This window comes from Lactuca serriola, chromosome 3 (genome assembly GCF_051521515.1).
Source record: "Lactuca serriola cultivar US96UC23 chromosome 3, Lser_US96UC23_V15, whole genome shotgun sequence".
NCBI lineage: Eukaryota > Viridiplantae > Streptophyta > Magnoliopsida > Asterales > Asteraceae > Lactuca > Lactuca serriola.
The window spans coordinates 166,420,681-166,492,769 of record NC_136410.1 but is presented as its reverse complement, the minus strand read 5'-3'; positions in this window follow the sequence as shown (position 1 = coordinate 166,492,769).

The window sequence follows — 72,089 nt, the reverse complement described above, 5'->3', positions numbered from 1 at the left end:
GAAAGGGCACCAAAGTGTGCCTAGGGTCCCCCATAGCCTTAAACAAATGCCTAGAAAGTATTCTACTTGTTTTAGGGACATGAAATCAACCTAGAATCACCCAAGTTTGGGAGTTCACGGCCCAAGAATATCTTAGGCCGTAAACTCCCTTGAACATGCCAAAATGCTTTGAAACACCTCCTAAAGCTTAGACTTCAATTAGGACAAGTACCCTAAAGTGTTTAAAGCCAAGAAAACATAAGGAATCACAAGGAAAAAGGAGTTTACGGCCAAGATAAACTCTTGGGCCGTAAACACCTATAAAGGGGTCAAATGACACCCTAACTCCTTCCTTATGCCTAGAACCCAACATAGATCATTACCTAGAAATGTTTGAGACTTGAAAACACCATAAAAACCCTCCCAAGGGAGTTTACAGCCGTAAACTCCAAGGGAATATGGTCTCTGGGCCGTAAACTCCCCAAAGGAGTTAATATGGTACCCAAACACTTGTTATAGCCTTGAAACAATTCACCACATGAGTTGTAATAATTCTAAGCTCCATTTAGGGCCTTGGTTGAGAGTTTACGGCCAGGAGTTTACTCCCCTGGGCTGTAAACTTCAATGAATATGGTCATTAGACCTTAAACTCCCATTAGGGGCATTGCACTCCTTTGTTGCAACCCATTAGCCTCTTAGCACTTGACCAAAAGTGTTTTCCTCGCGTTTAAATGTTTATACTTGTATAATTAGTGTTTTAATCACTAATTATTTATATAAATATGCTTTCATATGAAATTAGGATCATTGTGTGTGTCTAAGTCTTCACTTGACACCAAGCACTTGTCCGATCCTTCCGTACGATAACAGTCCGTTCAACTCCAGTCACTTACTGCAAGTGAGTTCATACCCCTTAACTAAAGTTTTAAACTATTTTTAAATGTTTTATGGGGGGGATACAAGTAGAATCATGCTACTTATCATATCAATTACATGTGATTAATAAGTAGAATTATGCTAGTTATTACATCAATCACATGTGATTAATATACAACATTCAAATGATTTGGCTACTCATTAGCCGTTTTACCAAACAGTTTCCTTCAAATGATTTTTATAAACATTTTATATGTTTTAAACTCCTTATTGCACTGTACATCTTACTTTGTATATTACATTTCAAACTTATTTACAATTGTGTTCCAAACAAATGTTCCTTTATACTAAACTGTTTTATCAAACCCATGCCTTCAAATTGTTTATAGATTGACATCAAGTCGATCTTTTCTTAAGAAAATATTTATGTTCAAATGTTTTACAAAACTTATTTATGCTTTTATATTATAAATTGCATGCCTTTATATGTATAGTTATATAAGAAATGTTTAAAAGACTTAGGAAGGCTATCCACCCTATTTCCTTTTCGCGCTTGAGATGTGGTCTGGTGGGATATCGGGTACTCGTCCGAAGGTCGTTTAAATATTAGTTATATATCATGTGTACATATATAGTCATAAAAGGTCCTTCCAGTTCATCCCATGCCCTTGGGTAGCAAGGGTATACATCCATGTTCATACGTACCAGTTAGATTACTAGTAAACTACCATATGGGTAGTTTAGGAAGATACTAGAACAATTACTAGAACGCGATATCATCCAATGAGTCAGTTCATTCATGAGTCATTACAGCTAGAACAGTTCATTACATTACATATACAACTATACTAGGAAGAGAACATATACAACTATACTAGAATGATTACATTACTATACTTGCTAGGTAGAGAGCACGTACATTACAGCTAGAACAGTTCATTACATTACATAAACAAGAATACGTTGATTATTGTGATTTAAATCGGAGCATGACTTAAATGTCATGACTCGAGTTGTAGCCAGAGTCTCTTGGAGGGAGAGCGTGAGTTTGCGTATAGATCTATACTGGATTGACAATCCTACACCTTGCTGCTAGCTACAGCCGGACCTGCAGGTCTGCGGGTGCCAAACGTCATTCTGTTATTACGACCATTCGTATGTTGTTGTTACTAGTCGATAGTATGGTGCAATTTATCACATAATGCCTTAATATAAATCCGGTTTAAGGTAATTAGTACAGCAGTAGTTCTTATAGCGCTAGGATTTAGTACTACATTAATTTTCCCTGTACAAATATTTAGTGATATTTTCACTTAAACTATAAATGTAAAAACTATATTTTGATAATGATAGTTACACTTGGGAAAATTACACACTTTTACAAGAGTCGAACTTATAGAACAGTTAAGTCTTGGTAGAAGACTACATAGAGATCAGTCAAGTCTTGGTAGAAGACTCCCTGTTATAATAGTAGGAATCATAGGGATTTCTAGGGTTTTTCAAACGTTTACAGTTGTTTTACAAACATTTTCATACTTACAGTTCATATACATTTTCAATACTTACAATTCAATTATTTACAAATTCTTACATACAAATTAAGACACTAAAATACTTATGATCTCACCAGCTTCAAAGCTGATACTCGCTTTCAAAATTACTTGTATCCTCAGGTCATCATACACAGGTACCGATGCAAGGAGAAAGGAAGATGGAGCTTGTTCAAGACTTATCTTTCATTTTGATTTATGCTTTAGTGTTTATCAAAATTTGACAGAACACATTTGTATAATAATTATATTATTAATGCAATGGATGATGTTGTTGCTTGTTTACTACTTTACATTGTTGTGATATTATACATGACGTCCTCCGCCCCAGAACGTTTCCACCGTTCTTGGTTTTGGGGTGTGACAGATAAGAAGATAAGAAACTTTGTTGTCCTTTGAATCCTCGCGGGGAGGCTTGAGTGTTGATGTAGAATGTAAAGTAGAACTTCACCTTAGATGAAAATACCAACCATAACTTAACTTGATGAAGATGCTAGTCAAAACTCTTACGCTTTAAGTGCATATCCAAATATGACTTAAAGATAAAAAATGAAATAAAGTATCACACTTGATCTAACAAGAACTTAACCTTTAAGAAACTAGAGAGAAGAAGGAAGAAAAGAGCATAATTTTCGGATTTTATCAAGTAAAAGGTAAACTAGTTTTCCAAGTACTTAACACCTTTTGACTAGTCTTTAACCCATGTGTCTTAACACTTTAAGGCCCATGCTTCATGACATAAACTAGCCATTCTTTTAATGCATGACATAAGCATTAAACATATCAAAATTAACCATTTCTTGTCTCCTTCACATGCCTATTTTTTTAAGAGAAAAGAAGTAAGAATTTTATAAAAAAAATCTTTTATTCTTTTATAAAGTATAAACCCTTATCTATTTAGCTAAAAGAAAAAAAAATTGTAGTCCAAAAAGATGTACATGACTTAAAAAATCATACCTTATGATATATTATGAAATTTAACATTGAAAATTAATATTTCCATGAAACAAATAATTTCCAATTATTTATAAGAGCTTAACAAATATTTATTAAAATCAATTTCTATTAAATAATTAAGTGTATCAAGTTGTTGTTAGTGTGACCCTTTATGATTATATGTTATTTAACAATATTATTATATAATGAGTCTTGAGCATATAGATCTTTCAACTAAATATTAAGTTTCTTCAAGATTTCATTTATATGTGTACTTTAGCTCAATCCAATGATTCAACTAGATCTATCTCCATAGATCTTTATACCTAGGATGTATGTTGCTTCTACCAAGTCATTCATCGATAATCAATTCCGAAACCAAGATTTTACACTTTGCAAGGTAGGGGCATCGTTTCCTATGAGTAGAATGTCATCGACATATAGAACAAGGAAAACAATAACACTCCAACTGTGACAACCGTCAAAAATTGATCAACGATTATCAATCATAAACATGACGAACATTGACGTGGTGACCTAACATAGAATGTTTGATCATTTTTAAATGAAATACGATGTTAGACATTTAAATATACAAGAAAAATTAGTCGAAACGTACACAGAATAAGAATTTAGGCATGCAAAATTTTGTGTTATTATGTACAAATAATAACATATTCCAAAAGTACACATAGGCGTGATTCCAAAAATATAAAGAACGCAAAAATCTGAGTTTGTATTAGGAACTTATGATTTTTCTCAAGTTGACATTCAACCCTACGCAAAAATAAGCATCGTTAAAATTTAGAGGAAATTTGGTTGATTTTTTACCAAAACAATGAAAAGAAGAATTGAAGTACTTGGGCATACGAATCTATAAATATAAAGAATGTCGAGAAAGGAGTTTGAGAGTTATAATTTTCGCAAAATCATTTATGGCGTACCCACTATAGAAATATGAATTAAAAATAGAAGGGGAATTAGCTAATAAAGTCTAAAGGAAAGTTGCAGTACTCATCGAGAAGAAATCGGAGATATAAAGAATGTCAAAAATATAGCTCGTGTGTGAGAGTTATGGATTTTTAAAGATTTCTAAAATACCTGTTGGGATTAAGGGAAAGGGCGACATGTGGCAGCTTCTCAGACGAACCCTTTTTGAACACTCTAGGGAGCGATGCACCCTCATCATAAGCGCGGAGCGCTTTGTAGTTTGGATGACTATATCTAGCATTCAAGGAACGGATTGCACAGTTCATTATGTTTGCTACTTTCTTTTTTATTTTCATTTTATTTTTCATTTCATTTCATTTTATTTTTATTTCCTTCATTCCCCTCGAGCCCGATTAATCTTGAGCATCTGACCACTTTTCAGTAGAAATGAATATCAGTTCAAGCATGGTATGAGGGTGAGTTTCACAGTCCATTTTTCAAACTCTTTCTCAAATTTAGGGGGGTATACATGCTTATTTAATTATATTTTTATTATATATCAACTGTTCTGGTTATATTGTAGATGTTAATGCATCGTTTTTACAAAAAAATGACTACACCGTATCGTTATTCTGTCCGTATAAATATAAAATATTTTTACAGTGTCTTTACCCTGCCCGTATAAATATAGAATATTTTTATATTGTCATTACTCTGCCTGTATAAATATTAAAATATTTTATTATGTCGTTACTCTATCCATTTAAAATGGACAATTATTGTATTATGTCGTTACTCTGCCCGTTTAAAATGGATAATTTTAATACTATGTTGTTACTCTGCCCGTATAATATGGATAATTATTATACCGTACTTTTACGTTGCCCATTTAATTTTAACGATAATTAAACGCTATAATTATATATTAATATAATTATACACCGCAACATCAAACTCATAACTTAAAACTTATAAAGTTAAGGCTACAACCATTAAGGCCATCCACGCAATGGTTAAATGAGACTTATTCATCATCAAAGTTTAATACTAAGTTAATTCCCCTGCCTATAATCGTTAAATCTTAAGTTATCAGGAGAGTTATGTATAGATCTATACGGGTTGACACCCCTACCAGGGGTTGCTTGCTACAACCATGATGTAGGTGATAAATTTCCAAACTGTTACAACGTCCGATGAAGCTTCGTGAGGGGCAACAACTTGTCAATAGCTCGATTATGAGGAACTCATGGTAACCTTGATATTCACACCTTAAGAAACCAATTATATAAGTTAAAATAATACTTATATACAGTAAAACAGTACTTTTGGTATAAAGGAACATTCTCACAAACACATTATCGGTCAGGAAAGTATGCATTCAACATACTTTCGGTCAAGAAAGTACTTTCTTAACGACCACACTTTCGGTCAAGAAAACATATTCACAACGAACACACTTTCAGTTAAGAAAGAACTCTCTTAACAAGTATACTTTTGGTATAAAAGTACACCCTCATTAAACATACTTTTCGAATAAAAGTACAGTCTCAGTAAACATACATTTGACATAAAAGTATACTCCCAGAAAAAATAGTTTTGGCATAAAACTATACTCTCCATAAACATACTTTTGGTATAAAAGCACTCTCACTAAACATACTTTTGGTATAAAAATACTTTCTCAGTAACATACTTCTGGTATAAAAGTAAACTCTTCTTAAACATAATTTTGGTATAAAATTACACTCTCCTTAAACATACTTTTGGTATAAAAGTACATTTCCATAAACATACTTTTGGTATAAAAGTACAAATTCAGTAGCCTATTGTTTAAGGCATCAAACTAATATAACTATGAATATAATTGCAATGGCTTTTAGTAATAATGCATTCACTATTTATGTTATATTTTTGTACTATTCAATTTTTGTTCAATAATTGTGATCCATCACAAACATAGCACCGCCCGACGTTTCCGCCGCTGGCCGGGGTGTGACACCAACCGTTGCTCCCATAATAGTTTTGGAAAATTCCAGATTAATCAACTATTGATTAATGAATATCCAACTCTTTAATTAATTGAACTACTTAATTAATTCCCAAAATATTTTCCAATTGGTTTCTAATTAATTATTAACCCTAATAGTTAATAAACTAAAATTTTACTTTATTTATTCTACTTAATCTGGGTCTTGATGGCAACCCAAAAGGACCATGTTATTATTTGAAATATTACCAATAGTTAATGACCTTGGATACTCTTTCCAACAATCTCCCACTTGGACAAGTCACCAACTATACGCGGTCCAATACTTCTCCAATAATCAACAAAGAGTTAGCCATCCAATGCAACTACTGAACGCTTATATAATCATCATTCAATCCTTAGATAAGTAATCAACCATTCCTTCGTTCTATGACATCTGTATGAACTCGAGACATGGATAATGGTCAATCTCAGAATTTAAGATTATGTTTCCCCATATAGATTTATGACGAGCACATTTGACTACTAAATTAAACACATCAATTTCAGTGAGGGCTCCACCAAGCACTTTAGATGTCAACACAAAATCATTAAGGGTCCTATATATATATATATATATATATATATATATATATATATATATATACATACATACATATTTCAAATTATGAGAAATGACAAGGAACTGTTTAAACTTTCAGGAGATATGGTTATCATGTCTTGAAAGAGATTGAACATATACACTATCCAACTAAAGTTCATAAGCTTAAGAATCCTAATTATAGGCTTCACAAAATAGGAATCTACACTTCCATCGGAAAGTCAAAGAGAATTGATTTCTAGAAATCCAGTTGATTTCTGAGTACATGTCAAAGTTAGTGGGAGCATAATTGTTATGCTGTTATTGCATGTTGACAATATTATCCATAGGGAACAACGTCACTAATTTTCAAGTTGCAAAAGTTGCGAACTGTTTCACTATAGTGGACACAAAGGAGAGGGAACTCATACTTCTTATTTGAATCTAAAGGTTTAAATTGTATAGTTTAATAAAACTTAGCCAAAGACATATATGAATAGCATGTTGAAATGTTTCAACATTAGATATTCTATATATGGAAATATTATAGCAAGAAATTGAACATATATAAGACTCTTGTAATAATGAGTCGAGTCCCATATGCTTCAAATATAGGATCGTTTACATATGCTACAATATTCGATTATTCTATTTTTTTCAAATGCTTTCAGCATTGTGTGAAAAGGATTATAATTGCATGTGACCTAAGTAGTTATCGCGGTCAAAACTATAATAGCGGTCACCGGACGCTATTTGAAATCGTGGTTCTCGCGGCGGTATAGTGGTGTTATAGCGTTTTCCTATATTATTAAGAATTTATATATATTAGAGTTTTAATCAGTCAATCATACATCAAAGTTCAACCCAATCCAGTTCATTAGTTAATCAGTAAATCATAATTCACATAACATATTTAGTTAATCATACTTCACATATCACAATTAGTTAATCATACTTCATAGATCGGTTACCAATGTCACAGTTAATCATACTTTAACACAATCATCAAGAAAACATATGTGATACTTATAATTTTATCATAGTTTAACACAATTACAGTTAGAAAATAATATGATTAAGTAAGTTGATAGTTAATCATAATGTAGTACTTCAAGTTTTCAACACAATTAGCAACACAACACATACATGGTTTCAGTGGAAGTCATGACAGTCACAAAATTAAAATTTTATTCAATAGAATGACACAAGTTTTGGTTTGGGATAAGGAAAAACAATTTTATTCAATGGAATGGCACAATTTTTTTTATGTAAAATAGCCCAAAAATGGAATTTATTAAAATAGCAGTTATAGCGACGCTATAGCGGTGACCAAAATCGCGGTAAATAGCGGTAAATTGCGGCGCTAATAGCACCACCTCTATTCTAAAACGCTATTTTGAAATAGCGTTTCTTTATCTCCGCTAACCGCTATAGCGTCGCTATAGCACCGCTATTGACTGCATAGCATGTGACTAAAGTTGTTAAACAACTATCAAGAACATTCTGAGATTTACCAAAGAATTGGTTTCTTGTGGACAGTTGGAATTATGTTATTGTTAGGATGGACCATAGTAACACATTCTAGATTGATATGATTCTTGGTCATAATTTTGGTCATATGGGAATATGGAAATGTTTCCACAATGGGAGATGTTTGCAAAATCCACATGTCAGTTGGGAAATTTAATGCAAAAGAAGTGTTCAAGGAGTGTATCATGAATTTGAGACGTCATAACCATGGGATTGTTTCTAGTAATAAGTTCTAGTGGAACATTCCGTAATTTCAAAGGTTCGGTCTCCATGACTTAAGAACCTTGACATCATAGAAAGACAACGCATGTAAAGATGAAATTCCATTACATCTTAGATAGCGATAAGAATTTGGAATTATGAAATGAGCATTATTGGAGTAATGTACAATTGATCTATTCATAAAGGAAGGACCATCGAGAGGTATTGAGTGCATGATTACAACATGGCATGAATGATGCTATTTAATTCAAGTGGTTAGTTGATTACTCAAAACATTATATAGTGAATAAATTTGTAATATTTATGGTGATTAAATAAAAGGATTTATATATAATAAACATGTATGATGACATAGTTAATTAATTTATTATTGTGTTTCACTTTGCATGTTTTACTTCCCTGAGTAATTTCAATATTATTCAAAATTTCACAGTCATTCGTACTTTTGGAAGTAAGTAGTGAATTAAGACTGTCATGAATTGATTATAGATTGTCAATTGATGTTAATACATTGCAATTGGAATTGCTACAATATTCATGAATACTTTGAAAATATAGATTTTAAGTATTGTAAAAACCCACGTTTAGAGATTACTTAATGGATTTAATCACAACTACTTCTAAGATGATAATATCTTCTATTCTTAAAGTGGAGATATATCGTTAATAGTTTATAGGTCATTTGTGAATCGGTTTACTCAAACACAGCTCGTAACTGAATGTTATAAAGGGTTATTCCATGTTTGATTTGATGTGTAAATTGTATGTCTCTATAGCCAATGTAATTCATTCCTTTTTCATAACTAAGGATAAGAGATAAATGTGGGCCCCTCGGTGATTTGAGTTGATCCATGAGAACCAGGCCCCTGGTCCGAACTAAATTGATGTGTTCGATTTGTAGTCTAAATTGATTAAAAATTGGGAAATGGGGAAACATAACAAATGAACATAAGGTTGATCATTTAATCCATGACTTATTTCATACGATATCTTGTAGAACGGAGGAATAGTTGATCACTTATCTTATGGGCAATAGATGATTTGAATCATAGATTTGCAGTGGCTTTGGAAAGCACTCTTTGTTGTTTACTTCAAGGTCTATACATGCAATTATAGTTACAGACTTATGTAAGTGGGAGATTGTTGGATTAAAGTGTCTAAGCTTGTAATTAAATTGGTATATTCTTGTAACTAGAAGCAAAGTCCTTTTTGGGTTGCTCTCATAACTAGAAATTGATTAGAATGACACTTATAGAGAGGAATGATTTATTAGATTATTATATTATTAATAATATAATTGTAAATTATGGGAAATGATTTGTTAATATATTGTGTGATTAATATATTAATTCGAAATAGACAGTTGATTTGTTAATTTATTATGTGATTAATAAATTAATATGAGATTAATTGTTAAAATGATTTATTTGTTAATTTATATGGTTGATAAATTAATATGACATCAATTAAAATTGATTAATTTTTAATCAGAATTAATCTGGAATTAATTTGAGATTAATTGGAATTAATTAAAGGTGCATGGGATGAATTGTAATTGTTCAATAGTTAAACAAAAGAGGCATTTCTAGAACCATCCTAGGGTGGACGGTTTTGAAAGCCTTTCTAGGGTTTCTAGAAGCCTCATGGATTATAATAAAGAAAGGATTTAAATTGGAATTAAGTCCATTATTTAACTATTTAAATCTTTCTTTGTGCCTAAGTTACCTAAACTATAAATAGGACTCCTTCGGCATCAATTTTCATGACTACTCCTTATTGGATGCTTATGAATGAAAATTATACCACTTCCCCTCTCTCCTCAAGTGTCTTCTAGTTTTGGATTTGGGTGTGAGCCATTAGAGGCATCGTCCTTTTGGTGCTTGCTTTCCAAGGAACTTCAAGAGGATTTGATTTGATTATTTTCTATAATAATCAAAAGGTATGTAACCCTAACCTTTATGTTAAGTTCTAATTTCATAGTTTCTCTATAGGGTTTCTTGATGTTCATAGTTTATTGCTATCAATAGACAAAACATAGATCCTTTTTTATGTTGCATGTGAACTTAAGGGTTAAGTGTTTTCCCACCACATGAATTTTTTATAAACTAGAAAACCCATCAAATTTCACCATTTATCGTGGATGATGCTCAAATATTAGTTGTCCAAAGTACCTAAATACACATACAAAGCCTTGTCATAAATTTTAATATACAAACTATCCTTGTTCTAAATATTTTACAATGCATAAGAAAATCAATAACCATAAGGTATAGATCTTGGAATAAACTATCCTTTTCTCCCCACCTCATAGACGCCTAAACCATGATCAACATATAATTTGTAATGTAATGCCTAGTTTCCGAGAATGTTTATACCAAGTTTATTTAATTCAAGTATTCAAGGATGGTGGGTTTCATGTAGGAAATAGAAGCGCGACACAAATAACTCTTGGTTACAACATGACTAAAAACGCTTAGTCGTTATGCGACCTAAATGAAGCTAGCAATGCAAAATCTCTATTTGTACAAAACCCTAAACATCGGGCCTTGCATCCTATTTAAGGACATAAACTCTTAATGTTGCCTCATTTAGCAGCCTCCATTCCTCAAAAACGTTTCTCCTAAAACCATAACCTCCATTTTGTGATTTGTTGAGATTTTTAGTCTTTTTATGTGAAGATTGAAGGTGAACAAAGCTCCTTAAGTGCCAATAACCTAGATCATGTGGAATTTCAACCTTCTAAGGAATCTTTGGACCTTGATAAATCTCCAAGTTCCTAGCCTTATGCTTTATGTGTAACACCCTATTTCGAGTCATTCATAATTCGGAGCCGTGACCCAAAGATCAAGTATCATAACACTTAGGGATTAGGGAAAGAGAGGCTTAGACCCATTTAGATGTGGGGTAATATATATTATGTGATCCAAGAGTTCGGTTTGTGCTTTGGAGTTAAAGGGTAAAATTGGAATAGTAGTGTTTTAGACTTTTTTTTTTAGGAATTATTGATTTTGTTCGATGTGTTTTAAGCCAAAAGTAATTAGATAGGGTAGGAGATCTCCTCAATGACTTTATGCGGATATAAAGATCGTTGAAATTAGAGTAGAAATAAAGAAGTTATGACTGTTTGAAGTTATGACAGTTTTGGGTTAAGTTGCGTACGTTGGGCGTAGGGCATCCCTGAGTACGATGGGCATACCAAGAGTATGTTGGGAATATGAGATCAATGTCTAAACGCTATTTCAGTGGTTTGAACCCTATTTAAGCTCCTTAACTTCCATAAACCCATTCCATTCTCAGCCTCCACCTATCCAACACCCTCTATTGAAAACCCTAATTCTAGTTGATCCTTTTGAGCAAAAGAAGGTGTACTGGAGTGCTTTGAAGTGTTTTTGGTGCATCTTGTAGATGAAGGAGCTCATTGGAGAAGTGTTGCTTGCATTGGAACTTGTAGATCCAGACTTTGTTCACCTTGATCTTTCTTCTAGAGGTATAAAGTTTTAATCTTGATGATGCATTTGATAGATCTAGCTAGTCTTGGATGTTATGAGCTTTGGTCAATTTAGTGCATAAACATTAGATCTTGAAAGTTTGTGACCTTGTTATGGATAAAGTTGGAAACATTATCCATCTAAACATCATATTGATTCAGATCTAAAGGTTGGAGGCTTGGACTTAATAGATTAAGTTGAAAGAGATGCGCTTTTGGTCCCTTTGAGACTTAAAAACGAGATCTTGGTGGTTTGGACCATTCTAATGGATAAAGTTGGAATCTTTATCCATTATGGAGCTATTAGGATCCATAAAAATGTGATATTGATCCTTCTATTCCTTCCATGCAAGTGTCATGATGTCTTAATGGATTAATAAGTTAAGGTTTTTTTGGCTTTTGGACCTTTTCTAGACATGGAAAGTCATAAAGGTGGAAACTTTATGACTTGGGATGATGTTGTAGGACTAGATTTGAGTGTCGGATGAGATGACTTAAGAGAATAAGCATTTAATGGAAAGGTACCATCTTACCGAGTACGTTTCACATACTCGTATGGGGTCCCGATTCTGGATGGTGAGTACGCCAAGTGTACAAGATGAGTACGTTGGTTGTACCTAACCCGAAGTTTGACTTTTGTTGACCATTGAATTTTGACCAAGTTTGACCGTCGGTAAAACTTGTGTATTTTGGGCTATTAATTAAGATTTTATGTGGATCAAGTGTTATTGGATTCGTAGGTGCAAGCAGTGCAGAAAAGGGATTGTATCATAGTGTTTCAGAGTTCTTCGACTCAAGTGAGTCTTCTTATTGTGCTTGTGGGTCGAATACACCAATGTTGGCCCACTAAATTGTCTATGTAGGATGTTTGGTATCCTTGTGACTCTTGTATGCTTGCCTATGTAGTAATATATACATGCTAACCAGTTGGGTCTTATTGTATGTGCTGAGACTTCGAGTAGTCTCTAGGGTTGCTGATAACCCACAGGGCATGATGTTTACCCACAAAGACTTCAGGCAGTCTCCAAGGTTGTTGATAAACCATAGTTATTTATTTTTTGTGTTGCATCTGGTATTTTGAGGAACTCACTAAAGCGCTTCCTAGGTTCTCGATTGCATCGCATCCATGGGAGACTTGTTCACGTGAGAACTTTTGACGATACTCTGATAAATGTTTTAAGATTAAATGGTTCTATTTAAGATTTTGAAGTTGTGATTTGAATGAACGCTTAAACTTTTAATAGAAAGTTTTGGGTTGAAATTTAGGGTGTTACAAGTTGGTATCAGACCCTTGGTTTGAGGGATTCATACATACCCTTGAGCGCACCTGAACTCAAACTGAGGAATTGGTAAAATTTTCTAAAAGAAAATGATTTTCTAAAAGGTTTTTAAAATAAAAGGGGGTGTGATGCGTGCAATCAGCCGAGCTCAAGTAAGTATTTCCCAAAATACCCATACGTATTTTATGATTATCTTTTGATATGGGTATATGATAACTACATGCTAGATTAGGGCTAAGGATATGCTCAGTCTTTCATGTAGGATTTCTGATTAGGAAAGATGCCTTATACATGTTGTGTGAGTTGGTAGTGATGCATGCTAGTGACTAGAGATCTTCAGGAGCTTCCGAGGCAAGAATGAATGATTATGTAATGCTTTTAGTTCTAGATGCTTTATTTGTGCTTTATAGGAATCATATTGATGTATGTTAGCTATCGTATGAATATGTTAAATTACATGCAATAAGGGTTAAATAATATTAGAGTGGTTGACTTGCCTTATTGCGCGGCTCTTGTTTGAGTCTAACCGTTGTATGGTTGGGTCTTTTAGTTGAAGGATTATCTAAGCTTTGTTGCATGTAATTGTATTCGTGAAGTAGTTAACTCAAATTAATTAAGTTCCTTCAGCACCTAATGGCAGGGTAAGGTGGGAACCTACGAGAACCTAGGAAGCGCTTTAGTGCGAGTGGTGCGTTGTCTAGCAAATTTTGAAGGGTATCATTATGAGGAAGTTACTGATCAATGTATGAATAGGTGTGGAAGGTTGTATTAGGAACATACTACTGGAAGCAAAGGATCTGTACTCAAATCAAGGAAAGTCCCAAAAATTCTAAAGAGCTATTTGAGGGTAGGAACATGGTTTGGCACCATGAATCCTTTGTGGCATTTTGGGTATTATCAACTTTTCTGTTATGGTTACCCAAGAAGAAGACGGTTATGGTTATTGCTTGGGACTTAGTGCCCATGTCAGTTGGGGTGGAACAGTGCAAACCTAGATGAGTAGTTGATTTCGAGGTCTTGGGGCCCTACTTGAGGTAGTATCAGTCTGAGTCGTGGGACTCAAGCAGGGAGCGGTTGGGATGAGCGTTTTAAGGATATCCGTCTTGAGTTTAGTGTTCAGCCAATGGCTTATGATGTCATTTTCTATGACGAGGATTTTGTTCCTCAAGTTTTCTATGTTGGGGGAAAGAGAGAGCGAGTGTATGATTTCAAAAATCAGAGGACAACCCAGTAGGAGAAACTGGATGGTTGTGGTATCCATGATAAATGTGGAAATGCATGAGAGTATTCTTATGGTTTGATCGCCTCGAGAAAACTTCATATGTGGAAACAAAGTCATTTTCGTTGAGACTATACAAGATGAGGACCAGGGGTATGCCTTCGTTGAGTTCAGTTAAAGTGTGTTCTGGCAGGTTGTTCCAGGTGATCAGGAGAAGTGAATCAAGAATGAAAACTTTCGTTGTCTATGTTGTATCTCGTCTATGAGGATGATGTCTCATGTTTTTATGATTGCGTCTCGCAATGGAGTGAAGGTGAAGGATTCAGAGGCGAAGTATGTGGTAGTCCAATTGTTCTTACATCGAGAATTGGTGCTATGAATTAGGCTATTAGAGTTATTGTTTGTGCATTTGCATTGGGATTCTTGATGATAGAGGCGATTATGATTGTTGTTATACCTTCCAAGAGTCAGGATTGGTATGTATCTAGTTGAACTAGTTTGAAGTGTAGATGTCTGCAACATCAGTTGGTGAGAGTTCAAACCCAAGTGGGGGAGAAATTGGTATGCCAATTGGAATATAAACGATCTATTCGAGTTCATCATTCCAGAAGAATGGGTTTCAAGGATCAGCGGTTTAGCTACATGAGACTCGGATTTGGTAAGTTGCCATCAGATATATATGCTAAAAAATACATGAGCTGTAACATTCCGATGATGAGGTACTTTCCATTTCAACCCTAAATATGAAGAGATATTTCGTTTTATCCCTTGTGTATAAGAAAGCTTGTAAAATGGCCCATAGTGGCATTTTTGTAATTCTTACCCAAGATCACATATGTTGGGCGTATATAGCGTACGTTGAGTGTACATGCAAGATCTTCAAACCCTAATTTTTAGGGTTTGGACCTTATACAAACATCAATAAACCTCAAATACTCACTCCCTAACCATCCTCCAACCCTCATTTCATCCATTGCAACCCTAATCTCTTTTTTGTGTTCCTTTGAGCCTAAAAGTGTGTATTTGTGGTGCCTTTGAAGCAAGGGGAAGATAGAAGCACTAACTTGGAATATCAAGATCTCATAGATCTAGGAACCCCTCACCTCCAAGCTTCATTTTGAGGTATAAAGTTCTGAACTTAGTTCCCATATCACTAGATCTTGTTTATGTTAATGTTTAAGCTTATTCGCCCCATATTCTTTGTTCTTTTGGTTATGAGCTACCCTAGACCCAATAATTTTTCCTTCTGGACATTTTAGGGTAGTATGAGTGATAAAATACGATATTGGCTCTTAGTTCTTCCCCATGCATGAGTTTGGTTGTCTTAATAGCTTAAGATATTAGGGAGCATCCAGTTGTGTACGCTGGGTATACTAGGTGGTATGTCGCACATGCACGGTCAAGTCCCATATGCTAGTCAGTGGGTGAGTACCCCCCGCGTATGAGGTCAGGTCGACTCAGTTGGGTTGTTGAGCTTGACCAACTTTGACCAAATGGAATTTTGCGAAATTTGATATTAATTTTAAGTTGGGCAATAATTTGAATAATAGGTGTCGGGTAGAGCCGATTTTTGGAGCAAAGATTTATTCAGCTTTTGTTCAGACTGAGAGGTGAGTTTTCCTCAATGTACCCGTGGGTCAAAAGCAACAATGCTGACCCACCAGATTATGTATCCTAGTTATAGGATAGTGCTATGCTAGTATATGACCGATTAGTAGATATGTATGATTATCTATATTTGTTGGTTTTGTGTTTATGTTTATATGTTACATATATCAATATACTATGGTTGGGTTAAGGCGTCCCTAAGTTGTACTAAAGGCCATGATGCCTGGGGCGGTCCGGATAGGCTAAATGCCCTGTGAGGAAGTCCAATCAGGTCGAAGGCCTATAGAGTGGTCCAGATAGGTTGTAGGCCCTTCGAGGTGGTCCACCCAGGCTGAAGGCTCATATTTGCATGGTTATTTTTATGTTGTGTGATGGTATTTTGGGGGAGCTCACTAAGATTTGGCTTATAGTTTTAGTTTATTGTTTCAACTATTTTAGAGGATCATGGGAATGCAAAGGCCTAACCATTCACATCCTTTTACTTTCATGATATTGACTTTTGGGACACTCTGACATGATTTTTTATGTGAAACAATGGTCTTTTGTAAACAATGATGAGTAATGGTTGTGTTTGAAAAGTTTTAAATTTTTATGATTTTTGGGATGTTACAAGTTAGTATCAGAGCCTTGTTTTTAGAGATTTGGATGAAATTCGTGTGAATACAAACTCAAATTAAGGAACCGCAAACAAATTTTTAATGGTTTTCAAAAGTAACCAAGGAAGGATGTGTTGTGTATGATCAGCCGGAGCAAGAAAGTATACCCTAAGTTACCCACATTGTTATTTGATATTATGTTTACGGTAGAATAGCATGCTAGTGGTAAGCTAGGGATCTTCAGGAATTGTCGGATATGTGATTCCGGATAGCGTAGGAGTTATTCTTGTATGGAATCGACGTCATTACTACAGTTGCTTAATATGCCTTATAGTTATACATAACTAAGATTCTATAGCCTGAGAATGTTAGGTTTGGCCTTATTTCATATTCTTGTTTGATGAAGGGCTTATGGTAGAATCAAGTATTCAACTGTCTATATGATCCAGTGTTATGTATGATTTGCATACGTGAGTGTTGCAGGGGTGGTAGAAGTTTCATGGAGGAGTTTATGTGTGAGCAGCTAGCCAGTTAAGGAATGTCTACACATTTTCTAGGGTGAGAGAATAGGATGTATCTGTATCCTAATGTGTGTTGTTAGGGTGGTTCTGATGATTTTCTTATAAAAATACGGGTATGTGTGGAAGGTAGTATGGGCTCATACTACTGGAAGCACAAGACCCGTACGCGTAGCAAGGAAGTCACAACCCCTAGGGTTTCATTTATTAGAATAGCTTGTATGGTATGAAATACGTCTTGTCTGATATATTTTGGTTTATTTTTAGTATGGTGCTCACGAGGGGATCGGATTTAGAAGCCAGAGTGGGTGGCCAAGATAGGCCAAGGTTGACAGAGGATCAGATTCCAGATATGATTTCTTCTGAGGTGGTTACTTCTATGTGGGGTTCAATTTCAAATTTGTTTAGGTCTATCAAAACCACCATGAATGAGCTTTTTGAAGATTGTTATATTTCACTTTCGGAGGCTGTTGTTGCTGCAGCTACCACGATTGTTGCAGCCGCTAGGGTTTCACAGAGAGAGCGCCTTCCAGTACTGGGACTTCAATAATACGAAACCTCTTGTGTTGAGGGGTGTTTCTTTACATGCTCCTGCCCTATTGACCAGAAGGTCAAGTGCGCCCTGAACCTTTTCCGGTTATGGGCAAAGGACTGGTGGAGATTGGTGATTGGCTCGTATACTCCTGCGCAGAGGGATGTTGTGATATGGAAGTAGTTCTCTGAGATATTTCGCTTAAGATATGTTCCATTGGGGAGAGGGAGAGGTTGACTCAAGATTTTTTGGATCGGTGGCAGGGGATTGAGTCGGGGACTGAGATCACCAAGATGTTTACTAAGAAGGATCTTTTCTGTCCTTAGTTTGCTGCTTCTGAGCAAGCTCAGATGACCTGGTACTTAAGCATGCTCAATACATACATCCACCAGTTCGTGTCCACTCAGCCTTATCGTATACTTGTGGAGCTACAGGAGGCTGCAAGGAGGCGGAAGACTGAGATGGAGCTCCATGCGAGGGAGGGGAGGCAGGTTTCGATGTAGGCGCAGACTGCGGCAAAGCAGTTCAAGGCCACTGATTTGGGATCTGGGATCATAGGGGCCGCACTTATGACAAGTGTGGTAAGGTTCATGATGTTGCTTGCCGATATTCTTTTGGATGCCAAAAATGTGGCAGTGAGGGGAATTATGCCAAGGATATTCGCCAACGAGTCCCAGTACCAAGCACCAGGATCTGTTATCACTGTGAGCATGTTGGCCATATCAATGCCAACTGTCCCTTACTCACTGTGGGACCAGCACAAGCTCTAGGACCAACCACATTGAGGATCAAAGATGGTCAATATGGTATATCGGAGGCCTCGAGGGCTCGATTTTGCTCTTTCCAACTCACAACAATGGAGGCCAGGGCAGCGCCGGACGTCGTTACTGGTATGTTTCCATTTATCATTTTGTCAATTATTTTATGGTTTGCTTATGTTTATACTTCTTCTAGGTACCTTCTTAGTGAATTCTTTACTTACTTGTATGTTATTCAACTCGGGTGCGAGTCGATGCTTTGTATCTCAGTCTTTTAGTAGGGGTTGTGATATGACTCGTGGAGAGCTGGAGTGTCTGTTACAGGTTTCTATCGCCAATGAACACGTGATTCCTGCACCGATTGTTTTCCGTGATTACATTTTCCAAATTTTGGGGGTACCTTTCTTGATTGATCTAATCCCTATTCCCATAGGAGATGTGTATGTGATGGTAACAATGGATTGGCTGTGTATATTTGGGGCTATGACCGATTGCGAGGGTTAGCAGGTAGTAGTTCGAACCCCAAGTGGGGGAGAACTGGTTATTTGTGGAGAGGGTAGCAGATTGGGATAAGCCTTTTGTTCTGTTGCTAAATCTCAAGAGTATATTCAGCATAGATGTATAGGTTACCTAGCTTATGTGGTTGATGCTCAAGGTGGGAAGCAGGTTTCGGTTTCAGATGTGCCAGTCGTCAGGGAATTTGCTGATGTGTTCCCGGAGGAGTCGCCTAGTGTGACTCCTGAGAGGCATGTTAAGTTCAAGATTGATTTGTTTCCGGGTGCAACCCCAATTTCTAAGGTGCCATACCGATTGGGGCCACCTAAGATGAAAGAGTTGTCTTCTCATCTTCAAGAGCTGTTATCCAAGCAGTTTATTATACTAAGCAGTTCGTAGCGAGGAGGACCGATTTTATTCATCAAGAAGAAGGATGGTTCACACCGAATGCACATTGATTACCGAGGGTTGAACAAATTGACAGTGAAGAACCGTTATCCCCTTCCACGGATTGATGACCTCTTCGGTCAGTTTCAAGGCGCATCTTGGTTCTCCAAGATTGAATTAAGATCAGGGTATCATCAGATGAGGGTTAGAGAGGAGGATATGGAGAAGACTGCGTTTCAACATCGTTATGATCATTACGAGTACATGGTGATGCCTTTTGGACTCACCAATGTGCCAGTGACATCTATGGATTCGATGAATCGGTTATGCAGCATGATGCTCAATCGGTCAATCATTGTTTCCATTAATGATATTTAAGAGTATTCCATGACCAGGGAGCAGCATGATGAGCACCTTTGAGAACTTCTGGGAGTTTTGAGGCGAGAACGATTGTACACCAAGTTAAAGTGTGAGTTTTGGTTACAAGAGGTCCAGTGCATGGGAAACCTCGTTAACCAAAATGGGATTTTGGTCGATCCGTCCAAGATTGAGGTTGTGATGCAATGGGAGGTTTCGAAGTCTCCCTCAGAGATCAGGAGTTTCTTGGGTTTAACAGGATATTATCGGATATTTATTCAATATTTCTCCAAGATCGCAGTACCCCTCACTCGTCTTACGAGGAAGGGTGTGGATTTCCGTTGGGGCTTTGAGTAGCAGGTGGAATTTAAGACTCTAATACAGAAATTGTGTGAGGCCCCAGTGTTGACCCTCCGCGAGGGTGTTGAGGATTTTATGGTATTTTGTGATGCATCCATCACGAGTTTGGGCGCAATGCTTATGCAGCATGGGATAGTTATTGCTTATGCTTCTCGGTAGTTGAAGCTGCATAAGGTCCGTTATCTGACTCATGATATGGAGTTAGGGGCACTAGTGTTTGCTCTCAAGGGTTGGCAGCATTACCTGTATAGGGTCCGGTGTACTATTTACATGGATCAAAAGAGTTTGCGATATCTCTTAGATCATCTGAATCTAAATATGAGACAACATAGGTGGCTTGATGTGGTCAAGGATTATGCCTGTGAGACTCTGTATCATCCCGAGAAAGCCAATGTGGTGGCTGATTATTTGACCTGCAAGATGGTAGTTCTACGACTGGAGGCATGTGTATGAGGATCTCAATTGATTATCCATTGTTGTATTTGATTAGGGAGGCTCAGTTCAAGGGATTCAAGAAGGAAAATTAGAAGCAAGAGAGGCTCATGGGTGAGATTAACAGGTTTACTACTGACAGTCACAAACTATTGACCCGTTATGGAGCGGTTTGGGTGCTTGATTTTGGTGGGATTAGATGGACTGTATTGGAGGAAGCACACAAGTTTAGGTTTTCAATACACCCTGGAGCCAGCATGATGTACCAGGATTTGAGACTTAGCTACTGGTGTTCGTGCATGAAGAGGAAGATAGCATTGTATGTTGAGAGGTGCTTGACATGTCAGATCGTCAAGGCTGAACACTAGAGACCGCATGGCAAGTTGCATCCACTGTAGGTTCCCATATGGAAATGAGAACATATTACTATGGATTTCATCACCAAGTTACCTTGGATGGCTAAGGGGCACGATGAAATTTGGGTGATAGTAGATCGGTTGACCAAGAGTTCCCATTTCTTAGCTATCCACGAGAGCTCGTCGGCTGAGAAATTGGCCGACTTGTACGTGCGTGAGAGTATTGCTCTGCATGATATTCCAATCTCTATTGTATCTAATTGAGATGCTAGGTTCACATCTCGTTTTTGGCAGAAGTTCCATGAGGAACTGGGTACGAGGTTCAATTTCAGCACTGCATATCATCCACAGACGGAAGGTCAAAGTGAGCGGACCATTTAGACACCTGAGGACATTTTGATAGCTTGTGCCATTGATTTTGGTGGGAGTTGGGACTCCTACCTTCGTCAAGCAGAGTTTTCGTATAACAACTACCACTCCAATATCGGTGCACCGCCTTTCGTGCTCCTCTATAGGAGGAAGTGTCGCACCCCGGTGTGTTGGGGAGAGGTTGGTCATAAGGTCATGAGAAGGATTGAGGTAGTCCTTCGGACGATTGAGCTAATCTAGCAGGTTAGGCAGAGACTTTAGACAGCTCAAAGTCGACAAAAGAGTTATGCCAACAAGTGTTGATCCGAGCTGGAGTTCCGGGTCGGGGGCATAGTCTTACTAAAGGTATCACCCTGGTAGGGTGTAATACGCTTCCAAAAGAGGGGCAAGTAAGGTCCTCGATATATTGGGTCATTTAGGGTCGTAGCCAGGGTTGGCAAGGTAGCGTACATATTGGATTTGCCTAAGAATCTCGGCTAAATCCCCAACACTTCCTATGTTTTGCAACTTCGGAAGTGTAAGGCAGGCGATTCAACAGTTGTTACCTTAGGGGATATTCAGGTTGATGATCGTCTAAATTATGTGGAGAGACCAGTGACAAGCCTGGACCGGAAGACGACAACCTTGCGTACCAAGATGGTATCATTAGTCAGAGTTGAGTGGCCACATGAGAAGGGTTCCAAATAGAGATGGGAACTCGAGTCAGAGATGCAAGAGCATTTTCTGGAGTTGGTCACAGCAACGGACTTCAAGGAAGAAGTCTAGTCCAAGTGGGGGAGAATTGTAACATTCCGATGAGGAGGTGCTTTTCAATTTTAACCCTAAGTGTGAAAAGTTATTGCATTTTAGCCCTTGTGTAAGAGAAAGCTTGCAAAATGGCCCATAGTGGCATTTTTATACTTCTGGCCCCAAGTCATGTATGCAAGGCGTACATAGCGTACACGGGGCGTACATGCGAGATCTTCAAACCCTAATTTTTAGGGTTTGGACCCTATATAAACATCATTAACTCTCAAATTATCACTCCCTCACTAGCCTCCAACCCTCATTTCGTCCATTGCAACCCTAATCTCTTGTGTGTGTTTGTGGTACCTTTGAAGCACGAAGAAGATAGAAGTACCAACTTGGAAGATGAAGATCTCATAGATCCAGGAACACCACACCTCCAATATTCATTTTGAGGTATAAAGTTATGAACTTGATGATCATATCATTATATCTTGTTTATGTTAATGTTTAAGCTTATTAGCCCCATATTCTTGGTTCTTTTGGGTATAAGCTACCCTAGAACCAATGAGTTGTCCTTCTGGATGTTTTAGGATAGTTTGAGTGATAAAAATATGATCTTGGCTCTTAGTTCTTCCCCATGCATGAGTTTAGTTGTCTTAAAGGCTTAAGATGTTGGTGAGCATCTAGTTGCGTACGTAGGGCGTACTAGGTAGTATGTTGCTTGTATGCAGTCAAGTCTTATATTCTGGTTAGCGAGCGAGTACACACCGCATAGGGTCGAATCGTCTAGGTTGACTCGACTGCGTTGACTTGGTTGGTTTGTTGAGTTTGACAATTTTTGACCAAATGGTATTTTTGGTAATTTGATATTAATTTTAAGTTGGGAAATAATTTGAATAATAGGTTTCGGGTAGAGCTAGTTTTAGGAACATAGATTTATTCAAGTTTTGTTCGGACTGAGAGGTGAGTTTTCCTCACTGTACTTGTGGGTTGAAGGAACCAATACCGGCCCACTAGATTATGTATCATGGTTAGGGGTGTTCATTTGGATGGATCGGTTCAATCCAATCCAATTAAGTAAATACAAACTGATTTCGGTTTTCAAAATATGGATCTGAATTGTCCAAACTAAATTCAAATCCAATCCGATCCAATCCATTTACAATTCGGTTGGATCGGTTTTTATAATTCGGTTTTCAAAAAGACATAACATTTTAAAACGATATATAATTATAATATTATCCAATTTGTATAGAAGAAGCAAAAACAAATTATTTAGTTGTAATTTATAATTTATAAACAACTACTAAGAAAGTATATTATAATTTAATATTTATTAGATAAAACGCTTTTGAGAGAAAATCATATAAATTTTTTTTATTTGGCGAAACTTTTTGATCTTTTTTGAAAAAAATAATTTATAAAATTAATAAACAATTATAAATATATTAAAAATAAATAAATAATAAATTGTTATTCGGATTTTTTGGACTATTCGGTTCTTATTTTATAAACCAAAACCAATCCAAAATCCATAATAATAATTCGGTTTTGGTGAAATTCAATCCAAAAATCCGAACTATCCGAACCAAATAGTCCAATCCAAATTGTCTGATTGGATAATTCGGTTTTATCCAAATAGTGAACAGCCCTAATGATGGTTATAGGATAGTACTATGCTAGTATATGACTAATTAGTAGATTTGTATGATTATCTATATTTGTTGGTTATGTGCTTATGTTTATCTTTTATGTCGACATATTGTGGTTGGGTTGAGGCGGTTCTGCTTTGTGTTGACGGCCAAGACACCCGAGGGGGGGGTCCAGATAGGTTGTAGGCCCTGTGAGGCGGTCCAATCAGGCTGAAGGCTCATATTTGCATGCTTTGTTTGTTATGTTGTGTGATGGTACTCTGGGGAACTCACTAAGCTTTGGCTTAAAATTTTAGTTTATTGTTCAAGTACTTCAAAGGATTGTGAGAAAGTGAAGGCATGACCATGCACATCCTTCTATCATGATTTTTACTTTTGAAACAATAGTCTTTTGTAAACAATGATGCTTAACGGTTGTTTTTGAAAAGTTTTAAATTTTTTACATTTTTGGAATGTTACATGGGTTGTCTTTGTGACAGGAAGCTATTGGTCAAGAAGCTCATTGTAGCCAATGGTCCATTTTAGGAAGGCCGATAAACTATTCAAGAGGTGGTCCCTCTAGGGAAGGCTTTAGGGTCTGAAGCATGACCCGGACACTTGAAAGAGTCTGGTAGGAAAAGGTTTGACTCGTAGAGTTTCAGTTTGTATGCAGTTATGTGAATGATGTAAGACTACGGAGCAGCTATAGCATTCACCAGGTTAGTGTGTGGTTGTGGAAGTGTTATAAGACTGCGAAGCAGCCGTAGCATTCACCGGGTTAGTGTGTGGTTGTAGGAGTGATGTAAGACAACAGAGCATCCGTAGCATTGACTAGGATAGGATGTGGTAGTGGAAGTTTTGTAATACTGTGGGGTGACCCATAGCATTCACCTAGTCCATGAGCAGTTATGAGAGTGTGGTGAATCAACGAATTGGCTCATAGTTTCCTCTAGATGGGATTATAACATGGCAAGATGGGTAGTCAGACTTTAGGAAGGCCACAACATTCATGAAATCAAGGAAGGTTATGGGCCATACGGGGCCAGTTGAGATGTAAGACTACAGCTAGGCATGTATCATTCATTTAGAGCAAAGTAAGTTACGTTGCATCGGTGTGATGGTTGGTTATGATATCCCTAGTTAGAACATGAGAGTTTTTGAGTTCTTATATACAAGTAGGTTAGGGTAGCATTGCCAGACAGACTCTTGGATAGAGTCTCGAGGTGTAGTCATTTGAAAGGATGTTAGTTTCAACGACCAGTCAGAAATCTGGCGCTTCAGATAATTGGTAGATCAGCTCGGAGGTCAAAAGATCTTGGATAGATTAAAAATGAAAATATTGCACACTAGGATAATTTAGGGTCGTAAGGATTTCGTTCAGATTAGATTGCAAAGTGGAGCAATATTGGTTGTGATTCAGAATGGTTTTGTATGTCAAGACATTAGATAAGGTATTAGATTCCTGGTTTTTAGTTGAGTAGTGATAACTGCCCTTTATTAGTTAAGGTCATCGGGAGCAAGGATTCGTTCGTCGTCACTACGCATGTTTTTCTAAGGATGGGTTCAATTATTGGAAGGCCATCGAATGTTAGGGTCGACTTTTATCAGGGATCTGGAAGATATGGTCGAATCGTCTAATTGTCTGGAAAGTAGCAATGAGTGATTTCGAGGACGAAATCTAATTTAAGTGAGAGAGAGTTGTAGTACCCTGTTTTGGGTTGTTTCATAATTCGTGGCCGTGACCCGAAGATCAAGTAACATAAGGCTTTAACCTTTGGGAAAAAGATGTTTAGACCCATTTGGATGTGACATCCCCAAATTTCACGGCCAGAAAAGGCCGATTTGTGTATCCTTTGTTTTAAAATCAGAGTAATCTTTTAAAGAAAACTGTTGCCGAATTTGTTCTAAAAAATGATAAATACTTTATCCAAGCATCTATGAAGAGATGTATTTTATTCGTTTTAAAACATTTGAGATGTCTTGGTCAATACAGACGTATAAGCATAAACCGAACTCACATTCATCTACATTAATGATATACATCTCTTTAATATCTCAGTGTAATGTGTCTTTATATCGATACCTGTGATACAAAAATATTGAGTGGGTCAGGTTTGGAAAACCTGGTGAGTACATAGGGATTTCAATCTCTCAATGTTATAACATATAAATAATTTAGAATTTACACAATATAAAATTTTCTCCATATATATAGAACCAAATCTTACCCCACCCCATCAATCCTCTCAACGAGACTATCCATACCCTTGGACCTTAAATTTTAACTCTTACTCCCGGATTTAATCCATATTCTCAAGTCCATGATTGTGCCCATTCCATACTCCCGGATAAGGGACAATTGGTCTATGTCTAAATCCATACTCCCGGACTGATGACAAATTCTATGTCCTGTCCATACTCCCGGACTAAGGACAACTGACTATGTCTTAATCCATACTCCCGGATCCATGACAACTGAATAAGTCTTAATCCATACTCCTAGATTAATGACAATTAACTAAGTCCGATCCATACTCTCGGGATATCTTCACACACCAGGCTTCTCGTGGGTAGAGCTTCGACTCAAAAACTCATTTCTTCTCGGGATCTTCGGTGCGTCGGGACTCGCTTCAGGTGTCGGGATGATACCGGGGCTTCGGAGGGTTAAAAGTAGTCTTAAAGATGAGTAGAGTAGGAGAGAGGTTAAGGAATTAGCAGCCAAACCCGACTGCCTTTGGTTTCTATTTATAGGGCTGATTTTTTGAGTTTCACGTCGTGAACCATCATTTCATGTCGTGACCTTGGACGTCATCAGGTGCGTAGACGCAACTTGGGTCTACCAGGCTCAGAAGGGTGACATCATTGAGTTCACATCGTGAACCCACTGTTCACGTCGTGAACCCTGACACAGGGTTGGGGTTCGTGCCCCAAACTTCATAGATTCATATCTTTTGCATACAAGCTCTGTTTTCGACGTTCTTTATATCCACGTGTAGGTGAGATTATGCTCTACAACTCTCGTTTAGACTCCGTCGGCTAATTTTGACTTTATTTTTATTATATTATTTTTAGTAGGCCAGGACAGAAAAAATCCGTTAGGAATTCACAACTCCTTCATCTGACGTCCGTTTTTGGCATACCCCAAAACCGATAATGGCGGAATACGTTTCGGGGTGGAGGACGTCATGTACAGTATCATCACAATTGCATAATAGTAAAAACAAGAAACATACAACCATTGCATTACATAGTGAATTTAATTACAAGTGTGTTTTGTAATGTTTAACAATCACCCAAAAGTAAATCAAAAATAAGAGATGGGTCTTGTGCTCCACCTTCTCCAAAAATGTTGCGTCTGTACCTGTCTATCTTTTTGACTTGAAGATACAAGTTATTTTGAAAACGAATATCAGCATAAAGCTGGTGAGTTCATAAGAGTTTAGTGTGAGATTTTTGTATACAAAGCATTAGTGCGAAAAATGTGTCATTTATATTCATAAGTAGTACAAACTTAGAAAATCCCATATTTTCCAGAAAATACATTGTAAGTGAAAATCTGTGAAAAGTTTGCATTCTTCATTTTCTTGAAACAGTTTATTGTAAAAGTATATTAGCAAATCTCCAAATAGTAAATGTGATAGAATAGGTTAAGCTTGTAATCAGTGATAGAGGTGCAAGCTTCCTTTAGTGATAGATACTTACTTACTTCGGGATGTAGTTTTCGCATTTAGTGTAGTATTTTAGAGTAGTTGTAGTGTATTCCTTGTATATTACAAATAGTGAGGATGATAGAGGATCCCATGACCTTCCCAGTCATGCACAGTATAGTGAAGTAGTGGCATCCCTGGGCCTGCACGGCGCGGACTGAAATTAATAGTCGGGATGTAATAGCGTCTGCCCCGTATAGATCTATACATGTAGAGTTGTCTTCCTGCTGGAAAACTCCGGGCGTAGTGGATAGCGAATAGAGTATCTCGTAGGTGGGTTAGTGTATTATTGTTTGTTTAGTGTTTTCTCTTTTGTTATAGTGTAGAAATCCTATAGTATTGAGCATAGTGTATTCTCTTGCTAGTGTATTGTCTGGTAATAGTGAGTATTATAGTGTAGAGAGTAGTGACTTTAGCGAGTAGTAGCAGTAGCAACCGTAACTATACCTATTATAGTTATCTTAGTGGGGATGGTTCTTGACATGTTAGTGACTCTAGTATTTTAGTGAAAAGAGGATTATTCGTATCCCATACTAATATACAAGTTATATAACTAAGAAATCAACGACAGTCGGACAGATAACTACTACCCTAAGCCCACAATCAAACAAGAACAGGAAATAGGGCGAGATATCGGTCCTAAGTCCTCCAAGTCTTACTTATATAACTATATCAGAATGGTTACATTTTATAAGTAAATTGATTTAATAAAAGTATTTTCCAAAAGAACAATTAAAATATGGCTTGCTGTCCAAAAATAGTTTTAAAAAAATGTAAAACCTGTTTATAAGGCATAGTGATAAATCACATGTGATTTGAACTGAGGATAGTGAATCACATGTGATTAATCCTTGTAATGCGGAAATCGTTCTGTAAAACTTTCCATAAACATTTATAAGCAACTTGTATCTCCCCCCTAAAACATTTAAAACATTTGAAAGGTTCATTAAAGGGGTATGAACTCACCTGAAATCGCATAATTCGGGTGAATCGGGTAAATCGGGTAAAAGTGTCCGTTGAGCGTTTGGTACCAAACAACCACTTGAGCACCTTTTAGGACCCTAATGTCATATGAAGTATGTATTTTACAAGAAGTTAATCATCTTATGCTTTTCATTATAGTATTTGGACATTCTAGCATCGTTTTCGGGGTTTTAGGGCCTAAAAAGGGTTCCCGGGAGTGGTACAAGGCCAAGAATGATTTACGGGAGGGTCCATGAGCTCACTCCCTTGGAATTTATGGCCTAAAGGCCACTCCTTGGGAGTTTACAGCCGTAAGCCCCCTAGGCTTGGCCGTAAACTCATGTGGTCCTCCAAATTATATGTTTAAGGCCTTATTTCACTTCCTTACTTTAATGGTATGTGTCTTGGACCAAAATGGAGGCATTAAACTCTTAATTTGTGACATTTTTGGGGAGTTTACGGCCAAGTCTTGTTCTTAGGCCGTAAACTCCATTTAATCCATCAAAATGGTTGTTTAAATGGTACAACATGTTCTCATTCACCTTAGATAAATCCTAGAAGGCCTTAAAATGAGTTTTGGAACAATTTTGACATGAAAATTGGGGAGTTTACGGCCCAAGAATATCCTTGGCCGTAAACTCTTCATTTCGCCTCAAAATGGGAAGTTTAATGGTACAACACACATCCAGGGGCCTTAGCTAAATTCCTTACATGCATTAGAGGAGTTTTGGGACTTGTTTGACACAAAAACTTGGGTGTTTACGGTCCAAGCTTAACCTTGGCCGTAAACTCCTCTTTTTTGTCCTCAAATGATGTTGTTTGATGCATTTAAACCTTCCTTAGTGTCAAGTATAAATTACCAAACACCTTAGATGAGTTTTTGGGGCTTTAAACAAGGATTGGGGGGGGGGGGGGGTTGGGGTGTTTACGGCCTAAGCACAAGCTTGGGCCGTAAACTCCTTTTTAAGCTCCAATTTCTTGTGTTTTAGTGTCCAAACTCTCCTAGGTATATGCCTTAATTAGTCCATGAACTTAAAGGAAGGGAAAATGAGGTTTTTGGCAAGTTTCTAGGGGTTTACGGCCTAAGGGGCTTCTTAGGCCGTAAACTCCTTTTTGGTCCTTGATTTCTATGATTTTGGCCTCTAAATACAGTGAAGTATGTCTAGATTAAGATAGGGAATGAGTACTTACGTTTGGAAGTCGGAAATTAGCGGAATTGGGGTCGATTTCGGGTCTAGAGAGAGAAAGTAGTGAGAGAGAGTGAATGTGCGGTAAAAGAGTGTTCAAATTTTGTGCACACTCATTTCATATGTCTCAGGTATCGCACCCGATACACGGCTACCCGATGCTTAAAGTTAACAGGGTTAAAACCTTTTACCCGGGTGAAGTGGTTGAAAAAGTACTACAACTCTATTAGATTAAACGGGGTTAACACAAACGAGTTATATTTCTTATGATAATATCAAGACATGGAAATAACTAGATATTCGGTTATTGACGATTCCAAATATTATAGAAAATAACATATAGTGACGCATTCCGTCAGTGAAAATGGGATTTGTAACGGGAATAGATTTGGGGTTGTCACATCATCCCCCCGTTAGGGGAATTTCGTCCCGAAATTTAGAATTCAAACAGGTACGTTATTACAATACTACTAAGCAAAGAGATGGGGATATTTGAGTTTCATTTGATCCTCGCGCTCCCAAGTGAATTCCGGCCCTCGCTTGGCGTTCCACCGAACCTTCACAATTGGGATGCGGCTTTGTTTCGTCCGCTTTACTTCACGATCCAAAACCTCCGCAGGCTCTTCCACGAAGTTGAGGCTCTCATTGATCTCGATCACGTCGAGGGAGATCACGAGAGTCTCGTCAGACAGACATTTCTTCAAGTTTGAGACGTGGAAGGTAGGATGTATGTTACTTAGCTCGCGGGGTAAGTTTAGTTTGTAAGCTACAGGGCCGATTCTGGCAAGAATCTCAAAAGGCCCTATGTACCTTGGGTTTAACTTTCCACGCTTCCCGAAGCGTATCGTGCCTTTCCAGGGCGAGACCTTCAGAAGGACTCGGTCTCCCACCTGGAATTCCAAGGGTTTTCTTCGTTTGTCGGCGTAGCTTTTCTGTCGATCCCTAGCGACTTTTAGTCGTTCACGTATCTGTACAATCTTCTCGGTCGTCTCTCGAATGATTTCCGGACCAGTGAGGGCACTGTCAGGAACTCGTCCTTTAGCTAACTGAGTGTCACCCACCTCAGCCCAACACAAAGGGGATCTGCACTTTCGGCCGTAGAGGGCTTCGAATGGAGCTGCCTTGATGCTCATGTGATAACTATTGTTGTAGGAAAACTCCACAAGAGGCAAGTGTGTATCCCATGATTTCCCGAAGTCGATCACACAAGCTCGCAGCATATCTTCTAAGGTTTGTATCGTCCTCTCACTTTGTCCGTCAGTCTGCGGGTGGTAGGCTGTACTCATGTCCAGCCTCGTCCCTAGTGCCTTTTGCAATGATTGCCAAAATCTAGAGGTGAATCTACTATCTCTGTCTGATATAATAGATATAGGGATGCCATGCAGTCGTACTATTTCTTTTATATATGTTCTAGTGAGCTTCTCCATCTTGTCCGTCTCCTTGATGGGTAGAAAGTGTGCAGACTTGGTCAACCTGTCAACGATGACCCAAATGGTATCTAATCCACCTGCTGTCTTGGGCAGCTTGGTGATAAAGTCCATTGTGATTCGCTCCCACTTCCATTCTAGTACCTCCGGTTGTTGGAGGAGTCCTAATGGCTTTTGATATTCGACTTTGACCCTCGCGCAAGTAAGGCACTTACTTACAAAGGTAGCGATCTCCGCTTTCATGTTCGGCCACCAGTATAGCTTCTTGAGATCCAGATACATCTTATCTGAACCCGGGTGGACGGAGTAACGAGTGTTGTGTGCTTCCCTCATAACCAAATCTCTAAAACCTCCATGGCGTGGAGTCCAGATTCAGTCCATGAAGTAATAGGCTCCGTCACCCTTAACCTCCAGATTTTTATCCATTCCGCGCAGGGATTCTCCCGTCACGTTTCCAGGCTTTAAGGCTTCCAGCTGAGCCTCTTTGATCTGCGTGGATAGATATGAATGTATAGTCATTGTCAACGACTTGGTCCTTCGTCCAGAATATTCCTTTCTGCTCAGGGCGTCAGCTACTACGTTGGCTTTCCCCGGATGATATCTAATTTCACAGTCGTAATCGTTAAGTAACTCGACCCATCGACGCTGTCTCATGTTGAGTTCTTTTTGGTTCAGTATATGTTGGAGGCTTTTATGATCAGTGTACACCACGCTCTTCGTCCCATACAAGTAGTGTCTCCAGATTTTTAGTGCGAAGACGACCGCTCCTAACTCGAGGTCGTGAGTAGTGTAGTTCACTTCATGGTTCTTTAGTTGTCTCGAGGCATAGGCGATAACCTTGCCTCGTTGCATCAAGACACAACCGAGCCCCTGATTGGATGCATCATAGTATACGACGAAATCTTCTGTCCCTTCGGGAAGGGATAATACTGGTGTGGTGCATAGGGCTCGCTTCAGGGTCTGAAATGCCTTCTCCTATTTCTCTTCCCAGTCGAATGGTACACCCTTCTGGGTTAGCATGGTGAGAGGTTTCGCAATCCAAGAGAAATTTTGGATGAATCGGCGGTAGTAGCCAGCGAGGCCTAGAAATTGACGAATTTCCGTAGGCGTCTTTGGTGCTGACCAGTTCTCAATAGCTTTAATTTTGGAGGGGTCCACGTGGATTCCGTCTTCACTGACCACGTGCCCTAAGAATTCAACTCTTCGGATCCAAAACTCGCACTTAGAGAACTTCGCATACAACTTCTCGGATCGCGGGGTTTCCAGGACTAATCGTAAATGATTTCCGTGCTCTTCCTCGCTCCGAGAGTAGACGAGTATGTCATCAATAAAGACGATGACAAACTGATCTAGATATGGACGACATACCCTATTCATCAAGTCCATGAATACTGCGGGGGCGTTAGTCAGTCCAAAGGGCATCACTACGAACTCAAAATGCCCGTAGCGGGTTCGGAAGGCTGTCTTTGGAACATCTTCCTCAAGCACCCGTAACTGATGATACCCCGATCTAAGGTCAATCTTGGAGAAGTAACTTGCTCCTTGGAGTTGGTCGAATAGGTCGTCGATACGAGGGAGAGGATAGCGATTTTTGATCGTGAGTTTATTGAGTTCCCTATAATCGATGCACATCCGAAACGACCCATCCTTTTTCTTCACGAACAAGACCGGAGCTCCCCAAGGTGAGAAGCTCGGTCTTATAAAACCCTTGCTGAGCAGTTCGTTGAGTTGACTGGATAGTTCTTGCATTTCGGCGGGCGCTAGACGGTAGGGCGACTTAGCTACGGGGGTAGCTCCTGGGATTAGGTCGATTCTGAATTCAACCTGTCGTTTGGGAGGTAGGCCTGGAAAATCCTCCGGGAAGACATCAGGAAAATCGCACACTACAGGAATGTCTTTTGGATCCTTCGATTTCTGGTTAGTGTCGACAACGTGAGCAAGAAAGGCGCGATATTCCTTGCGCAAGTATTTCTGAGCCTGAATACTAGAGATGATACGAAGGTTTGTACTTGGCTTATCTCCGTATATCAATAGGGTCTCTCGATTCGGAAAGTTCAGGCGAATGGCTTTCTCGGAGCATAGGATATCGGCGTAGTGAAGGCTTAACCAATCCATACCAACAATGACATCGAAATTTTTGATTGAGACTGGTATAAGATCGATTAAAAAGGGGTGATCATCTAACGTGATAGTACAACCTATATAGATTTCATTAGAGCTTTCTGTCTTCCCATTAGCCATTTCTACAATGAATGTTTCTTTTAGTGGTTGAGGGGTTTGTTTGAGTAGGTGTTTAAAGTTTTGATTTATGAAGCTTCTTTCCGCACCACTATCGAATAAGACACAGGCATAAGAGTTGTTGAAAAGAAACGTACCCGTGACCACCGTGGGATCAGCTACCGCTTCATTGTGACCGATAGCGAGTAACCTTCCAGTTCCCCCAGCATTTGCAGCTTTCGGATAGTTCTTCTTAAAATGGCCCGCTTCACCGCAGCCATAACAAGTTGGGGTCACTCCTATACCAGGAACCTGTGTGATAGGTTTGGGAGGGGCCTTGCAAAATCGGACAGTATGCCCCTTTCGGCCGCAGTTGGAACACTACAATTCACGGCAAGGACCGTTGTGGTGGAAAGGGCACTTGGGACACTTAGGCAAGTTTCCACTGTAAGCTTTTGGTGGGGCTGGAGCAGCTGGTGTGGCTGGGGTGGTAGCAGCATGGACCGCCACAATTTGTTGGTCCTTGGAGGCAGTTTGAGTTTTCTTACCTTTCTTCTTATCCCATCGTTTCCTTTTTCTGTCAGATGATCCAGATGGTGCAGTGGTTGTTGTGGTTGGAGTGGAGGAGATTTCGTGGTTGATCAGACTATGGGCCAATTCCTTGGCGCTGTCGAAAGTGGTAGGGCGTGAAGCCAGAACATTTCCTCGATACGGGGACACAAAACCCCAGATGTACCGTTCAATTTTCTTGCTTTCGGACGGGATCATATTGGGACACATAGCCGCCAAGTCGCAAAACCTGGCAGTGTAAGCTGCTATGTCAGTCCCCTTCATTTTGAGGTTCCAGAGTTCTTCCTCAAGCTTCTGAACTTCGCCCCTAGGGCAATACTCTCCTCTCATGAGATCCTTTAGAGTGTCCCAACCCATGGCATTGGCTGTGACCAAGGAGAGTGCACTGACATGGCCGTTCCACCATGACAAGGCCCTGTTAGTGAGGGTAGCAGTAGCGAACTTGATTTTGCTCTCTTCGGGACAAGAGCACATCTCGAATACAGCTTCGGTTCTTTCGAACCATTGGGACAATGCCAGAATTTCTCCAGTACTATCGAAGAAAGCAGGTTTACAATTCATGAAGTCCTTATAAGTGCATCCCTGCACCCTCTGATGGACTTCACCGAACCTGGAGTTACCACCGCTCGCATCTCCCGAGTTCATTTGGGCCATGGCTGCTGTTACAGCCGCAGTCACAGCCGTTTGGAACAATACTGGATCAAACTGAGGGGGAGGAGGTGCTGGAGGAGGGGTTTGAGTAGCTGGTCTTCCTCGGTTTGGACGCTTTCGAGGAGGCATCCTTCATTGGAAAACCATAGAAATGATAGCAATAGTAAGAGCCTATTGCGAAATGAATAGAGTGTTTCATGGATTAACTCAACATAATCCAAGATCAGTATGAGAGTCTTAGCAAGAAAGAAATCAACTGCCATTATACTGGTATTAATGATGCAACACAAGTTCATGAAAATTGACCTAGCAGTAGGTCTTACATCATATCATAGAGAAAATGTTGGCAGTTTAGAGGTTCAACTAGAGTACTTTTAAACTAGGAATGTTTACAGACAGGAGACCTATGGAACATAGAGGTAAAAAGGCTAGTCCTTTAAACAAAAGAGTGCGGTAATTAGACGTCTTCTACTAGCGACGGTTGCTTGTTGGGCGAATCCTCAGATCCGCTAATTGACGCATAACCTCTTGAAGGTGTCGATCATGAGTCCTTTGGCGTGCTCGGAGTTCCCTAACTTCAGCTCGGGATGCAGCCAGCTGATGCTGCAGAGCCTCGTTGGTCCTCCTTGTCCTGTCCACGGCTTCTTCGAGTTGACGGATGCGAACAGTGTTGAGATTTGAGTTGGCATCCACTTCTACAACTCGACCAATAGCAGCTTGACTTTGCTCAACATTCCTGGCAATCCTTCGGATCATGATGGGCAGAACCCGATCCGCTGATCCTCCTTCGATTATGTTGTAGAAGCTTCGGTCTCCATTGTAAGGCAAGGGCTGACCTTGCTCCTCGCTCCATCGATGCAAGGATATTGCCCACATAGGAGTGGGGCCCTGAAATGCCGGTCGGGGGTTAGGGTTCGGGGCTTCAGGAGGTTGGTTGTTGACTTCTGGCTCAGAGCTCGAGCTATCCGAGAAGCCTTCAGCATGATGATCATCCAAAGGAATAGGGTGATCGTCGTCTGACTCCTCTTCGAGCCATCCTCCATTGCCCTGGTTCGGAAAGTACAGATCGCCGGGTAGGTGGAAGTCAGCCATGCTATCTACGTGAGAAAGGGGGAAAAGAGGATTAATAGACGTACTATTCTAAGATACTTATAGGATGAATCATTAATAGTAGACCCAATACTTGCATAGTGCATACCGATTACCTGTAACCGAAGCAAGATAGTCCTTCGAATATGCCACCCTAACTTCAGACCCCCAATCAAACAAGAACAGGGAATGAAGCAAAGGCTGCAGATTCTGAGTCTATGATGCCTTAATCACATGTAATCGTGATGTATCCACTTAGCAACTATTGTCCTACTAGTAACGACCCTTTTTGTTAACACATACGTATAATCTAGAGATACAGAATACTCCTATAGTATTCTTATGGTAGCGTTATTATGGTATTGTTGGTAAGTTTTAGACTTGTTGCAACATCACAACCAAACTTAGGCACATGCTAGTCACTCTCAGGAAAACGTAGTTGATCAGGCTACATCACCCTGAATGTGACTATATGTCTCTAAACCCAATTGTGCTGTCCAACAATCTTAATACTTTCGTTTTGTTCTAGGATGATACTGAATTCGGTGTTTTATAGTGATGTGTGTATATATATATACTTAGTTAGATCTTTTAGATACTTAACAGTATATATTTTTAGTCAGAGTGTTTTAGTCCCGAAGTGTTCATAGTTCGTATATCTTTTATAGGTTGACATACTTGATTCACTATAAACAATGCTCTGATACCAATCTGTCACATCCCAAAACCGATAATGGCGGAATACGTTTCGCGGTGGAGGACGTCATGTACAGTATCATCACAATTGCATAATAGTAAAAACAAGAAACATACAACCATTGCATTACATAGTGAATTTAATTACAAGTGTGTTTTGTAATGTTTAACAATCACCCAAAAGTAAATCAAAAATAAGAGATGGGTCTTGTGCTCCACCTTCTCCAAAAATGTTGCGTCTGTACCTGTCTATCTTTGACCTGAAGATACAAGTTATTTTGAAAACGAATGTCAGCATAAAGCTGGTGAGTTCATAAGAGTTTAGTGTGAGATTTTTGTATACAAAGCATTAGTGCGAAAAATGTGTCATTTATATTCATAAGTAGTAGAAACTTAGAAAATCCCATATTTTCCAGAAAATACATTGTAAGTGAAAATCTGTGAAAAGTGTGCACTCTTCATTTTCTTGAAACAGTTTATTGTAAAAGTATATTAGCAAATCTCCAAATAGTAAATGTGATAGAATAGGTTAAGCCTGTAATCAGTGATAGAGGTGCAAGCTTCCTTTAGTGATAGATACTTACTTACTTCGGGATGTAGTTTTCGCATTTAGTGTAGTATTTTAGAGTAGTTGTAGTGTATTCCTTGTATATTACAAATAGTGAGGATAATAGAGGATCCCATGACCTTCCCAGTCGTGCACAGTATAGTGAAGTAGTGGCATCCCTGGGCCTGCACGGCGCGGACTGAAATTAACAGTCGGGATGTAATAGCGTCTGCCCCGTATAGATCTATACATGTAGAGTCGTCTTCCTGCTGGAAAACTCCGGGCGTAGTGGATAGCGAATAGAGTATCTCGTAGGTGGGTTAGTGTATTATTGTTTGTTTAGTGTTTTCTATTTTGTTATAGTGTAGAAATCCTATAGTATTGAGCATAGTGTATTCTCTTACTAGTGTATTGTCTAGTAATAGTGAGTATTATAGTGTAGAGAGTAGTGACTTTAGCGAGTAGTAGCAGTAGCAACCGTAACTATACCTATTATAGTTATCTTAGTGGGGATGGTTCTTGACATGTTAGTGACTTTAGTATTTTAGTGAAAAGAGGATTATTCGTATCCCATACTAATATACAAGTTATATAACTAAGTAATCAACGACAGTCGGACAGATAACTACTACTCTAAGCCCACAATCAAACAAGAACAGGAAATAAGGCGAGATATCGGTCCTAAGTCCTCCAAGTCTTACTTATATAACTATATCAGAATGGTTACATTTTATAAGTAAATTGATTTAATAAAAGTATTTTCCAAAAGAACAATTAAAATATGGCTTGCTGTCCAAAAATAGTTTTAAAAAAATGTAAAACCTGTTTATAAGGCATAGTGATAAATCACATGTGATTTGAACTGAGGATAGTGAATCACATGTGATTAATCCTTGTAATGCGGAAATCATTCTGTAAAACTTTCCATAAACATTTATAAGAAACTTGTATCTCCCCCCTAAAACATTTAAAACATTTGAAAGGTTCATTAAAGGGGTATGAACTCACCTGAAATCGCATAATTCGGGTGAATCGGGTAAATCGGGTAAAAGTGTCGGTTGAGCATTTGGTACCAAACAACCACTTGAGCACCTTTTAGGACCCTAATGTCATATGAAATATGTATTTTACAAGAAGTTAATCATCTTATGCTTTTCATTATAGTATTTGGACATTCTAGCATCGTTTTCGGGGTTTTAGGGCCTAGAAAGGGTTCCCGGGAGTGGTACAAGGCCAAGAATGATTTACGGGAGGGTCCATGAGCTCACTCCCTTGGAGTTTACGGCCTAAAGGCCACTCCTTGGGAGTTTACGGCCGTAAGCCCCCTAGGCTTGGCCGTAAACTCATGTGGTCCTCCAAATTGTATGTTTAAGGCCTTATTTCACTTCCTTACTTTAATGGTATGTGTCTTGGACCAAAATGGAGGGATTAAACTCTTAATTTGTGACATTTTTGGGGAGTTTACGGCCAAGGCTTGTTCTTAGGCCGTAAACTCCATTTAATCCATCAAAATGGTTGTTTAAATGGTACAACATGTTCTCATTCACCTTAGATAAATCCTAGAAGGCCTTAAAATGAGTTTTGGAACAATTTTGACATGAAAATTGGGGAGTTTACGGCCCAAGAATATCCTTGGCCGTAAACTCTTCATTTGGCCTCAAAATGGGAAGTTTAATGGTACAACACACATCCAGGGGCCTTAGGTAAATTCCTCACATGCATTAGAGGAGTTTTGGGACTTGTTTGACACAAAAACTTGGGTGTTTACGGCCCAAGCTTAACCTTGGCCGTAAACTCCTCTTTTTTGTCCTCAAATGATGTTGTTTGATGCATTTAAACCTTCCTTAGTGTCAAGTCTAAATTACCAAACACCTTAGATGAGTTTTTGGGGCTTTAAACAAGGATTTGGGGGGGGGGGGGGTTGGGGTGTTTACGGCCTAAGCACAAGCTTGGGCCGTAAACTCCTTTTTAAGCTCCAATTTCTTGTGTTTTAGTGTCCAAACTCTCCTAGGTATATGCCTTAATTAGTCCATGAACTTAAAGGAAGGGAAAATGAGGTTTTTGGCAAGTTTCTAGGGGTTTACGGCCTAAGGGGCTTCTTAGGCCGTAAACTCCTTTTTGGTCCTTGATTTCTATGATTTTGGCCTCTAAATACAGTGAAGTATGTCTAGATTAAGATAGGGAATGAGTACTTACGTTTGGAAGTCGGAAATTAGCGGAATTGGGGTCGATTTCGGGTCTAGAGAGAGAAAGTAGTGAGAGAGAGTGAATGTGTGGTAAAAGAGTGTTCAAATTTTGTGCACACTCATTGCATATGTCTCGGGTATCGCACCCGATACACGGCTACCCGATGCTTAAAGTTAACAGGGTTAAAACTTTTTACCCGGGTGAAGTGGTTGAAAAAGTACTACAACTCTATTAGGTTAAACTTGGTTAACACAAACGAGTTATATTTCTTATGATAATATCAAGACATGCAAATAACTAGATATTCGGTTATTGACAATTCCAAATATTACATAAAATAACGTATAGTGACGCATTCTGTCAGTGAAAATGGGATTTGTAACGGGAATAGATTTGGGGTTGTCACAGTTTTCGTTTGTCTTGTAACCGTTGGACTACTATCGATGAGATCTTCAATTTGTTTAGATTGTTTCGGCTAGAAACCACTCAATTTCATATTCGAACTTTGGGCTGCATATCGCTAAGTCGAAACTTCGAAAAATCATAACTTCCTCATACAAAGTCAGATTTAGACGTTCCATTTATGCACGCTCTCGGTTTAACGTATTCTACAACTTTCGTTTAGATCGCTAAGGCCAAATATCTCTCTATCGTAAATTTACTATTTACATCGCGTTGTGTCGTGTCGGTTTTGTCGCGAAACTTCGACAGATCATAACTTCTTCATTATAACTTGGATTTTGGCATTCTTTATATTTTCAGAATCCTTGTCACAACCACTACAACTTCGTTAAGATTATTCATTCTAAATAATCTTCGATTAAAAAGTCATTTTTTATGCTCTTTGTGTCTAAATTGACTAGCCCTGATCTATGGGCGTTACATTGGATGCGGGTAATGTAGATTATGTGATCCAAGAGTTCAGTTTGTGCTTTGGAGTCAAAGGATAAAATGGAAAAAGTAGTGTTTCAAACTTCTTTTATGAATTAAGGATTTTTGTTTGATGTGTTTTAAGTCAAATAGAATTAAATAAGGTTGTAGAGCTCCTCAATACTTTTCAGTGGATATAAATATCGTCAAAATTGGAGTTAAAATGGAGAAGGTATGACCGTATGAAGTTAGAATGATTTTGGGTTAATCCGTGTACGTTGGGTGTACGGGTAAGTACGATGGGTGTACTAGGGCATCCCTAAGTACGCTGGGTGTACTAGAAGCACGTTGGGTGTACGCGTTTAGTGCCCGAACCCTATTTTCATGGTTTGAGCCCTATTTAAGTTTCTTAACTTCCTAAAACTCGTTTCATTCTTAGCGTCCACCTCTCCAACACCCTGCCTTGAAAACCCTAACCCTAGTTGATCCTTTTGAGAAAAATAAGGTGTGCTTGAGTGCTTTGGAGTGTTCTTGGTGCATCTTGTAGAAGATGGAGATCTTTGGAGAAGTGATAGTTGCATTGGAGCTTGTAGATCTAGACTTTTTTCACCTTGATATTTCTTCTAGAGGTGTAAAGTTTGAATTTTGATGATGCATTTGATAGATCTATCTAGTCTTGGGTGTTATGAGGTTTTGGTCACTTTAGTGATTACAGTTTAGATCTTGAAAGATTGTAACCTTGTTATGGATAAAGTTGGAAACTTTATCCATCTAAACATCTTATTGATTCAGATCTAGAGGTTTGAGACTTGGACTTAATTGATTAAGTTGAAAGAGATGCTCTTTTGGTCCCTTTGATACTTAAAACTAGATCTTGGTGATATTAGGAACCATAAAAATGTGATATTAGTCTTTCTATTCCGTCCATGCAAGTGTCATGATGTCTTAATGGATTAATATGTTAAGGTTTTGGCTTTTGGACCTTTACTAGACATGTAAAGTCATAAGGGTGGAAACTTTATCACTTAGAATGATGTTGTGGGACCAGATCTGCGTGTTGGAAGAAAGACTTAAGAGAATAAGCACATAATGGAAATATCATTTGACCGAGTATCTTGGTGTACCTTTAGGTATGATGCATGTACTCGTATCGGTTCCTAATTCTTGATGGTGAGTACGCCATGCGCATGAACTAAGTACGTACGATGTACTCAACCTGAAGTTTGACTTTTGTTGGCTGTTGACTTTTGACCAAGTTTAACCGTGGGTTAAATTTGAGGATTTTGGGCTATTAATTAAGATTTTATCTGGATCTGGTGTTAGTGGATTCGCGGGTGCAAGTAGCACAGAAAAGGGATCGTATCGTAGTGTTTCAGAGTTCTTCGATTCAGGTGAGTCTTCTCACTATGCTCGTAGGGAGAAGGCACCAATGCTGGCCTACTAAGTTATGTATTTAGCATGCTTGTTGTCCTTGTGATTCTTGTATGCTTACCTGTATGCTAGTATATACATGCTGCCCAGCTGGATCTTATTGTTGTTACTGTGATATGTGATACTATATATGCCAAGACTTCGATTAGTCTCCACTGTTGTTGATAACACACATGGCATGCTGTTTGCCCACTGAGACTTTGGTTAGTCTCCAGGGTTGCTGATACCCATAACTGTTTATTTTTGTTGTGCAGTGTGTGGTATTTTGGGGAACTCACTAAGCTTTGTTATTAAGATTTGTGGTTTAAATGTTTTCGGGTTTTCTTATAATAAATGAGGGACACGGCTCGATTGCATCGCATCCATGGGAAACTTGTGCACGTGATAACTTTTGACAATACTTTGATAAATGTTTTTAGATTAAATGGTCATATTTAAGATTTTGAAGTTGTGATTTGAATAAACACTTAAGTTTTTAATTGAAAATTTTGGGTTGGAATTTGGGGTGTTACATTATGCTTTGTAGATCTAGAATCTAGGGTTGTGAGCTTGTTGTGGTCCCTTTAACGGTACTTTAATGGAGTTTTGATAATTCTAGGTCCAAAGGTTATGTCTTAGGGTCTTCTGGATCGATTGTGATGTTAAGAATGGATCCTTGTCTTTCCTCTTTGCCATGTATGTATTTGGGTTCACTTTTGGTCTCATATTAGATGTAGAAATTACAGGTTTATGCATGAGGCTTTCTTATGGAAAAATATGGAAACTTTATCCACTAAAACCTCTATTAGAAGGGCTCTGGAAAGTTTGATCCCTTATATTAGGGGTTAAGTGCTTAACAGGAAAATGGACTATGATGTGTGAATCATGACGCGACTAAAAAAATGTTCGCACTATGATTTTGAGTTTGATGTCGCAACAATATTGTCACTTAGTGATCATAACGCGACCAGGGTAAGGGTCGCGGTGTCTGGGCGTTGTCCGTTGACTTTGACTAGTTGGTCGTTGACATTTTGACCAATTTGACTTTTAGTCACTCTTTGATGGACTTGAGTAATTCATTACGGATTTGTCTTGGACAGGTATTAGGTGTTTGTGCTAGCGGTTTCAGTGCAAAGACTACCATTGAGATTTTGTTCTTAGCATCAGGCAAGTTTTTTCACTATATTGTTTATGACATTATATGTCCAGTGTGGTAGTTGAGTGGTTACAGTTAGGATATAAATGTATGTTTAGGTTGGTTAGTCTATTTGCTTGTTATATATTGGATCCTAGGGGAAGTTAGTTGTAAATCGACAAGCCCACTAGGATAGGTAGCTGGAATTTCAAAAAGTATTTAGGATAATGGGGATGTGCCTATAGGCCCATTGAGGTGTTAACTATGAGAAAATGATGGATGCAAGTTCACTGGGTCTTTGGGATTATTGCTTTATACCTATTGACCCACTAAAGTGTTGACAACGAGTTTAATGGAAGTGTAGCAGGTCTTTAGGATGATGGCTACGAGCCTATAAGCTCATTGAGGTGTTGGCTATTTGTATATATACATTGTATATCTAATGTGATATGTTGTATTTTGGAGAACTCACTAAGATGTATGCTTACAGTTTTTGATTAACTAATATTTTTCATTGTGATTAAAAATTTATAATACTACTCTGTTTTGGAAAATTTTCATCATTATGAAAAATTTGTAATATGTAGTATTTTGGTGAACTCGTTAAGATTTATGTTGTACTTGATATTAATTTATGAATTAGAATTCTGCAAATTTTATGATACTACTCTGTTTTGGAAATTATGTTTTACAATGACCGAACAAAAGAGCTTTTATATTACTTTTTGGAACATAGTTTGACATTACATTCTAATTTAAAAACGCAAAATTTGGTTTGAATTTTGGGACGTTACACTTAACTAATAACATCTTAAAGTCCTTATATAGAATGTCAATATTCACATTAGATAGAGTTATGGTCGAATGACCAAAATAAAGCTATTAGAAAAACTAGTAAAGTTAGCAGGAGAAAGTAACAAAGACATAAAAGCTCGTTATCGGGGCTTCATATGTTGCCTTCAACATCATGATCAACTCAAAAAATATCATGAAATTATTCTTCATACTCTATCCTTTTCTCAACATGTAAATGATAATTTTCTTTAATATGACTAGCTTCTTAATTAGTTGAGTTCTTAAAATAAAGTTCCCCAAGCCTATAACAAATACTCTATGTTGTAGTCTTTGAATAAATTTGGCCAATCATTCCCTTCTCCATTGCTAACACACCAATGTACTACATACTATCTCATATCCTTCAGGGACATCTTCTCCATTGCTAACTAACCAATTTACTACATACTATCTCATATCCTTCAGGGACATCTGATAAAATTGGGACTATTTCATATCCTTCAGCACTTATGGTGATGTACCTCGTTCAAGATATTAGGCACAAACACTAAAAAATGATACCAGTCAACGATCAACATAGTTTTATATTCCATTGACATATACCAAAGTCACCATTCTTATTCCATTTTTAATATAAAGAGTGAAGTGTATAATATCATATGAATCCTCAACATATAATGATGATGATCATAAAATATTATCATCAGGAATCAGATATTATATCGATTATATGGTGCACGCCACAAGTTAGAAAACCTTATAAACAAGGAAAACCCTAATGCATTCTAATTAAATGATCACATACCACTTGTTGTAGATCCTACGGTATATGCAAACGACTGCCAAGTATAATTCAAATGTATCTTGAAGATATTAAAAAAATGTAATCCCATAAACAAGTGTAAACCCATGAACCCTAATACACAACTAACTATAATACATAAATATGATAAAACATATTTAATGACAAGAGAAATAAACATAACAACGTAACAAACTTAAATGACAAAAAATTTTAACTTGATTTTGCCGGATGATATACATCCACACAAAAGAGAACCCCAAGACTTGTATTATAAATCAACAATTTTACACGTGTTATAAAATCACTTACAAGTAAACAAAATGAAAAATTGACTACTCAAATATTGAAAAAAAAATGATAAAGAGGAAAATGAGGCGATAAGTAAGTCAAAAGTGCTAAAATAACACCTAAAATTGGCCCTCATATGCTCGATCGTGGCATAGTCTTGTAATCATGTCCAACAACCATATCACCCTTATGGGTTAACCAAATGGTCGTGTTTCAAAAACCTTGTGAAGGAAAAACAAGGCTATAATTTTCATTGTTATATTAGATTGAGATCATTTAATAGCTCTAATGATGGCATGATTTTTTGAGGTATTCATTTTGGTGGATGAGTTTGAACTAATCTGATCAATTGAATCCAAATTGATTTTATTTTTTAAATATGGATCTTAATAGTCTGAACTAAAATATCATTAACTAAATTACATTTATGTTGGAAATCGGTTTTTAAGATATGAGACATTTTCAAAAATGTATAACTTGATTATTAGACAATTCTCTAAAAGAAACAAAAACAATTTGTTTAGTTGAAAATTAAAATTTAAAAAAAAAACTATTTGAGATGTAATTTAACATTTTACAGATAAGCAGTCTTTAAAAAAATAATATTAAATTGTCTTTTTGGGCGATATTTTCTAATCTATTACAAGAAAATTTTAGTAAATTAATAAATATATAAAGACGCATATGAAAATAGACAATATAAATAAATAAATAATTATATTTGTTTTTTAAAATCATTCGGTTCTTATTTCATATATCAACAATACAAAATCCAAAATAATAATTAGATCTTCTTGAAAGCCGATATGAAGATATCAATATCCGAATCAAATAGTCTAAACAATCTGGTTTTATCCCAATAATGAACAACATATTTTTTCTTCTTTATTGTTTTTTCTTGGGAGAATTTCATATACGTCGTTAATAAACATCAAAATATCCTATTAGTTGTGTCTAATATTTAAATATCATATATACATTTCATAACCTTCCAAATATCATATTTGTGTAAATCCTATTTTAACTTTTATAATATTTTAAAAATCATTAATTATAAAAAATATAGATTGAACATAATACCATTGCCTCAAAAGAATTCACCAAATCCACATATATTAGTGTTCATTCATGGAAGCTTCCATGTTGCTTGGAGATAGGTCGAACATCGGCCAGAAAAGTACTTTTGAGAACTTAAAGATTTATGTGAACTTGAGAGCTCATTATCCACACATCATTTTTCAAAACCAAGACCAACAATATTCATCAAATAACATGTCTAAGAGGTATCGATGCTCAAAAAAATAGATTAGACGATTATTTTGGAAATATGCATATATGCACATCAACATATGCATACATGCATATTTTTCGACTGCGGACTAACCGTAGTAATATTGATAATCATTAGTTATATGAACTCCAGAAGCATGATTATCCATAGTAATATTGACCACGGACACAATTATATGGACATGGACGCAGTGATACGGCTACATGTGTGTGTGTGTGTGTATATATATATATATATATATATATAAGACTAATGCTATAAGTTTTCCCATTTGTTTTCCAATTTCACTTCCAATGTGATTTTTTTTGTCTTTTGTTGTTTTTTTTGTTTGTTTCATATTTTTTTTGTTTTTAATTCTATTTTATTTTATTATTATTATTATAAATTCTGATAACCGTATGAAATTCGGACAAAATTTTAAAATTCGGGTGAAATTTTAAAATTCGGACGACATTATAAATTTCGTCGAGAGAATAAAATTCGAACGACTATATAAAACAGAACAAAAGCAAAGTATGTTTTTAATTATCACAGATATATTAATTGGTTCGATATTTTATTTTCTTGGTGCGTTATGCGGATTGAAAGCAAACTTTACTTTTGTTCCATTTTATATAGTCGTTCAAATTTTATAATGTTGTCCAAATTTTATATGTTTATCAAAATTTATAATAATAATAATAATAATAATAATAATAATAATAATAATAATAATATATAAAATAAAAGAAAACACAAAAGGGGAAAAAGAAATGAAATAATATGAAATCAAAAGTAAAATATTGATTAGATTGATGTTAGAGGGGATAAAATTGATTACGAGGTCCAATTTATATAATATTTAAAACACAATTTATAGCACAATCCAAAAATAATTAATATTCAAATACAACTTTTATAAAAGTTAAAACACAAATCGATGTAAGGTAACTTTTCATATGAACATAAAATTTATGACAGTAATAATACAAGTGTTGTATCTATCTATTCTTAATAAAAGACTCCCTACACGCCACATGTCACTTTTCTAGACTCTATGTTTGATACGTGGCAACCTCCTGCTTTTCCAAAAATTTGTTTCCCGCTCTAAGCATATACCTAATACTACTTCCGGATTTTGAATCGTTTTAATCCCTATCTATGGTAACATATCCCTAATTGGCCAAGATAAAAACAATTGGCCTTCCCAACTTCGATGCGAGAACTCTGCTTCCTAATTTTTGAGATTTTCTAGTTGATTAGCAATTGATCGGTGTAAAATACGAAAGTAATCCCACTAAATCAACTCCAAAATCGCCGAGAATTTCAATCTCTCAATTTAGACTATTCGATTTCACAACCATAGATTTTAACCCAAGTATTTCGTTTTGTTTATTCCCTGAGCGTCGACCTGGTGGTTTTGTTGGTGCAAGTGAAAGTTGCTTTACCCAAACTTATACAAGTGGTCAAACCTGCTTCATTTTATTATTTTTGTTTTCATGTTTAAAGAATTCATATGATTTGAATTAAATTATTATTTAGTTGTTGATATCGCACTCTAGCTGCTTGATAAAATGTCCATGATAATTAATATACTAAAATATGTTTCTCTTTTATTCCCTGTGCATCAACATTGTGCATCAACATGGACATTTTTTGTGTTTTGGAAAAATTTATGTGTTTTACACATATATGTGAGGTTCATGGCATGATATATTATAGGTTGTGTTGGTTATGTATTTGTGTTTAGTATATGATACAATCAAGAAGTGGAAAGGAAAGATAGGATGAATATGTATGACAATCTGTAGAACTTGATTAGGTAATTAATGTCTTCATCTTTTCTTAAAATTAAGAACTGACAAACATCATCTCCACACGATGGATGACATGTGTCAAGAAACGTGTTTTCTTTGAACAGATACACGTGCCATTTCTTAGTTGTTTTAATACGCCAAGTGTTCAATGAAATAGTCTGTCTACAGAAAAACTAATCATCGAAAATATTCTTATAAATAAAATTGACAGCATACAGAAACTATTCACTGCACACCGTATTGAGCGGCAACACACCAACCAATAAACTGATAGGAATTATATGATACAAAACAATCCGACAAAAATCCGAAAGAAACAATCTAGTGCCAAATGAAAACTAATCGCCTCATTGGAACTGTCCACCGTAGGATCTATGGCTTCATGCTAATTACATCTACCCTAGAAAACATAAACAAAGAAGAAAACATATATCTTATATAGCTCTTGATCTCAATGCTTGAGGTCTTGATCATCCATGAAGTTGCTTGGATGAGAGGAACCACACCAAAATCTCTTTAATGGTATCACACCCAATGACACCAAATAGCGGAATAAAAAGAACTAGGAGCAGGTTCAATTTTGCAAACCCAAAAAGGGTTTGAAATTATCCCTATGGGAGGAGGAAGAAGGTTTGGCGAAACTTCAAGCCAAGGTGCAAGGTGGAATGAAATCCCTAACACCCTATTTATATCCTTAGGTGCCTCCTTAGGTTTTGTACTCCCTCCCATGTGGGATGGGAGCATAACCACGAAATTCTACTCCTTTCCTATGTGCGATGGAGTGATTTTCTTCCAACCCTAGTCCCATAAGGATTCTAGAACATTCCTGATTAACCAACTATCAATTAATGAATATTCAACCCTTTAATTAATTAAATTGTTAATTAATTCCCATAATATATTTCCAATTAGTTTCTAATTAATTTTTAACCATAGTAATTAATAAACCAATTTCTCCTTTATTTATTCTACTCAATTTGGGTCTTGAGGGCAACCTAAAAGGACCATGTTATTATTAGAAATACCACCGGTTGTTAATGACCTTGGATACTCTTTCCAACAGTCTCCCACATAGACAAGTCATCAACTATACAAGGACCAATAATCAACATAGAGTTAGTCATCTAATGCAACTACCGAACTCTTGATCTATTGAATATTCAGACACTAGATAAGTGATCAAGTATCCCTTTGTTCTTTGATATCTGTATGAATTCGAGACATGGATAATGGCCAATCTCATAATTCAAGATTATGTTTCGCGATATAGATTTGTGACGACTACATCTGACTACTAAATTGAACACATCAATTTCAGTCAGGGCTCGGTCAAACACTTTAGATGTATGCACCAAATCATCGAGGGTCCCATATAAATCAGACACTCCTTTCAAACCTTGAACGTAATCAATCGCTACAAACATTCTATGTATTAAAAAACCCTAATACCACCCACAATCCCTCTCCATCACCATTAGGACTGCCGCCATTGTAGGCCACAACTAAGACCTTCATTCTGACGATCTTCCCCAACCCCATCGATTCTACCTCATCGATCGGTGACTTGATTCGTATCACCATATATTACAATCAAATTACTTTACTTTTGGCGAAAAATTCTTGGGTCATTTCACCAACTTGACCACCGTTGAATACATTGTCGCATCTACTCCACCACGGAAGCCAAAGATCAAAGTGTTCGTCATAGCCACCGATAACTGAGGTTAATACTGTTCGGTGCGTCCTTCAATATTTCCCACTTCACCATCGTCAAATCTACTTCCCGAACCCTTCTACTCATCACCACCACAAATCTATGCAATCAGTGGATCTTGAGACCGATGTCAACAACTTCTTTACTTTTTCATGTGTTTTAACATGTTGTGTGTTTGATTTCACGTGCTAGGTCTCAAATGATCTCGTATGCTTCCAACAGATGTGATAAATGGGTTTTCGTCTTTGTTAACATAATATGTTGTGTGTTTGAGTTTTATTTTTTTTATTTATGTTTTTTCTGTAGAAATCTTTATAATCTGTTTGATTTCTTAACCGGTGTGAAAATCTGCATTTATTTTTGTTTTGTTTTTGCAGTTACATTCAAAAGTTGTAGAATTGTAAACAACGATCAAGTTCTTGGTAATGTTTTGTCATTTTCGGTTGATTTATTGAATAGTTGCCATTTTGGATTGATTTATTTTTTCTTTATTTGATTTGATTTGATGTAGATCATGTTTGCTCGAAGGAACCCTAGATCTTTTAACCACAATTGCTGCCATCACAGTCGTAACCACTTCTCCATTTTTACCTACTCCTGCACTATCATTGACTTCATTGCTCTTGCACAATCATTATTGAGTGTTCTTTAGTTGGAAATAGATTTAGTTATGTGAATAAAGACATCTCAAAAGGTCTTTTTTTCCATTTAAGTTTACGCTTCTTGACCAGCTTTGGTTTGTAGTTATTCTTCTAAATTTAGATCTATTACTGTACACAATGTGGGTTTTTGGATATTGGTTCATTTATTCTAATTTGAAACGTTTACAATTTGGTTTTGTTTTCCAAATCTCAGCATTGATTTTTGTTGTTCATAGTTTGTAGAATAATATATAGAAAATATACAATATCTTTTAGTTATAGTTTTGTTTTCAGGTTTAGAGATGTTAACATGAAGGACAAGTCTTATAAACATTTTTGATATGTGTTAAATGTTTATATGAAATAACTTATAAAGTACAGTTTTAAGTTTGAGACTCTTAAGATATGAAAATCTTATGTGTTTAGGTTATTGTTTGTTTTTGTGATTTTAGATCATACAATAGCTTATTGTTTGTTTTTGTGAATCATTATCAAGACTTTCTTTACTACTAGATCTTAGAATATTTTTTTCATTTTTTTCTATACCTTTCTGATTCTGATAAGATTTTAAGAAGTAATATCATTTTAATAAAACTTACAACATTTTGCAGATTTGTTAAAATTTGATGTGGTTAGTAATTTATTATTGATTTTTATGTGGTTTGATGAAAAATACTTTATTCAAACTGGAATCTACATTTAAAAATTAAGAATTAACTAACTTAAAAAACGTAATGACATGATTAAATTATAAATGATTTATCTAATAAGCATTAGTATATAACAAAGTACACTTACTATTTATTTATTTATTTATTTTTTTACCATTTGAAACTCATGTATATTTGATTTAAATAAAATATAAATTTGGTATTTGAAAAATGAATTTTTATAGAAAATAAAATAGTTAAAAAATAAAGTAATTCCTAACATCGGTCATAAAAGTTTAAAAAATGTTCATAGAAAAGATTAATTAAAGAATATATTAAAGTTTTAACCTCTATTTATTTTTCTATTGTTTGTCATTTCAATCAAGGAAGTGAAGTGAAAAAATAAGGCTAATGCTATAAGTATTCCCATTTCTTTTCCAATTTCACTTCCAATGTGATTTTCTTTTGTTTTTTTGTTTGTTTCCTATCTGTTTTTTTGTTGTTTTAATTCTTTATTATTATTATTATTATTATTATTATTATAAATTTCGATAACCGTATAAAATTCGGACAACATTTTAAAATTCAGGTGAAATTTAAAATTCGGACGACATTATAAATTTCGTCGATATAATAAAATTCAAATGACAATATAAAACGGAACAAAAGCAAATACTGTTTTTAGTTATCATGGATATATTAATTGGTTTGGTATTATATTTTCTTGGTGCGTTATGCGGATTGAAAGCATACTTTACTTTTGTTCCATTTTATATAGTCGTTCAAATTTTATAATGTTGTCCGAATTTTATACGGTTATTGAAATTTATAATAATAATAATAATAATAATAATAATAATAATAATAATAATAAAATATATAAAATAAAAGAAAAAACAAAAGGGGTAAAAGAAATGAAATGATATGAAATCAAAAATAAAATGTTGATTAGATTGATGTTAGAGGGGTAAAATTTGGTTAAGAGGTCCAATTTATATAATATTTAAAACACAATTTATAGCACAATCCAAATATAACTGATATTCAAATACAATTTATATAATATTTAAAACACAAATCGATGTAAGGTCTAACTTTTCATATGAACAGTAAATTTATGACAGTAATAATACAAGTGTTGTATCTATTTATTCTTAATAAAAGACTCCTTACACGCCACATGTCACTTTTCTAGACTCTATATTTGACACGTGGCAACCTCCCGCTTTTCCAAAAATTTGTTTCCCGCTCTAAGTATATACCTAATGCTACTTCCGGATTTTGAATCATTTCAATCCCTATCTATGGTAACATATCCTTAATTGGCCAAGATAGAAACAATTTGTCTTCCCAACTTCGATGCGAGAAATCTGCTCCCTTATTTCTGAGATTTTCCAGTTGATTAGCAATTGATCAGTGTAAAATATGAAAGTAATCTCACTAAATCAACTTCAAAATCGCCAAGAATTTCAATCTCTCAATTTAGACTATTCGATTTCACAACCATTGATTTTAACCCAAGTATGTCGTTTTCTTTATTCCTTGAGTGTCGACCTGGTGGTTTTGTTGGTGCAATTGAAAGTTCTTATACCCAAACTTATACAAGTGGACAAACCTTTTTCATTTTATTAGTTTGGTCTTCATGTTTAAAGAATTCGTATGATCTGAATTAAATTCTTATCGAATTGTTGATATCGCACTCTAGCTGCTTGATAAAATGTCCATGATAATTTATATATACTCAAATATGTTTCTCTTTTATTCCATGTGCATCAACATGGACATTTTTTATGTTTTGGAAAAAATTATGTGTTTTACACATATATATGTGAGGTTCATGGCATAATATATTATAGGTTGTGTTGTTTATATATTTGTGTTTAGTTGATGATGCAATCAAGAAGTGGAAAGGAACGATACGATGAATACGTATGACAATCTGTAGAACTTGATTAGGTAATTGATGTCTTCATCTTTTCTTAAAATTAAGAACTGACAAACATCATCTCCACACAATGGATGACATGTGTCAAGAAACGCATTTTCTTAGAACAGATACACGTGCCATTTCTTAGTGGTTTTAATATTCCAAGTATTCGATGAAATAGTCTGTCTACAGAAAAACTAATCGTCGAAAAATATTCTTATAAATAAAATTGTCAGCATGTAGAAACTATTCATTGCACACCGTATTGAGCGGCAACACACCAACCAATAAACTGATAGGAATTATATGATACAAAACAGTTCGACAAAAAGCCGAAAGAAACAATCGAGTGCCAAATGATAACTAATAGCCTAATTGGAACTGTCCACCGTAAAAAACTATAGGGCGCCGCTGCATCGCACGGGTATCCTACTAGTGTGTGTGTGTGTGTATATATATATATATATATATATATATATATATTGTTAGATTTTCTATGCATCAAATACACTCTAAACTAGGTAACGGAAAAATCGAAACTACGATATACCTAAATGTACATACACCCTAGGATCTATGGTTTCATGCTAATTACATCTACCCTACAAAACATAAACAAAGAAGAAAACATATATCTTATATAGCTCATGATCTCCATGCTTCAGGTCTTGATCATCCATGAAGTTGCTTGGATGAGAGGAACCAAACCAAAATCTCTTTAATGGTATCACATCCAATGATACCAAATAGCGGAATAAAAAGAACTAGGAGCAGGGTCAATTTCGCAAACCCAAAAAATGTTTGAAATTATCGCTATGGGAGGAGGAAGAAGGGTTGGTGAAACTTCAAGCCAAGGTGCAAGGTGGAATGAAATCCCTAATGCCCTATTTATATCCTTGGATGCCTCCCTAGGTTTTGTACTCCCTCCCATGTGGGATGGGAGCATAACCACGAAATTTTACTCATTTCCTATGTACGATGGAGTGATTTTCTTCCAACCCTAGTCCCATAAGGAATCTAGAACATTCCTAATTAACCAACTATTGATTAATGAATATTCAACCCTTTAATTAATTAAGTTGTTAATTAATTCCCATAATATATTTTCAGTTAGTTTCTAATTAATTTTTAACCATAGTAATTAATAAACCATTTTCTCCTTTATTTGTTCTACTCAATTTGGGTCCTGAGGGCAACCCTAAAGGACCATGTTATTATTAGAAATACCACCAATTGTTAATGACCTTGGATACTCTTTCCAATAGTCTCCCACTTAGATAAGTCATCAACTATACAAGGACCAATAATTCTCCAATAATCAACATAGAGTTAGCCATCTAATGCAACTACCGAACTCTTGATCTATTGAAGATTCAGCCACTAGATAAGTGATCAAGTATCCCTTTGTTCTATGATATCTGTATGAATTCGAGACATGGATAATGGCTAATCTCATAATTCAAGATTATGGTTTGTGATATAGATTTGTGACGACTGCATCTGACTACTAAATTGAACACATCAATTTCAGTCAGGGCTCGGTCAAACACTTTAGATGTATGCACCAAATCATCGAGGGTCCCATATAAATCAGCCACTCCTTTCATACCCTAAACCTAATAAATCCCTACAAACATTCTACGTATTCAAAAACCCTAATACCACCTATAGTCCCTCTCCAACACCATTAGGACTGCCGCCATTGTAAGCCACCACTGAGACCTTCATTCTGACGATCTTCCCCAACCCCATCGATTCTACCTCATCGGTCGGTGACTTGATTTGTATCACCATATGTTACAATCAAATTACTTTACTTTTGGTGAAAAATTCTTGGGTCATTGCACCAACTTGACCATCGGTGAATACATTGTCGCATCTACTCCACCACGGATGCCAAAGATCAAAGTGTTCCTCATAGCCACCGATAACTGAGGTTTATACTGTTCGGCGCGTCCTTCAATCTTTCCCATTTCACCATCGTCAAATCTTGTCACAACTAGAAATTTTTGTGCCTTGTAACTACAACACTTATGACAATTATGAATCAAAAACATGAAAGCATGTATGATGCTTACTCTATGACAACAAAATTTCAACCAAACACTTCATACAAGCACTTCAAATAGTCAGCAAACAATTGGGAACCTTAGAAATCCTTGTTTAAGTCCATTTTGGATTAGGATTTCCTTATTGGGCCCAATGGACCAATAAGCTTCCAATTGAACTATATTGGGCTTAGAACTCTTGAATGGGCTCTAATTGGACCCACTTGCATTTATTTCAATATTTTGGGCCATATTGGGCCTAGAATGAAATAAATTATTTAAATGAACCATATTGGGCCATTATTAACCTAATTTAGCCCTAATAGGTCATAAAAATCACATTTATAATTATTTGGACCAAAAATCACTCAACATAACCATAAAAATTGGGCTTAAGCATTCAAGGCCCAAAACTCTATTCTCTTTTCTCCATTCTCGGAGGAGTTGTCTTAGGCCTTGCCACCTCATTCTTACATGGAGTTTATCTATGCAAATAACCCAAGTATCCATGCACTATCTCATCAATCTTCTCTCTCCCTCTCCCTCTTTTTCCTTCGGCCGAGAGCAAGAGAATGAACATACACACCTCACAAAACTCTCTCTAAATCACTCAAGAATCATCCACTCTTCTTCATCCAAAATCTCGAAAATTTGGCTTGAAGTCTAAGGATCTTCATCAAGTAATTCATCATCTAAGGTAAGTTAATGGCTAACTTATGATCTAACTCCCTTCATTTCATCAAAATCTCTTCTAAATCCATTCAATCTTGTGATCTTGCACCTTAGAAGCTCTTTAAATTCGAGATCTTCCAAGAAAGGTTGCTAGGGCCGAAAATAACAACAAACTCTTCTCTTTTCCTCTTCAAAACCGATCCACAACTCAAGGTGAGCTTCATACCCCTTTCTTTTCGGTTTTTATGAGTTTTTATGGGGGAGAATACAAGTAAATGTGTAGATCTATGTGTAAATGTATGCTATGTGTGATTTAATGCATGTTTGTGTGTGATATCATGTGTTGTGATGAATATGTTATTCAATATATATATATATATATATATATATATATATATATATATGTAAAATAACCGAGATCTAAAACATAGGGAAGGAAATAAACATAACTTAAACTATTTTACCCTAATCAAGTCAAGAAAAATAAGTCATATGGTTAGGATGAACATGCTTGAACATAAAACCCATTTTTGGGCTTAAATTGTCAAAAATACAAAACTAAGGGCCCAAACCGACAAATTATAGTTTCTGGAGGGTCAAAAGAGTCCAAACAGTTTCTATAATAATTTTGCTGAAACAAAACATTTTTGAAGGACTTAAAATGTAAATTTTGCACTTAATGGGCTAAACTTGGGCTTTTCGGCCCAATAAGCCTCAATATGCGAGATTTTCAAGTTTGAGGGTCTGAAAAGGAAGTTTTCTGTAAAACAGGGGATTTGAAGTGTATTAAAACCATTTCAAAGGTCAAAAATGCTTTTCAAATTCAAAAAGGATAAAAAATGTAAAACATTTCTATTTTGGGCCAAAACTGTAAAAGTTGCGAAACTGGGGGTTCTAACCGAGAAAACTTCATTCTGGAAGGACTAAAGCTATTTACAAAATAAATTTGGGCTAAAAATGTCTTTTCAACAAGTTATGATACCAAAGTGTCAAGAAAAAATGGTTTAAGGACTAAAATGGAAAGTCTTTTATATAAAGGACTAAAAGTGCTAATTTTATAAAAGAAGGGTTGTGAAAAGGTAAAAATCTTACTTTTAAACAAACTAATTCCTTAAGACAAAATACGAGATCCACCACTATCGGCGAAACGTAAAAACAAATACACTTTCAACAACCAATATCGTTACCAAAACGAATTGATTCGGTCTCGAATCAATAACAACACAAAAATCAATAAAGCATCGTATTCCAATAAACATGCGATAACTACGAGGAGTCAATATTCAATCTTTGGGCTTGAAAGTTTCAAATCGTGCTTGTTGGGCCTCGCTAGCCCAATAACATGATCTTTGGGCCCGAAGGGAACGCACTTACATGTTAATGGGCCTTCCATGACCTAATTCCATGTAAAAGGACTTACAATAGCTCTATTATGTTGTTGGGCCCCAAGGGTCCATTAGTACTGCTAGCGAAGTCGAGAAGTCAAATGCGAGTCGGGCCAAGTGCCTTTCGCATTCCCGATAGCCTTGAATAACTTATGGAAATAAAGGGGGCTTCGTACCCTCCTTTCTCCTCGGTTGTGGGGCTATGAGAAATCAAGTAAACAGATTCGTGGCGTAAATCAAGAGAAGTCAGGGTGGTTGGATTAACTGAGTAGTACGGACGACGCCTTAAGGATCGTTCGTAATTTGTAGTTATAAACTAGTCATTTTCATTAATGCGTGATTGTAACGACTCACAACCCATAATTAATCCAATGTCACCTGGGTAATCAAAAACAATCGTCGTATCGGTATAACAATAAATAAGACATGTAATTTTACGTATTGGGAAAACATCGGGTTTTCCCGGGGAGTTCAACATTTTTACCTATGTGAGGTATACAAAGTTCAACAACTATACAGGTTTTCAAAATCGACAAGCATATTTACGGATCTTCACACTTTTTTATAAACAAATACTCTTTTCAGAAAATATCGGATTTTCTGGGTTTTTCAAACTTCACAAAAATCATTTTTCCATAACATTACTTATGAACTCACCGACATTTCATATGTTGACGTTTTGTCAAAATAACTTGTATTCTCAGGTAACAGGTAAACCGAAGAATATGTATCAAATTATGTCATGGTGTTTTGCTTAGATTATTTATCGAATGGTTTATGTTATGAAATTGTAATGTTTAAAACAATGTACTGAATGTAAACAATATCGGTTGTAATATATCAATGCATGGTGATGAATGATGTTATGATTCATGTATAATTATTGTGATGATATTCAATTTAAGTCACAAGAGCCCACGGACATTTCCGCCGTCCGGTTCGGGGGTGTGACAAATCTACTTCCCGAACCCTTCTACTCATCACCACCACAAATCTATGCAATCGGTGGATCTTGAGACCGATGTTAACAACTTCTTTACATTTTCGTGTCTTTTAACATGTTGTGTGTTTGATTTCACGTGCTAGGTCTCAAATGATCTCGTATGCTTCCAACAGATGTGATATATGGGTTTTTGTCTTTGTTAACATAATATGCTGTGTGTTTGAGTTTTATTTTTTTGATTTATGTTTTTTCTGTAGAAACCTTTATAAATTGTTTGATTTCTTAACCGGTGTGAAAATCTGCATTTATTTTTGTTTTGTTTTTGCAGTTACATTCAAAAGTTGTAGAATTGTAAACAACGATCAAGTTTTTGGTAATGTTTTGTCATTTTCGGTTGATTTATTGAATAGTTGCCATTTTGGATTGATTTATTTTTTCTTTATTTGATTTGATTTGATGCACATCATGTTTGCTTGAAGGAACCCTAGATCTTTTAACCACAATTGTTGCCATCACAGTCGTAACCACTTCTCCGTTTTTACCAACTCCTACACTATCATTGACTTCATTGCTCTTGCACAATCATTATTGAGTGTTCTTTAGTTGGAAATAGATTTAGTTATGTGAATAAAGACATCTCAAAAGGTCTTTTTTTCCTTTTAAGTTTACGCTTCTTGACCAGCTTTGGTTTGTAGTTATTCTTCTAAATTTAGATTTATACTGTACACAATGTCGGTTTTTGGATATTGGTTCATTTATTCTAATTTGAAACGTTCATAATTTTCTTTTGTTTTCCAGATCTCAGCATTGATTTTTGTTGTTCATAGTTTGCAGAATAATAAATAGAAAATATACAAGATCTTTTAGTTATAGTTTTTTTTTTCAGGTTTAGAGATGTTAACATGAAGGACAAATCTTATGAACGTTTTTGATATGTGTTAAATGTTTATATGAAATAACTTATAAAATATAGTTTTAAGTTTGAGACTCTTAAGATATGAAAATGTTATGTGTTTAGGGTATTGTTTGTTTTTGTGATTTTAGATCATACAATAGCTTATTGTTTGTTTTTGTGAATGATTATCTAGACTTTTTTACTACTTGATCTTAAAATACTTTTTTCATTTTTTTTTCTATACATTTATGATTATGATAAGATTTTAAGAGGTAATATCATTTTTAATCACACATACAACATTTTGCAAATTGTTAAAATTTGATGTGGTTAGTAATTTATTATTGATCTTTATGTGGTCTGATGAAAAATAGTTTATTCAAACTGGAATCTACATTTAAAAGTTAAGAATTAACTAACTTAAAAAACGTAATGACATAACAAAATTATAAATGTTTTATTTATAAGCATTAGTATATAACAAAGTACACTTACTATTTATTTAATTATTTATTTTATTTATTTATTTTATTTATTTTTTTTACCATTTGAAACTCATGTATATTTGATTTAAATAAAATATAAACTTGGTATTTGAAAAATGATTTTTTATAGAAAATAAAATAGTTAAAAAATAAAGTAATTCCTAATATCGGTCATAAAAATTTAAAAAATGTTCATACAAAAGATTAATTAAAGAATATATTAAAGTTTTAACATCTATTTATTTTTCTATTGTTTGTTATTTCAATCAAGAAAGTGAAGTGAAAAATAAGGCTAATGCTATAAGTATCCTCATTTCTTTTCCAATTTCACTTCCAATGTGATTTTCTTTTGTTTTTTGTTGTTTTTCTGTTTGTTTCCTATTTGTTTTTTTTTTTGTTGTTTTTAATTCTTTTTTATTTTATTATTATTATTATTATAAATTTCGATAAACGTATAAAATTCGGACAACATTTTAAAATTCGGGTGAAATTTTAAAATTCGGACGACATTATAAATTTCGTCGATATAATAAAATTCGAAAACAAAAGCAAAGTTTGTTTTTAATTATCACGGATATATTAATTGGTTTGGTATTATATTTTCTAGTGCGTTATGCGGATTGAAAGTTACTTTTGTTCCGTTTTATATAGTCGTTCAAATTTTATATGGTTATCAAAATTTATAATAATAATAATAATAATATTAATAATAATAGTAGTAATAATAATAATAATAATAATAATAATAATTATAATAATAATAATAATAATAATAATAATAATAATAATAAACTATATAAAATAAAAGAAAAAACAAAAGGGGAAAAAGAACTGAAATGATATGAAATCAAAAATAAAATGTTGATTAGATTGATGTTAGAGAGGATAAAACTAGTTAAGAGGTCCAATTTATATAATATTCAAAAGACAATTTATAGCACAATCTAAAAATAATTGATATTCAAATACAATTTATATAATATTTAAAACACAAATCGATGTAAGGTCCAACTTTTTATATGAACAGTAAATTTATGACAGTAGTAATACAAGTGTTGTATCTATGTTTGACACGTGGCAACCTCCTGCTTTTCCAAAAATTTGTTTCCCGCTCTAAGCATATACCTAACTAGGCGAATGTTCGCGCGTTGCGCAAAAAAACCTATATAGTTGAAGTCTTTACAAATATATGTTTTTTAATATAATAATAACATTGTTGTTAAATTTGATATAATAATTCGTATACTTAATTGATATAATATATTGATTATTTTGAATTATATGATAATATATACATCTATTATAACTGCATAATGTCAATCGTTTGAATGAGTTCTACACGCGAGTTACAAATGAACAAAATTAAATATAATATATGGTTTAATGTTATTTATAGTTGTTGTTATTGTTGATCAAATTTATTAAATTTTATTGTTTTAATTTTTGTTATTATAATTATTTAAAACATCAAACATTGTTTTTTGATTTTAAAGGTAACAATATAATCATTTATATATATATATATATATATATATATATATATATATATATATATATATATATAACTATTATTATTGTAAGATATTTTAAGCTACTTATTTGAAAGATTTTAACGATTATAATAATATCTTTAGGAAATTATTTAGTTAAATTTTGATTCCAATTTAGTTTTTGCATTTATCACTACATTTTATCACTTTTAACTATTTACAAAATATTCTTTGGTTTTTTAAGTAGAACTGAAATTTATATTTAAGTTAACACTATAATGTTATATTTAAATTAGCAATTTAAGTATTTTGTCTAAACTGTTCAAAAGTTGTAGCCTTAAACTGATAATGGTTTACATACACAACATTTTGAATCTAATAAATTAAGTATAATATGTTAAAAGTTAAAGGCATAACTTTATAAGTAGAAGTAAAAATATTATTTTAAAATTAAAATGTTGTTTATTTGTGATTACACTTTAGGTTTGATATTTATTTAACATTATTAATCAACTTATAATCATTATTAGAAAGACACTATATTTGATCACTTTTAACTATTTACAAAATATTTTTTGGTTTGTTTAAGTTAAACTAAAATTTATATATAAGTTGACTCTGTAATGTTATGCATAAATTAATAATTTAAATATTTTATACAAATTACTCCAAAATTGTATCTTTAAAATGATAATGATTTACATCCAACAATATATTAAAACTAACAAATTAATTATAATATGCTAAAAGTTAACAAACATAACTTTATAAGTAGAAGTAAATATTTATTTTAATATTGAAATTTAGTTTATATATGATTACACTTTAGGTTTGATATTTATTTAACCTTATTACACAATTTGTAATTATTATTTGAAAAAAATTGAAAAGTCATGGGAGTTTCAAATGAATGTGGTGAAAGAAAAAATACATGGGAGTTTCAAATGAATGTGGTTAAACGAAAAATGCTTCCTTTATAAGTATATAAAGATACTACTTCCAGATTTTGAATCGTTTTAATCCCTATCTATGGTAATATATCCCTAATTGGCCAAGATAGAAACAATTTGCCTTCCCAACTTCGATGCGAGAAATTTGCTCCCTAATTTCTGAGATTTTCCAGTTGATTAGCAATTGATCAGTGTAAAATATGAAAGTAATCTCACTAAATCAACTTCAAAATCGCCGAGAATTTCAATCTCTCAATTTAGAATATTCGATTTCACAACCATTGATTTTAACCCAAGTATTTCGGTTTCTTTATTCCTTGAGTGTCGACCTGGAGGTTTTGTTGGTGCAATTGAAAGTTGTTATACCCAAGCTTATACAAGTGGTCAAACCTATTTCATTTTATTAGTTTGGTTTTCATGTTTAAAGAATTCGTATGATCTGAATTAAATTCTTATCGAGTTGTTGATATCGCACTCTAGCTGCTTGATAAAATGTCCATGATATATATACTCAAATATGTTCCCTGTGCATCAACATGGACATTTTTTATGTTTTGGAAAAATTTGTGTGTCTTACACATATATGTGAGGATCATGGCATAATATATTATAGGTTATGTTGTTTATGTATTTGTGTTTAATTGATGATGCAATCAAGTAGTGGAAAGGAACGATAGGATGGATACGTATGACAATCTGTAGAACTTGATTAGGTAATTGATGTGTTCATCTGTTCTTAAAATGAAGAAATGACAAACATCATCTCCACGCAATGGATGACATGTGTCAAGAAACGTATTTTCTTGGAACAGATACACGTGCCATTTCTTAGTTGTTTTAATACGCCAAGTATTCGATGAAATAGTCTATCTACAGAAAAACTAATCGTCAAAAAATATTCTTATAAATAAAATTGTCAGCATGCAGAAACTATTCGCTGCACACCGTATTGAGCGGCAACACACCAACCAATAAAATGATAGGAATTATATGATACAAAATATTCCGACAAAAAGCCGAAAGAAACGATCCAGAGCCAAATGAAAACTAATCGCCGCATTGGAACTGTCCACCGTAAAAAACTATGTGGCGTCGCTGCATCGCGCAGGTATCCTACTAGTATATATATATATATATATATATATATATATATATATATATATATATATATATATATATATATATATATATATATATATATTGTTAGGTTTTCTACGCATCAAATACACTCTAAACTAGGTAGCGGAAAAATCGAAACTATGATATACCTAAATGTACATGCATCCTAGGATCTATAGTTTCATGCGAATTACATGTACCCTAGAAAACATAAAGAAAGAAGAAAACATACATCTTATATAGCTCTTGAACTCCATGCTTGAGAAATTTATTATCCACGAAGTTGCTTGGATGAGAGGACCCAAACCAAAATACCTTTAGTGGTATCACACCTAATGACACCATATAACGTAATAAAAAGAACTAGGAGAAGGGTCAATTTCGCAAGCCCAAAGAGGGTTAGATATTATCCCTATGGGAGGAGGAAGAAGGGTTGGGAAAACTTCAAGCCAATGTGCTAGGAGGAATGATATCCGTAAGGCCCTATTTATATCATTGGATGCCTCCCTAGATTTTGTACTCCCTCCCATGTTGGATGGGAACATAACCACGAAATTTTACTTCTTTCCTATGTGCGATGGAATGCTTTTCTTCCAACCCAAATCCCATAAGAATTCTAGAACATTCCTGATTAACCAACTATCGATTAATGAATATTCAACGCTTTAATTAATTAAATTGTTAATTAATTCCCAGAATATATTTCCAATTTGTTTCTAATTAATTACTAACCATAATACTTAATAAACCAATTTCTCCTTTATTTATTCTACTCAATTTGGGTCTTGAGGGCAACCCAAAAGGACCATGTTATTATTAGAAATACCACCAATTGTTAATGACCTTGGACACTCTTTCCAACAGTCTCCCACTTAGACAAGTTATCAACTATACAAAGACCAATAATTCTCCAATAATCAACATAGAGTTAGCCATCCAATGCAACTACCGGACTCTTAATCTATTAAAGATTCATACATTAGATAAGTGATCAAGTATCCCTTTGTTCTATGATATATGTATGAATTCGAGACATGTATAACGACCAATCTCATAATTCAAGATTACGTTTCGCCATATAGATTTGTGACGACTGCATGTGACTACTAAATTGAACACATCAATTTCAGTCAGGGCTCGGCTAAACACATTAGATGTATGCACCAAATCATCGAGGGGCCCATAGAGTATGACCGACCATGGACGTTTGAGTAAATTAAGGCTCGGGAAGTGGGTTCCAAATATGCAAAAGGAGAACATAGTAATAAGCTAATTGAAATGATCGAACTCCATCATATATTAAGATATCCACTTAATAATCACCAAATCAAATTAACACTTATATTGCTTTAAGTTCTCAAGTTTAAAACAAACTAAAATAAGAGTTCTTAAGCCAATTCATTTGCAAATATAATGCCTCTTGACTTTGTTTGACTATCAGACTTGGTCAATGACATTGGCTTATGGAATGGATCGACAAGATTATCTTTCGATATGACATATCGACTATGATGTATTTACATTTGAGTCACTATCAAATGTTGGTATTTACTGAGTATATTTCATGTGAGCTTACGTAACTTGGGATCCATACTCGAGGTAAGTTCACCCTTAAAGTCAGAAAGAGCCTCAAAAGGACCATCGGTTATTGAATTTTGTGTCTAATATTTAAATATCATATTTACGTTTCATAACCTTCCAAATATCATATTTGTGTAAATCTTATTATAACTTTTCTAATACTTTAAAAATTATTTTTATATTTAAATCATTTTAATTATAAAAACTATAGATTGAACATAATACCAGTGGCTCAAAGGAAATCACCAAATCCACATATATTAGTGTTCATTTATGGAAGCTTCCATGTTGCTTGGTGATAGGTCGAACATCGGCCAGAAAAGTACTTTTGAGAACTTAAAGATTTGCGTGAACTTGAGAACTCATTACCCACCTATCATTTTTCAAAACCATGACCAACAATATTCATCAAATGACATGTCTAAGAGGTATCGATGCTCAAAAAATAGATTTGACGATTTTTTTGGAAATATGCATATATTCACATCAACATATGCATACATGCATATTTTGTGACTGCGGACGCATTGTAGTAATATTGAAATCAATAGTTATCTGGATTACAGAAGCATGATTATCCGCAGTAATATTGACCGCGGACACAATTATATGTAATGCGGACGCAGTGATACAGCTACGGATATATATATATATATATATATATATATATATATATATATATATATATATATATATATATATATACTACTTTATAATACATATATAATGTGGGGTCTACTAAATTTTAAGACCAAAGTCTTAGAACAAGGAGGTAAGATTTAAACCATTAGATCAAATTTGAATGCCCAGATTTAATATTTGGTAATCGATGTGATATGAAATTGACCAATCAAAACTAAACTTTTGAAAAAAATGAGACATATAAATCAGACATTCCTTTCAAACCCTAAACCTAATCAATCCCTATAAACATTCTACGTATTCAAAAACCCTAATACCACCCGTAGTCCATCTCCACAACCATTAGGACTGCCGCCATTGTAGGCCACCACTGAGACCTTCATTCCGACGATCTTCCCCAACCCCATCGATTCTACTTCATCAATCGGTGACTTGATTCATATCACCATATGTTAGAATCAAATTACTTTAATTTTGGCAAAAAAAATCTTAGTTCATTGCGCCAACTTGACCACCGGTGAATACATTGTCGCATCTACTCCATCACCGAAGCCAAAGATTAAAGTGTTCCTCATAGCCACCGATAACTAAGGTTTATACTGTTCGGCGCGTCCTTCAATCTTTCCCATTTCACCATCGTTAATTCTATTTCCCGAACCCTTCTGTAACACCCACAAAATTCAAGCAAATTTAAAACTTTTTAAACAATTCAAAACCCATTAGTTATTACAAAATGTTTTCAAAATAGTTTAACCATCACAGTATTCCCCAGAACCATGTCACATAAATCATAAAACATGAGGAGCGGTACGATCATGCCTTCGCCTTGCCACGATCTCCTGAAGTACCTGAAACAAAACATTGAACTGTAAGCCCGAAAGCTTAGTAAGTTACCCCCAAGATACCGATACACATATAGTTCACATAGCAATATCAACATTAGCATATCATATTAATCAAAACAGAATAGCATGCACTGGATCCATAGCTTTACAAGTTGGACTACCTCCTGGGCCCTCAATACGAGTCTGGAATGCCTATCGGGCCCTCAGCTCGCATATGGAACACCATCGAGCCCTCAGTACGAGTTTGGAATGCCTATCGGGCCCTCAGCTCGTATCTGGAATACTCACGAGTCCTCAGTATGAGTCTGGAATGCCTACCGGGCCCTCAACTCATATCTAGAATACTCCCGAGTCCTTAGTATGAGTCTGGAATGCCTACCGGGCCCTCAGCTCATATCTGGAATACTCTCGAGTCCTCAGTATGAGTCTGGAATGCCTACCGGGCCCTCAGCTCATATCTGGAATACTCTAGGGTTTGTTGGCTACCGCACGGAGCAGTACAACCTCAACCCATCCCACATAATATGTCGACATGTAACATATAAATGCACATACAGGTAATCAATCAGTATCACAGGCAGTCCTACAGACCTACCCAACTAGCATATCAACTGGCATACGTTACTAACTCAAACTCAATCATATCAACAACTATTAAGATATTAATTCAATGGGCCTTAGAATCCTTAGTATAGTGAGGATAACTCACCTGCAATTGCCGACTGAAAAGATAAGATCAAGCTGCTCTGACCACCGACACGATCTTCACCACAGAACATTAGCAACAAGCGAAAAACCAATAATTACCAAAATACCCCTGGAAGTCAAACTGGTCAACCCTTGGTCAAAGTCAAAGTCAACCTTCCTGGTTGACTCTACTCGCCGAGTCACCCCAAGACTCGCCGAGTTCCCTTATCCAGAAAACTCTCATAACACACTTAACTCGTCGAGTCGCCCCAAGACTCGCCGAGTCCAACGATCTCTGAGTTCCATCCTGACCAACTCACTGAATCCCCAACCGAATCACTAATCCAAGGCTTTAACTTAAAGGGATTGGGGTTCTGCGACCTGAATCGCTGAGTCCAAGCCAATCTTCATCAGACTCGCAGAGTTGTTCTTGCAACTCGTTGAGTCCATGCACAAGTTCATACAACTCGTCGAGTACTCCCATGTGACTTGCCGAGTCCCTTCAATTCTCAATCAATTCAGAGGATTTTCGAGCCATACAAGGGCTCCAATCCATAGATCCACCCTTCTACAATCTAACCCTCACATAAAGTTGCAAACTTTATGTGACATGGAGATATAAGCCCAAAACACACTAGGGCTTGGGTTTTAGACAATGGCGCTTCACCAACAACTCAAAGACTGAAACTTTATGACATTATGGACCATCACAAGCCTAGATCTGAAGTAGCAACCTCAGATCTAAGCCTCTAACTCGAGATAGCTCATAATCATACCAAAAATGCCCTAAATATCACATGATAATAGATCTAGATGCAAAAGAGTCCAAGCAACATATTATTACCTCCAATATAAGCTCCAACTGAAGTAGATCCTGAATCTATACCCCTCCTTTGCAGCAACCTCTTGATCTTTAAGCCCTTTTTTTTTTACCAAAAATCACTTATCAAGGCTCCAATCTCCTCAACAAAGAAGTTTCACACGAAGATTATGGTTTTTGGAACTCTCAGGGAGATTAGGAGGCTGGGAGAAGGACATAAAGTCCTTTAAATAGGGTGCAATCCCTCGGAATTAGGGTTTTCTCTCTGCAGCACCATCTCATCGAGTCCATGCTCTGACTTGCCGAGTTGGCCACTTAAACCCGCGATCAATCCCGCTCCAACTCGACGAGTAGCATACCTACTCGTCGAGTAGCTTCCTTAATTTTACACTTAGCACCCTCCAACTTCTTGCTTCCCGACTTGGGGTGTTACAATTCTCCCCCACTTAAATTAGGCTTCGTCCTCGAACAAACCATTTGCCCTGCAGACTCCGACTTCTCAATCAACTCATGCTCTTACAACCCTACTTTTGCGCCTCTCTTAAAATGACTTATTCTCACGTGGCATCCTTGCCACTATTCCAAGCCGATCATCGGCCTTTCAACTCAATAGCACCATAAATTAACCATGAACCACCCGATAATACTAACCCTTCATATCAGGAGCACACCTTAGCCCCTTGCGAACGCTAGATACCACAAACACCCACTAAGCTCTGCCAAGACACTAATCCTTTCTCCTTTGCCCAAAAATTTGCGACAACCCTGATAACATGCAACCTGGAACGAATCATGTCCCGTCCTCTGGTTCTATCCCTTACGCGCTGACAGGATACTGCATCCCTCAGCTTCCACAACCCATCTTCCAAACATTGCAACAACCTTAACGGGCATCCAACCCGTATGTGCTTCCATATATCTGGTACAATCCTAGTGCTTACTACCAACAACTGAAACACTTTCGATCATCCACTTACTCTACTGCCTTCCTCTTAGAGGACCCATATTCCTTCCGGAGCTACATACCTTGCCTCTCCAAGAACTCTACTCAACAACCCTTACCGCATCTATTAGTGCCACTGAACCAACACCACTCTACACTAACCATGTAGAGTAACTGCCATTTTCGAACTCCCAAATAGTCTGAATCCGATCACATAACTAACCAGGCCCACGCACGGCCTCCAGCCAACTCCATCATCACGATCAATACTTGGGGCCAGACCATATCGATTACCATTTCATGGCGACATATTCCCTTGTTCTCCTCATACCGATCCACTAACACATACAGAGTCTTCAGCATGACTGGATAGCCTTACCAGGCCTTCAACAAATTTGGATGACTCTCGGAACCTTAAGCATGTCTGGATAGCCCTCCAGGGCCTTCGGCCTGTCTGGACCGTTCATCGAGCCTTCAGCTTGACTGGTACGCCCACCGACCTTCATTCTATCCAGACCACTCAAATTATCATACATCATCCCGAACTATCCTGCCTGGAAATCTCTCCTGTACATGCTGTTCTAGTCCTCTAGGGGTTCCGAACTCAAACTCCATTCTATATACTCAAATCCCGGTCTAATCCTAGGCCTCACACAACCAATTACCCCTTTTTTAAAAAAAAAACCTTGGTCTGTACCTCGCTCCATTTGACTGCCACGTACTAATACCAACGCACACTCTTGGCTGACTAAAACACTGCTGAATCCCAAACAGCTAATCATCCTCAATTACTTGTTGATCCTCCTGAGAATTCTCCAATTCTCCCCACTTAGATCACTGACTTCCGACCACCGATGACCCAACCGGCATCACATAAACAACCTACTCAACATACTCCCACTATCCATGAACTGATTCCCTCTAAAATGAGCAACCTTCAATAAATCACATCCCGACATCGCACATCACGAACTCTAAGGGAGTTCGACCCTCAGCTGAACACTCCTCAAATTGCAAATACTATACCCGACATCAGAGCAAGAAGCCTAATCCCCACCAAGAATCCCCATGGATGATAACCAACTAAGACTCCCAATACTAAGACCCTCCATCATACGATAAACCCGGCAAAAGGACGAATGAAAACAATACCATGAATCATGCGAATGAGACTAGCAGATATACAATACTCCATAATAACCACAAGGTAACAAGATATCAAATGGAAAACATTCCCGCAGCTGCATTCGGCTCTGCCCTGACCTCCTCTGGTGTAAGCTGGAAAGCGCGCCCCTGAGCCCACGGAGACTCCGCTCCACCCTAACCTTCACCAGTAACTCCTCAATGTGGCAAGTACTGGAGCCGGCACCGGTCTTGCAACAAGCTGTGGACAATTGACCCTCAAGTGTCCAACCTGGTTTCCGCAAGTTCTGCTATCAAGCCCCAAGAAAACGCGATATACATACAAGGGAGTTTTTACCGAATTCCCAACTCACACAACACTCAAACCAGGCAGCCACTAGGGTTGTCTTCCTTCCTGACAACTACACGAAAATTATCCCATGCTCAAGACCGATCCTACTTCTGAATCCCGGAATAATTGTCCCCCACTTAGATTCGACTAAGTCTTGGCAATACATTTGATAAGTTATAAAACAAACTTGAAGATCGATTAGATCTTTGTAACAGGTAGTACGAAGAACATAAAACAATAAACAAGACAAGATTGAATCACAATGTGTCGAATGATTAATTCAAACAATCCTCAGCAGAGCTCGATTAAGAACTTCCGCTGTAGAGGATTTAGGGTTACAAGAACGATAATAAAAACTTCTTTGATCAATCTATTCTTTCTTTTCTATCGTTACTATCGTTAACCTAAGATGCATGCAAGCACCTATATTTATAATAAAACCCTACTATACTAACAGATGGACATGCCCATACCGGAGATACGAAAACGGACTAGCTAACGAGCCCAATAGACGCAACACTTAATACAAAACACAACCCAACAATCTCCCCCTTTGCGTCAAATTGGAGCGAGACTACTTCTTTTTCGGGCCAGCAGCGGGTGTCTTCTTTACAGTATCAAACAAACGTGTGATAAGAGCGAGAATAGTCTGTCTGAACCGAATGTACCATTGTATCATGTCATCGAAGTACTTGACATCATCCGCTGAGTTTTGCTTGCATCTGTGGATGATCCCCCAAAACATGCTCTAAGCAGGCAGTGGTGTAAAGGTGTTTGTCAGCCAAGGCGAAAAGACATTTCTGTCCTTCGTTTCTGGTGAACATGACTGAATTCCTTCTTGAGTCAATTCTACTCATCTGCATTTGGTTCAGATCACTGGCAGAGCCAACAGGAGATATTTTTGGTTTCTTCTTAAATACGCTTGCTATCTCCTGATCCATCAGCGCAACTTCCATGATGTAGCACACGAGCATCCTCTTGAGATGGTCGATGATCGGACCATATTCAGCTTCGTTGGTTAGAAGGATGTTGTGCAAGATTGTCCAATCATGGGGATTGTGGTTTGGAAGATCTGCAAGGGAAATGGCATGTTCAGTTTTGGCAGATCCCTGAAGTACCTTGAACCGAATGTTAATGAAGTTCCCTTCAGTATACGACTTCAAGACCCGAACGTTGATAATCTTCTGAGCGCTCCAAGTCTGATACTGAGGTTGAGCAGCCTTCAGATAGAAATCGATTAATTCCCGATCAACCTATGGATGAGGATGAGGGAACTCTGCAACATTGGAGAAGGCATGTAAGATGAAGGCCTTTCGGGTCAGTGGCATGTCAAACTGAGAGTCGACAGTATTGGAACAATCAAGCGATATTACAGGTTCCAGCCACAAGATACTTGGAGTGTCGATGGCTTCTTTTATAATCCTCTCGAGAGTCCAGGCAGGAAAAAGAGTTTTCCTACTCTCAAGAAGGTCATGGGCTTCCTTCTGTTTTCGTTCAGCTTCTTCAGCCTCTTTTGCCACACGAGCACTAACATCATCCTCATTGCGTCGACTTCTACGTTTCAACAAGTCGGCAATTGTTTCTTTGTCTTCTTCCTCTTCTTCCTCAGCAATATTTTTGCTTTTGTCTTTCACACCCGAACCGGAGGCTTGGCCTACTGGAGGAGGTTCGGTAGTGTGAGTTGCCTTTGAGGAATGAGGTGGTTGGGATACAGATTCCTTCTCTCCCCCTTGTTTCGGAATGGACACGAAATCAAGTAGCCCTTCGAGTTTGCTGAGTAGGGCAAGGGCGGGAGACAACTTCTCTGCAAGATCACGCCTCACAGTGTAGTTAAGGATGGGATCATGTGCTTCGAGGATGTTGGATATGGCAGAGTGGACATCCGAAACACACGACTTTATCACCTCCCTTTCAGACCGAAGAGAGTCAATCTCCTGTTGAGAGTGGGAGAGTTGAACACTCTTGACCTTCAGAGCAGTGGTCTTCTTGGCAAGAACATCCATAAGAGAGTTCTCAGCAGCCAAATCTTCTTGTAGCTTCAAGAGACGCTCGTTAAAGGTTGTGCGAAAGGCTGAGTTGTCGTCTGAAAGCAGTTGACGAAAAGAAGCGAATGACTTCAACTCAGTAGAGACTGACATTACGAGCTGTTGAACAATTGGTTCCAACGTAGTCTTAGCGGCATTTGCACTCTCCTGTAAAGACTTTAACAGGGAAGAGGCATCAGAAAATAGTTTATCGACTTTTTCGGTCGCAGCCTAACAGGTTTTTGTCGAGGCATCGATGGCGGAAGTGGCAGAAGCAATGGAATCCTGCTGAGCCTTTGAGAAAGCATCAACAATCTTCTGAACTGCATCTTCAGAAAGGGATGACTGAGAAGTGGAAGAGGAGGTGATGAGTAAATCAACTTTATCATGGAGCTCCTTGAGATGTCGTTTTGTGAAAGGAGCGTCGTCATCGTCATCACTCTGTATTTGAAACGGACTATAGTAGACCGAGTCAAACGTCATATCTTCCCCGCCATGGAATGGTTCTTCACCCTCTGAAACATGACCAGGAGAAGGTGGTGGTGGTGAAGCTGGTGGTGTAGTAGTATGGGTAGGTTCAGGTTGGGTTGTTTCGGGTATAGGTGTAGGTTCGGATGCTTTTGTGGTTTCGGGTGCTGGGGTGGTTTCGGGTGCATCAATATGAACCCCCGTATCAGATACGTTGGCTCGAACATCTGCAGTGGATGTTGTGGTTGCTTCGGTGAATATTGGTGTTGGTATTGGGATGGAAGTGGGTGGTATTGAAGTAGTGGAAGTTATGGGGGGAATAGAAATAGGAATGGTTTTAGGTGGAGAGTT